Source organism: Perissodus microlepis, chromosome 20, assembly GCF_051167445.1.
Source record: "Perissodus microlepis isolate ML-2025 ecotype Zambia chromosome 20, ASM5116744v1, whole genome shotgun sequence".
NCBI lineage: Eukaryota > Metazoa > Chordata > Actinopteri > Cichliformes > Cichlidae > Perissodus > Perissodus microlepis.
The window spans coordinates 12,128,699-12,190,162 of record NC_140480.1 but is presented as its reverse complement, the minus strand read 5'-3'; the positions used below and the strand labels follow the sequence as shown (position 1 = coordinate 12,190,162).

The following is a 61,464-nucleotide window of genomic DNA, read 5'->3' as shown; positions in this document are numbered from 1 at the left end:
TTCTTCCAAACTGACCAGAAACATGCTTGTCAGACTCTCACAGCAAAGGATCAGACTCACTGTGCATGACAGCTCAGGCCAATGATGTCTGTTAGATTGTCAGTTGTTTAGTGTGCTTCTGTACGGTTAGGGTCACCATCTCTATTTCAGAATAATTAATATGCGGAAAACACTAAAAGTTGATTGTCTTCCAGTATTCTAGCATAATTAAAAAACTTTGACTTTGTAAGTACATATTATTAGTCCTAATGCCAGTATGATTCTTCATAACTCCTGCTTTGAAATACTGAACTTTATTTGACTTTATTTGAAAATTTACCTGATGAAAGATAATTTACAGTGGCAGTCTGTCAGGATAATTCTGACTATAAGATCACTGTATTAATCTGAATCCTTCTGAAATGTGCTGTGGATGAATGCTGATGCAACTGTGTGAAAACTGTTAATAAAATGAATCTGTGACACATGCAACACATTCACAGAGGAAGAGGACACAAAGGGAGGACACGCAGAGGCTGTGTTGAAGTCAGAAATCCAAATCTTTAGTCAAAAACAGGCGGCGGTAACAAACAGGAAGACAAGCAGTCCATCAAACAGTCTACAGGGTCAAACATACAGAGAATTCAAACAGCCGTAAAAAATAACTGGACACTGAAAAACTTAAAGCAATGTGTGACGCAATAAAAGGAAGCAGCGCAGTATATTCACTGAATTATCATCAATTACGAAAGAGAAAAACGACGATTTCTAAGGATTATTTTCTTAAATGCAGTTAGAGTGTGGCTGGTAAAGATGGAAACATACAGAATGTAAACTGTGTGAGTTTGGTGAACTTTGTTAGTAACAAATGAGGTAAAAAACAACAACCCCAAAACAGACAAAACACAGAAAGAGGCTCTCAGTATTCATTAATAATTAGAAAGAAAAATTGTGGTCGTGGATTTTTAATTTTTAATCCACTGTGGATTGGCTGGCAATGGGACAAATTAGCTGATAGTGATCACATGTTGAGGCATGGGTGTGTCCAGAGGTGTCCTTTCAGCTGTTTAAAGGTCGTATTAAAAGGAAGCAAGCTGAGCACTGGGAGGAGAGAGGCCCTAGATTGGAAGAGGAACGCATGAAGGCCAGGTGGAAAAGAGGGAGCCGCTGCGTGATCGTGGGGGGTGCGACGCCTCGTCTGGAGACCGGTCAGCGTGATGTGGTGACCCAGTCCCGACAGCAGGAACGGCGACAGTAGGAGACAACGTGTGTGATTGACATCAGGGCAGATGTATACTGCCTGCATTTGTGAGTAGTGTCTCACTGTTGTTCACTGGGTGCAGCCGTGTTGGGAGAGGGTCGCCATGGCTATAAGCCAGGGCAGCTTCCGGGATGATGGTTCTGGCTCCTATTTGTTTTTACTTATAGGTGATGACGTGAAGGGAGCCGCGGTGGTATCGAGCGACGGACTCCAATGCAGAATGCGAACTGGGTTGGGATGTGATGGACCCAGTTGACGGACGAGACTGGGACAGGAGGCTCCTCGTCTGCCTGACACGAGGCTGGCGTGGACCCCGCTCAGCAAGAGGAATTTCTGTCCAGCTCAAGAACACACCAGGAATATTTGTCCTGGGTTGTGGGACTGGGTGGGATTTCTGTGCATGAAGAGAATTGTATTTTGACCAGTTTTAGAATAATCTTATCCAGTCTCAATGGGAATTTTAGCATATCGAGAATATTTCATTGTATACTTTATTTCTTAGTATCTGGTTTGTTCTATTCCTGCTGTCCACCTCGTGGAATAAACATGAATGAAACAATACTTTCCTGTCAAAAACAATATTTTAGTCAGGGCTAGCGGAAAGTTTCATATATATCATGAACATCTTTCCTCTTTGTCTTCCTATAGTTTAGTTTCATTTTCTTACCCCAACCGGTGGAGGCAGATGGCCGCCCCTCCCTGATTCTGGTTCTGCCGAAAATGGAGTTTTCTTGCTCATAGGGGGTCATTTGATCGTTTGGGCTTCCTCTGTATTATTGCACAACCTTTATCTTACCATATATTTCAAGTTTATATGTTGTGAATTGGCTTGATTTAAATCAAATTTAAAACCAAATATAACTTGTAATCGAATCTATTCAAATGTAAAGTCATCTCACTCAATTTGTACAACTAGCACTGAAACATACACTGACATCCTCTGTTTCCCAATTAGCAGATCAGAGGTTGCTGTTTTATTCATGACTCAATACTTGAATGGTTTTAATAAACATTTAAAAAGTACATTGCTTCATTGTATGATTAATTCTTTGTCTGTGTCAGTCCTTAATACACACACGTATACAATAATTCTAGTTGCCACAGTCTCCGGAGATCCTATGCTCCCTTTTCTCATACTTTTCTTCACTGTTTACCTCATTTTGCGGAATAAAATGTATATTTTTGTAAACAATGACTTGTTTTGGGCCATTAAAAAAAACTGTCTCCATATGAGGACGTACTTGAAGAGAAAAAGTCACCACTTTGCATTTTACAAATCAAGTAAACAAACACGGGGCTGTTTATCATATAACTAACTTTTAGGTCTGTGGGATGGAAGGACAGGAGCTTTAAATGTTGTGCCTCCATAATTATTCTAGAGTCTTTACAGTGTTCAGCGCCTGCTGTGATTTAGTGCTACATACATAAACTTGAAATGAATGAATCCACCTGTTCACAGGAGATCACAGGAAGATGACACCAAACATCAGAAGATCTTATTGTGCGCCACAGGGTGGTTTCTTGGGGCTAAAAGCACATAATAAACTACAGCAGAAGCTCACATAAAGCAGGAAATAAGCAGGCAGCACTTGATCTGCTAATGCACGTTTCCCACTTTTATTGTTGCCTCATTCACTAACAGTTCAATGGCGCAAGATTACCATACACAGAATTAGGATATCTGCATGACACATCTATGCTGTACAGCTAATGGATTATAATTATTACAAATACAGTAAACATATTTACATTTTAGTTCAAGCTCCATACAACATAGATATTTACAAAGCATGAAAATGAAACCGGTCTGACAAATAATAAACAGCGTTAATGACGTTTTATTTTTATTTTCTTTTGGTGAACAAATCTGAAAGGGGGCGGGGTTAACTGATATTAATTGTCAGAGGGGGAAGGTGGAAAATATCATGGCTAGTTTTGTTTGAAAGGCATCAACAGAAAAATAAACACACAGAAAAAAGTGATGAGGTGAAGAAAGACACAATAAGTCTGCTGTCGTTTTAGATGTCACCAGCTACTTTGTATAGTCCTATATCTCTGATATTAGAAAAAATTAAAATGAGTTAAAATACACCTTTATTTTGATAGAGCTCAGATGGATGCCTCGCATGACTAATGAGTAGATCTCCTCCAAAAAAATAACAGACTTCTAATTCACTCAAACCGCTTTCTAATAAAGAGGAAGCACTAATGTAACTCACCTCCTCAGTCGAGCTGCAGGGGTTACATGTTAGGTCTGCTTTTCCTTTCCCCCCTCTCTTACATTCAAAGCCTCTCTTAGTTCACACTAGAACAGGCCGCCACACCATCATTTGGTTTAATATGAGTGGAACAACTAAACCGCACAGACTTTATTTGATCAGTTAGTTGAACCTTTTATTAATATGTGCAAAGAGCTGCAAACTAATATTTAAAGATTGCAAACAATAAATACACAATCCAAAATAAAAACACCTCTGCAAATGCAGTGGAAACGTTTGCTCTGGCAGCGCTTCGCATCAACATGTATATGAGGTACATTGCACTTTTCAGACTTGATCTGTGCATAGGTGCATCTTTGATGTGCAGCTCAGAGATCCACAATCCAGCACGTTTCTGTTTCTCTGACCGTCAGGCTGGCTGACCCGAGGTCACGTCAGAGCTTTATTTTTTATCTATATGTAACAGACAGTTGGTACCTCTCCTTCCATCCATTTCATACGACACAGCAGGCAGACTGCTGGTTGGTTGACCAGAGTTTTTCAATACCTTTCTGCATTAACACATCTCGAGAGGCGTAGGTGCCAAAAAGTGAATCCGAAGCCGAATGTAGCAGCTGCAGCACGGCACACAGAGCAAATATTTTCATGGGGTAGTATCAGAAATAAGACCTTTGAATATGTAGTCCCTTTAACTTCTTTCCTTCTATTAAACCATTCATTCATTCTTTTTCCTTAAGTCCTTCTAACCTTTTCACTGTGTTTTCTTTGCGTCTTTACAAGAAGAGTGTAAAGTTAATAGCAGTAAATGTCAAGGCTTTCTGATTCTCAGTGAGATAGAGCGAGCTAGAGGAGCAGAGAGGAATGTGTTAAATGAGGGTTAACTACCACACTGATCCCAGAACAGACTGCATGTACAAATCAAGTTCTCTCCTTAGTTTGTTTTCATCCTCCTAGTCCTCGTCCTCATCTCCTTGTAACCCTGTTTTTTTTCCTTGGGATGAAAAAGCAAAAAGGGGCCCAAATCTACTCCTGCAGGAACAATCGGTCATTGTTTGTTTTTTAAACTGCTGAGATATGAAGCGATCCGCGCTTGTTTGTCTCTAGTTAGTCTGCAGTTTTTATGTTAACACAAATGCATGAGTATTTTACTGACTCACTAACTGACACTGGCACTTTCGGGGGTTTAGAGGCGGCGTATGTACACAGATTGAGGAGGATCTAAGTATGACGTGGATGACAGTGGAAATCGGGCGTGGCCCTCCTGTCAAAGTTCATTCCCACTTTGAGTTTTTGTTTCAGAGACGGTTCAGCCTGATGCAAATTCACTGCGAGAAGAAAAATACCCTATAAATCTATTAGCAGCTATAGTTTAGGTAGCAGAGCGTAAACTAACACGTCACTTGGAGATGTAAGCTGTCTGATTTGGTTCATTTTTGTTTTTTGTTTGAAACTGAGCAAACCTGGTCTTCTCCTGAGGACTGCTGCAGGTATCATGCGAGCATGTTAATTTAATAAAAAACCAACAACAAAAAAACCCAAAATAGAATGAAACTCATTTCAGGAGACAAATAAAACTGATAGAGGCAGGGGCAGACCCAAGACAGGCTGAGAGATTATATCTCCCGGCTGGCCTGGGAACGCTTTGGTGTTCATATTCATATTAATATTCTTATTCTTCTATGACAAAAAGTACAAGTGTTCATTTAAGGAAATAAACAGAGCAGTAAGAGATATTTTTCAATTTTTTATTTTTTTATTTTTGATTTGCCGCCAATTACATGTTTTTATTTGTAATTTTTGTAGTGCTCCCTACTATGTGAACCCCTCACCTGATGTTTTATGTTTATTAGTTTAGTTTAGATTCTAAACTATCAACCCCAACAATCGAATGATCTCCTTTAATAGCAAGCGCTTGGCAACGGTGGAAAGGAAAAACTCCCTTATAAAAAGGGAGAAACCTTTGACAGAACCAGGCTAAGAAAGGGGCAGCCATCTGTCATGACTGGTTGGGGGGTGAGAGGCAGAGGAAAAGAAAAAAGAGAGCACATGTTAGCTATATGTTGCTCACATTGCCTAAAATGAACAACGTATGGTTTTCTGGACTGTTCATTTCCTTTCTTGGAGAAATGAACTCCGTTGCGCAAAAAAATGGAGTTGTCGAAAAACCTGATATGCGGATGCTCAATAATCACTCCATCGAAGCGGTCGACAGCCTTTCTAATGCTGGCATTCACAGTCTTCCTGTCCTTATTGATTTTGCCTGGATTTCCATATATCCACACTTGACGCTCGTTGATGGATGAATATGCAATTGTCATTGAGGGGAACTCTGTGTGCAATTGCATTAATTCCTTCTCAATGACAGAAGAAAGTTTATAAGCAGAAAAGAGTCCCAAATCATTGCCCCCAGCATAGATTACCAGTATGTCAGGTGGGCTCTGTGTGGATAGCTCCTTATAAAAACGAGGAAGGACTCCCCACCAGCGCATTCCTCCTTTGCCAAACCACTGGACTTTGGTATTAAGTCCGAAATTTTCTCCGAAAATCTCTTTTGCTTCACCCTCGGCTCGTCTGATGTAACTGGACCCAATGATCCACACATTTGTTTCTCTCTGGTCTTCTGGGCTCTCTTTCTATTTCGGTGTGTTTTCACAGGTGTTGGTATCACTCAAGGCCGTATCGTTTGTTTTCTGACGTGGGAGTCGGATAGTCCTGGACCAGGGACTTTTTTGGATGCTCTGTGTCACTACTGCTTGTTCTGGCCTCTTGTTGTCTTTCAGTGTGTTTTCAGAGGTTTTGGTATCACTCAAGGCCGTATCGTTTGTTTTCTGACCTGGGAGTCGGATAGTCCTGGACCAGGGACTTTTTTGGCTGCTCTGTGTCACTGCTGCTTGTTCTGGCCTCTTGTTGTATTTTGGAGTGTTTTCAGAGGTTTTGGTATCACTCGAGGTCGTAACGTCCATTTTCTCAACTACGTGTTGGATAGTCCTTGACGAAGAACTTTTCTGGATGCTCTGTCTAACTGCTGCTTGTTCTGGCCTCTTGTTGTATTTTGGAGTGTTTTCAGAGGTTTTGGTATCACTCGAGGTCGTAACGTCCATTTTCTCAACTACGTGTTGGATAGTCCTTGACGAAGAACTTTTCTGGATGCTCTGTGTCACTGCTGCTTGTTCTGGCCTCTTGTTGTCTTTTGGTGTGTTTTCAAAGGTTTTGGTATCACTCAAGGTCATATTGTTCATTTTCTCAACTAGGAGTCGGATAGTCCTTGGCGAACAACTTTTTTGGCTGCTCTTTGTCACTGCAGCTTGTTCTGGCCTCTTGTTGTCTTTTGGTGTGTTTTGAGAGTTTTTGGTATCACTCAAGTTCATATCGTTCTTTTTCTGAACTTGGAGTTGGATAGTCCTTGAAGAAGAACTTTTTTGGATGCTCCGAGTCACTGCTGTTTCTTTTTTCTCAGTGTCTATTCTCATCCTCTTTCTCTCTGGAGAGTAGCTCTCAGAGTTGTTTTTGCTGCCTTTGGAAATCTGACTGTATTTTCTTTTCAACACAGGTTTTTCTTCACAGATTCGTCTTTTTTTCCTTGGTGGAGAGCAGCTGTCGTCACTTCTGCAATTCTGTGCAACATAATTCGGGCCTCGCTTCCTCTTGAGTGGAAGCTGGAAATGTGTTTCATCAGAATTTGGCTCTGGATTTTGGTGGTCCATTGTAGTAAAGCCTTTGCCGTGTTTACTCTGAGACATGTCAGAGTGTTGATGAAGTGACTGTCTTAAAGATTCAACTGTTTTAAAATTTTTCTCAGGCGTACCTTTGAATGCTGCAATCTCGAGTGTTACAAGTAAACTGCATGAAAGTTTGGGCTTCTTACCCGGATTTAAGGATTCACAGATCAAAGGCATGTTATGACATCATGATGATGTCATAACATAATGTAACAACAACATTCTTTTTTTCCTTCTTTTTTTAAAAATTTGGTTCTATTGTCTATGGGGCTTTGGAGCGTGATGTCACGGCAGGGGGCGTGGCCGCCGGGGCGCCAATTTAGCAGGCCAAACAAAGCTGCAGTCATGGAGAAACTTGCTTATCTCTGTTCGGGAATGGCAGATAGAGCAGGACGCTGAGAGGAGGTCCGCTGCTTGTTTTTTCTGGTAAGTTAAATGTGTTTGTCAGTAACTACCGTCCTTGCTAGGTCCTGAAATCTAGGCAGGTAAGATGAGAAGTGGGCTCTTCGGGGAAACTTGTTATGTAAAGTTGGTTTAGCTAATCCATAGAAGGGAGTCATTGATGCTAGCTAAGAGGATGTAATAAAGGCACGGTAGCAGAGATGAAAAAGGAGTGGTTGTTGAGAAATAAGTGTAGAAAGAGGTGTGCAGGGAAAAAAGCAGGTGTGGGCGTGTGAAATTTGTTGAGTATTTGAGTGCAAAAATGTGTGGTCTCCAGCTAATTTGGAAAGGCTGGTTGCGCGATGTGCACGTTGTGCTCTTTAAAAGTGTTTCCCTGAGCTTTTACTTGCAGCTTGAAATCTAAATAAATGGTAATGGAAAAAAAAGCTGGAAAAAGGAGGAGCCCGGAGCTTCGTCTTTCGCTCGGCCTACCCCGCTGTAGCAGACAGACCGTCAGAGACTCGAACTTGGCCGTTAAACTCTGGGGTCTGAATGCTGGCCTGTTAACGCTGTGCACCACACAGCAGGCCAGTTAACGATATAAAAAAAGGACATTTATCTTCTGTTCTTCAACAATTTTTTTTTTCGTTTTTCTAAATCTATTTAGCTTCTTGTGCAGTATTGTTCCACACAAATTACACATGGAAACCTAGTTATTTTTTTAATTGGCTTTCACAAAATGGGACTGCCAATGTTGGAGGTGGTACCCAGAGCCTTCCTGCTAGCCGGAAACCTGCTGGCAGCGCCACTATGTTCTCAACACACTCTTCAGCTTTGTTGCCTCTTTTCGGCACACCTACCTAGTCCCACTCATCCACTTTATCTGCTCATGGCTTTACCCACACTGACCACTCCTTCGATTAAGGTAAATTCAAGCAGGTCATTATAAAAAAGACACACAGCTTATCATCTTATCCTTGGGCAACACCTAAAACCACTCTGTTCATTTGTTTGCTAGATTAGCCGCTAGCATACACACACTGTGTTAGAGGCTTGTTGCTACCTAGTTAGCGATGCTACACACCTGTTACTGTGTATTTTTCAATGATTCAGCACTCCTTGGATTTTTAGACAGTAATGAGATCATCTGCACACTCCACAGAGGTCCAGAGTTACTGTTAATAGCAAAAATGTAATGCTGTCCTTAGGAGATTTTCACATAAGACTGTGAGTGTGTAATGGATTTAAAAGTATAAAAATGTTCAGAGCACTCTACAGCCCGGTAACATGGAAAGTTTGAAAAGAGCAGCAGAAGGTATCAGTACTGTAGTGTAACTTGTTCTTTTCATTTCATAATAGTGAAGAGAGTGCAGATTATTATGAACAGCTACATCCACCCGGGGTGAAAGTAGTGTGGGAGACCATCAGGACCCAGCTGGGTTTCGTTAGCCCAGAGGTTTGGAGAAACTTCTTCCTTTTCTTTCATCACAGCTGTCCTGTGCCAGATGTTCTGTTGACCCACTGAAAGAGGCATCTTTGAGAAACATCAGAAAGACTGAAGCTCATGGCAGGAATCAAGGAGGACATTGTGATCTTCACCAGCAGCTCCCTCACAAGGAACTCTTCAGAACTCCACTGCAGGCACGCCCCAGAAGATGGATAAAGCCAGCGTTTCATGAAGACACTGGAACCAATCTATCTTCATAACAGTGAGTTTTGTCAACAGATCATATGCTCTTGAGACATAGTCTGGTGATAACGATTATACACAAATCGTTGGTGCGTTTAAATTATAGCAGCTATGTGGTGTAGCTTATAGCAACATGTACTGTGTGCTCTGGATGTTGTAGGTGAAAGCAGCATAGTTCACTACAAAAAGCTTTCATGATCAACATTTCTGCCACTATAAAGCAAAAATGTATGAGGAATTCATAGATCAAACTTAATGAGTCCCTCAGGTGGGTTCAAACTATCATGCATTTTAATCTCCTTTACAATAAACACACAGTGACATGATTTGAAACTTGAAATTGTTACCAATTAACCAACTTGTTTCATTTGAGTTTATCTGATTAAAAAAATGCTGCTAAGTAAGCTTGTTGCAGTATTGGATGTAAATTGTGTATGCTGTTGAAATATCTAACAGACCAAAATATTTTTCAGTGGTGAATGATATTAGGAAAACCCGTAGATCTTATTTTATAACTGCATTATAAGTAGCAGATAATAAGGGATGGCGTTCAGCTGCAGTTAAAGAGGTTAATGTTTAGAGCTGTACCCAAGCTGGCCCCCTGCCTTTGGCCACACAGCTGTGTAAATAAATTTGGCAAGGTGGCTTGGTCTGACTGTAGACTGAGTTTAAATGACAGTTGCACTTTCACTGGGTGAGTGATCTCCATTTCCTGTGCAAATGCAAATTCCTCGCTGACAGTTTGACCAAAAGGCATTTCCAGTGGAAATTGGCCGACATATCCTCAGCATAACCATGTATAATATCCACAAAACTTAAAAAGAGGTTATACACACACAATACGGTAATATTATGTTGAAGCACAGTACGTATCACTCCGCAAGGCGCCTGCCTACGATAGCCGTAATGCTCCGACAATCCATCAAGCGGTGCGGGTTCGTAGCTTAGCAAAGTCGTACTAAAACATTTGACAGATTTTCGAGCGCCATGTACATACAATCGTTTCGAGGTCAGTAAACACAACCAGAATTTATACATAAGGCCCATTGGATTATAAGGGGCACTGTCGATTTTCAGAAAATTCTAAGGATTGATTTTAAGTGTGCCGTATTTTCCAAAAAACACAGTAATAACTAGGGATGGGTACCGGTATCCGGTGCCATGATGGCACCGGTTCTGACATAAACCGTAGTAACCAGACCGAAAAGCAGCGCACATTTCGGTGCTTTTTTTTCCTGAGCTGTGATACACTTTAGATTCTAGCCAATCATCTTACGTTTCCGAGGATAGTAGGCGGGCCCAGGTACGTACGTTCTTTTAGAGCAGAGCTACAGATTAAAAATGCCCAAGGCGAAGCGGTCAAAAGTCTGGCTGTACTTCACAGCAAAAGATGGAAACTCAGCAGCCTGCAACAAGTGCTTTAAGGTGATACTGTGATACTGTCAAAGGAGGTAACACCTCAAATCCGATGAAACACCTGGCGACGCATAGCGTTTTTTTTAAAAAGCCGAAAAATGCGCCGTATTTGATAGCTTGCTGCGAGACCTCACACCGTGCACATCTACTGCGGGTGTGGTGCCTGTTATCGGTCCTGGAGTTAGCAACATCCCCCAAAATCCCGAAGAGGAGAGTCCTGGCCCCTAGCCCTGCCAGTGTAGCAGAAATGATGACGGATGATGATGGCAGCAGCAGCCGTTCTTCTCTGCGTGAGTAGCTTAATGTTGTTCGTGTATAATTTACGTTGAGTAGGCTAACCACGTTATTACATTAATGCATGTAAGGTGAACTAGCAAACATCATCATAGCTACATGCGGCTGTCTTCTTGTTTGATGGCAGATACTCCCTTCACCCTGGCCAAAAAGGCTAAAATGACCAAAGAAAAAGTGGAAAACAGTTAAACATGAGAGGTTTTTGGACAAAGTTTTTTCCATTGTTTAAGCACTGCTTCCAGCCAAGAGTGATACCATGTATGCCCCATAGCTGCAGAAAAGGCTAACATTGTTATCTTTTTACAAAAAAACAGCTGAACATGAGAGGTTTTTGGACCAAGTTTGTGTTCTCCATTCTTTAAGCATCGGTTTAAGCACCGGCACCGTTTCAAAAGTACCGGTTTGGCACCGGTATCGGATAAAACCTAAACGATACCCATCCCTAGTAATAACGACGGCCCGCTAGCATGCGCTACCAAAAATAGTGCTTTGTTGTGTGTCTGACGGACGAAAGCCAAACCAGTTCCACACCACTGAAGTTGCAGCATTTTTACAAACCAATTCTGGTTCATCCGTTTCATTCAACGATTTGCTTTCGCCGCCATGCTTTTTCCGACGTGTGCATATGAAAACAAAGGCACTGCGCGTGCGCGTTTTACCCAGATTCTATCGCGATATTTCATTTTTCTATCGTTGCCCAAAATTATACCGGTATTACCGTTAACAGTATGATATGGCCCAGCCCTACTGACAACTACACTTCTGAACAGGTCCAACTTTTGATTTGCACTCAGAATGATTACATCAAAGAGTTTAGTTAAAAACACTAAAATGAAACCTGCAGACTTGCGATTCATGATTCGTATTCATGAGCAACTGGAACGACATTATCATTGAGTTTATTTTTTTCACGTCTAAGCAACACCAAGTCTAGCCCTGATTGGATGATATAAGTGACAACAGACCTGTCGCTGTGTCAGTCTGTGTACATAATCCTCACCTGGGTGTTGCTGTTCAGTGTAAGCAATATCATTTGCATTTTATTCCTCTGATTTATTTCTCTGTGGTTGCGCTCGTCTACAGGGTCCAGAGAGGGACAAAACAGTATCAATGGCCTTGTCAGCAGCAGAACGGTTTGTCTTGAAGTCTCAGCGAGAAGGAGGAGGTACAGCGGGGGGATAGAAGCATCTTTAAAAATGTTGAAAACTTCTGTTTATTGCTCACCCTTTGTTAAACTAGGGAAGTTTAAGCAGTGCATGTGTGGATCTGCACACACATGCAGCATTTTTCTTGCATTCCATGTATGAGCTAGCCTCAGTCAAAACAGTGACGACACATACATGACTGCCTGCTGTTTTGCATTACTGTGTATCTACTGTGATTCATGCATGCTGTACTGTGACTGAGATAATAGTGTATGTGAGACACACTTGACAACAACATTGATCAGGATGTGAAAAAGCTACCAGATACAAGTTGTCAGCAGGTTATGGCTGACTAACCACCCTACCTTACATCACTCTGGGCTAATACTGTAAAAAGCAATCATTAGTTTGTAATATCAGATCATTTGTTTTGATAAATACATAGTCCAGTATCAGGGTTCATATGAGCTATTTTAGCAGTAATTTTACACCTCCACTATGATAGTATTTAGCTGTTAATCATGTTAGCAAGGAAGCTCGGGTTTGCAATTCATTCTTAATTTAGCCACGCTGCATGAATTTGGATGATACGATTTTTGAAAATGACAGTTTCATTTATCGGGCGTTTATAAAATCGTATTTCTTAGGCTGGCTTTTAAGGAAGGAGAAAAGGTATGTATCAGTTGGCTGGGAAGAAAGATGGAGGTGGAAAGGATGTGCGAGCTATGGGACAAAGTTGCTGAGACTAGGTTAAAAAGAGGTGAGGATCAGTGAGCAGGAGTGTGGCTTTGTGCTGAAAAGAGCACAACAGATTGTCTGGAGAGAAGGTGAAGGAAAGTCAGCTGAAGCAAGACAGTTTGTGGAGTTTGTGTTGGACTGTATGTTATGCTGGGAGCCTGGGGATTAGTGGACTTTGATTCCAAGTTAATACTAGCTAGTGTTTCTCACTGGTTTTTGGGTGGTGGAGTAAAAGGGATTGGTTGGTGGCTGTTTCTAATGTTAGCCTTTTCTTGCTTTTCTTACAGGCAGGGTAAAGACATGGTGATGAATGAGTGTGTGGGCCGTCTGCTGAGGACCAAGAGCTCAGGACAGTCAGACGGGGGCGTCGCAGCAGGAGTCACCGTGCTCGACAATCCTCTGCTGTTCTGAGATGTCACACTCCTGCCTGCACATACAAACCACAGTGAAGTCAAAGTTCCACCTGCACCTCCACCTGTTCTTGCAAAAGCATGAAAACTGACAGAGGTGAGACAGCAGAAAAGTTCTTGTTTATTTCTTTTTTTACTAAGTTAAGGAATTAAGTTAAGAAGAGTGATTAAATAAATTGTTTCTTGCATTTTTGGTTTAATGATTGTGTTTAGGATTATTTCAGAAACATGTTAAGAGGATCTTTGTAAGCCTGTATTTACTTTAAAAGAAGGGAAGCACTTCTTCATTCTACAGAAAAGGTGACACATTACAGATGAGTTCATAAAAAGTGTCACTGTCACTCTTTCAGGGCTCTGTCACTTTTTCTTTTTTACTGGAACAGCATGGTAAAGTAGGCCTAGGCTGCCATCTTGTGGCAGTGTGTTGTTACTACAACATATGAAATTGTGTTTCTATTGGAAATATAATTCAGCACCACCGAGCCGCTCTCTCAGTTACAAACTGAACCTGTTTTTTAGACATATAAATCACTAAGTACAGTGAAGCTTTTGGTTTTGTAAAAGTGTTTCTTATTCTAAATGCATGTTGATTTTTATAAGGGTGAAGAGCAGTTAGCAGTGCATTCATGGACATCTTTAAACTATTAACTGAAGAATCTTTGGTCATGATGGCATGAACTAGAAACGTGAGCTCCAGGTGAGACTGCACAGAAGAACAAGTGTCCTTAAACTGCATCAACTGATGACGTCTTACAATTTTATTCTACTGTGTGTTTTTATCATTGAACGTTTCTGTCTTCAGGTTTCTCTCAGATCAAGATTGAATGTGATGACAAGGGTGATGGATGGTGTGACATGTGCTGCTGGCCCACAGAACCAGGTGAGTATGCTGTCCATGTGCTCTGCAACAATGAGGACATCCAACACTCTCAGTTAAGATTAGTTTTCATGATTGTTGCTTCAAGGCCTGAGATCATGGTGGTGGGCTTGTGATGGACACACTTTTCATGGCTGAAACCTCTCCTGTAGAGGCTAAGCCTAGGCTTGAAGCCACTGGGGTGTTCGTTGGCGACGGTGACGCGATGTCACTGGTATGCATGAAGTTATTAAACTTGATAGAGTCCAATAACTCCAGCCTTACTCATCTTGTCCTTCAGATTCTTTATTTCCAGGATTTAACAGCAGCTCAGTGGTCACAAACTGTTTGCTTCCCCCCGATCAACAACACAGCTGCCGCTAATTACGTGTGTCTACCTTAAATATCTTCACAAACTCAAAATGTGACCTCTAGCACCAAACGCTTGCTGCAGTTCTTGGTGTCAGAGGTGACACACAAGGTATCGGGTTTTCACTGCAATTACTTTTTCATATAGGACCAAGTATGTTTGGATAGCTTTTTGCCCTTGAAAACTGCCGTTTCATATTAGACATTCTTGTCTAATGTTATAAATGTATTGATCTGAAAGGTGTAAGTGTGACAAATATGCAATAAGATACAAAATCAGAAAGGAGGCAAATACTTTTTCACAGCGCTATAGTCTGTAAATGGTCTTCTTTTGGCTATAGTAGATCTTTTACTTGTTCCTTTCTTAATTGTTTGTTTGAAATTGTTTTTTCGATCATATTGAGTATAGACGAATGCAACTGTGAGCTTTAGCGATTAGCCCGTTTCAACAGGACCGTGATCCTGATGTGTGAGACAGCAGGGTGCTGCCACTGGTGTTGTAATGTGTGATTTAGTTCCTCCTAACATTTCAGTTTGCTTCCAGTATCTATCCTCTGTGATTACTGGCTCTTTAGACAGATTTAATAGAAGTGTGTGAGCTATTGGCTCAGTATAAAGGGTCAGTAGTGTTTTCATGTCACCTATCCATCCTCCATTTAGTCACCCAAAGCATGTAGTAAATACTCCTCACTTTTATTCACCTTCTCTTAAATTCAGACAAATTCCCACTTGTTAACATTGAGCTTGTGTGTGTGTGTGTGTGTGTGTGTGTGTGTGTGTGTGTGTGTGTGTGCGCGCACGCAAGTTCCAGCCACCAAGTTGAATGAACACCATCACCAAATCCAACCTGGGTCAGTGTGTCAGCAAGATTTAAAGAAAACATAAAAATTATATTGTCTCCTCGAACGGATGTTGTGTCACCTCCTCCCTCCATGCACAGGTACATCCCAGCCATCGTGGATCACAGTGGAGGCCTGCCCTGCCATGGTACCTACCTGCTGCACCAGGTACAGGATTGGTGCACATGTTGTTTTCTTATTACTCACACAGTGGTAACTGCTTCCTTTGTATACAGTTGAATCTCTTCTTTTAAAGCGTAATGTTGCTCTAGCTGTGCCCACTGTGATCCTGAGCTCCTGTTATGTTTGCTGCAGGGGATCCAGCGGAGGATCACAGTGACCCTCATCCACGAGAAGGGCAGCGAGCTCCATTGGAAAGATGTTCGTGAGCTGCTTGTAGGTGAGCAGCCTACCTTTAGGGTCTAGTCGTACTATACCTCTCTGTAGTAAACAAAAACCCCAAAGCTCAGAAACAATGTTTTATAGTGTTTGTGTGCTTTTGATAGAAGAAGACAGGACAGAACATCATTAAAGGGATTTGACTTTGTGAGATCACACTGAAAACGCACCACTCGGTTCACTCTGAGATATTTTCAGTCTGGAAAGATGAATCTGTCGGGCTTTAGGCTGCTTCTCACTTTAAGCAGTTCATGCTGTAGCTGATGGACCAAAAAAATTACATTTCATATTTTAGACATTCAGCTGCTGACTCTGAAGCCAACAGGGCTCTTGAGTGTGGATGATTGTGTTGGTACTGGATGCTGTGATCAAACAGCTGTTCTGATCTGTCTTCATTCATGCCTGTCGATATTAAGCCTCCTAAGCTCCAAACCAGTAAAAGCGATCTTTGGAGGCAACACCCTTTGTAGTACTTTTCTGTATTTGTTTGTGATTGTGTGACACTGAACCACAGTGCTATGTATATCCTCTGTAACACTCAGACGTTTCCAGATCAATGTTTTCCCCCTCAGCTGTTTCTCACTATAGAGCAGGGGTAGGCAACTCCAGGCCTCGAGTGCCGGTGTCCTGCAGGTTTTAGATGTGTCCTTGATCCAACACAGCTGATTCAAATGGCTAAATTACCTCCTCAACATGTCTTGAAGTTCTCCAGGGGGCTGGTAATGAACTAATCATTTGATTTAGGTGTGTTGACCCAAGGTGAGATCTAAAACCTGCAGGACACCGGCACTCGAGGCCTGGCGTTGCCTACCCCTGCTATAGAGTCTTACCTCAGTAACAATGAGGCACCAGCAGAGCATATCTGGCTCTCAGTCTGTGGCTGATAGTGCCCCCTGCTGTTAATAACAGGAACAGTGTAACCTTGTATAGAGCTCATAGTGATGGTCTTAAGATTGCTGCTGCAAGGCACTAATTTGTATCCATGTGTGCTGTATATTCTGAGCATATGCAGTTATGTGAGCTCTCAGGTTTTATGTATCAGGACATAATTAAAAAAAATCAGGTCCTTAGTAGGTCTTAATATGAGGTAAATGCAACCTCAGATGAACAACACATAACACATTATACCAGGTCATTATTTATTTAACAAACACTGAGCCGAAATTCAGATGTTTAAAAAACTAAGTACATCCAAGACTATTTCCATAATTAGTTAAGAGGGTCAGTATCAGCCAGGTGCTAATCAAATGCAATAGATCATCAGTAAGTGTAACCACTACTGTCAGTTTGCTGGTGTGGCGTATTCAGGTAAGTGGTAACATACTGAGGAGGAGAGAAGCAGTTGTTGATACCCATGAATGTGGGAAGGCTTTGAAGTCCATCATTTTACAGCAAGAAAGATTATTTGCAAGTTCAAAAAATCAAAGACTGTTTCCAATCTTACCAGGAGTGGACGTCCCAGAAAATTCACCCCACACATCTGAGGCTCTACAGGCCACAGTTAGCATGCTAAATGTTGGAGTTCATGGCAGTGCAATTAGAAAAAGACTCAACATATATGGCCTGTTTGGAAAGGCTTCCAGGAGAAACCATTTTCCCTCTAAATACAACATGGCAGCATGGGTTAGGTTTGCAAAGTTGAAAACCTAAGCCCTAATGCACAGCTTCAACATTGGTAAAAACCAAACACGGCATATCAGCACAAACACCTCATACCAACGGTTTTGCTCGGGTGATGATTATTTGGGCTTTTTTTTGCTGGCAAAGAACCTGCAAAGTGTCCAGGTCACTGAGTGAGCCATGAAGTACTCTAGAGTCAAAGAGATCATCGTTGGGTCTGACTCCAGAGCGCAGCAGCAAAGCAACAACAGAGTGGTGCCGCAGTGGCTCAAAGTTGAGACTTTAACATGATTGAATGTTAAGAACGCTGTGAATGAATAAATATCTGCAAACTTCAATGAACCGAAGAACCATTGTAAAGACAAATGGGCCAGAAATCCATCCACACTGCTGTGAAACACTAATAAAAAATGATTACCTCAAGTTTGTGCTGCTAAAGTTGGTTCCATCAGCTGCTGCATCACAGGTATAATGATGATGTGGTGTAATAATCTAGATCCAGATCCTTAAACTGCTTTTTCACGTGTCTGTAAATGAATTTCTTATCATTGTCCTGATTGGTGTCGGCTGACACTTGACACTCTGTGGCTCCTGATTTATCTGTTGTCAAGGTCTCACCTCAGTGCGATTCCTCACGTTTTGTCATGATTCAAGGATGAATGTGAACACCGCTTCAGTCACTGTGTTCACTTCCTGATATGTCAGAACTGTGCTCACGTCACTCACTTTTTTTTAACAGCATGACACACTGCTGTAAACAGAGACCCTGTAATGTTAGCACCAAGTAGGACTTCATAAAAAATAATGCTGTCAAGCTAACTTTTCCTCTTTCTGTCTTTTTCAGCACTTTCTATCGCTTTGAGGCAGTGTGGGACAGATCCCTGCACAACTCCCTCCTGCTCAACCGCGTCACTCCCTATGGAGAGAAGATCTACATGACCTTATCTGCGTATCTGGAGGTCAGCCGCTGCTCCGCCGTGTTGTACCTGTTTGTACGTGTTTTTAAGTGTCTTGATGTCATCGTGTCTAACACACACCCTTTATCTCCTCTCTGCAGCTGGACCATTGCATCCAGCCTGCCATTATCACCAAAGACATCTGCATGGTCTTTTACTCCCGAGACGCCAAGTTGTCCCCACCTGTTCTCTCAAGAACCTCTTTGGGACTGGATACTCCAAAACTCCTGACTGGTAAATCTGGGCTGCTGCACTGTGGCCATCTCTGTTTCACAATCAAAGATATCTGCCCTGTTACAAAGTTTCCTTGTTCATAACTTCTGCTTCATTATGGCAACCGAGTGACTGGGATCTACGAGCTGAGCTTGTGTAAGATGTCTGACACTGAAAGCCCAGGTGGGCGGCCATGAAACATGTTTAAAGAACAGCAGCTGTTTTATCATAATTCTGTGGAGAGCTTCATCCTAATGAGGGCTCATGTCCGGAGCAGGGATGCAGAGGAGGAGGAGGAAGGTCTTGGACACATCAGTGGCTTACGTGCGAGGAGAGCCTCGCTGGCTGGAGGCCCAGAGGAGATAGCCTCATCCTAGAGCAGCGGTCCCCAACCCCCGGGCCTCGGACCGGTACCGGTCCGTGAGTCGTTTGGTACCGGGCCGCGAGAGTTGAGGCTCGGGTGAAAAATGTATGGTTTTCAGGGTTTTTATCGGTTTTCAGCGTTATTTTGTTATCGTTTTTATCGTTAACTCGGTTTTCCTGGGTCTTTTCACGTGTGTTCTGAATAAATCTTCTTTTTTTCGGTACCGGTACTGGTTTTATTTTGTTGTATTTATCCGTGACACCTTAAAGGCCGGTCCGTGAAAATATTGTCGGGCATAAACCGGTCCGTGGCGCAAAAAAGGTTGGCGACCGCTGTCCTAGAGCACCAGTGGGAGCTAGAGAAGATGGAGCAGCTGCAGGAGGTGGGGCCTTAAAAGATTTATAAAGAAATGAATCTCTGTTTAATATCGTAGAGGGAAAAAGACTTTTCAACTCAAAGACCAAAGTGCTATTCTAAAAAGTTTTTTTTAGAGTACAGACTTTACATGACTAACCCTCCCCTTTTCTCCCCACCTCACATTCGCCCCCATCCTTCGTCCAGGTGGATGAAAAGACCCGTCACCTTCTGGCGCTGAGAGAGAAGCTGGGAGAGGCGGCTCCCGTGGGAACAGCTCCCACCTCCAAGTCCCTGAGCGAGTCTCTGTCCCCCAGTGTGAGCTCGGGTACTCTGTCCACGTCCACCTCCATCTCCTTGCAGATCTCAAGCACCACCTTTGAAAGCGCCATCACGCCGAGCGAGAGCAGCGGCTACGATTCCGCTGACATGGAGAGCTGGTGGATCGTGAGAAGGAGCTGGCCACCAAGGTGAGAAAAACGTCGGAGGCAGGATAGACGTAAAACTCTCCCAGCAGATCTAAGCTGGCGAGGCGGCGTGGCAGCCTGACGAAGAACTGATCGGGCGGAGCGGTACGCGGGAAAACCACCGCTTCCATCCTTTCTGAAAAGCCTTTGAAAATACAGAAAATACCAAGTGTTAAAACTTATTAATCATTGTGATTCTTGACGGTTTTCTCTTGTAAGTAGACTTGTGGCTTAAGTCTCTTTTCATGCAACTCAAACGTTTAAGTTCCACAGAACTTTTGCCTCCCCGCTTCCCTCCAGCAACCCCGCTGCCAGCTTAGCTTTCCTCCTCTCTATTCCCTCCCCTCAGCTTTTTGTGTTTTTGTTTCGATGACAATGTTTGGGTCTAATTTTGTTCCGCTTGGTTGTCATTCCCAAACTCCCCTAACTAAGTAGCATGTTGTAGTAGTCTACTTGTGTGTGCACGACTCTTTAGAAACTTTCCGTTTGCCAATCATCTGTACAAAAAAAATGTCTCTATCAGTTTTATTTGTCTCCTGAAATGAGTTTCATTCTATTTTGGGTTTTTTTGTTGTTGGTTTTTTATTAAATTAACATGCTCGCATGATACCTGCAGCAGTCCTCAGGAGAAGACCAGGTTTGCTCAGTTTCAAACAAAAAACAAAAATGAACCAAATGAGACAGCTTACATCTCCAAGTGACGTGTTAGTTTACGCTCTGCTACCTAAACTATAGCTGCTAATAGATTTATAGGGTATTTTTCTTCTCGCAGTGAATTTGCATCAGGCTGAACCGTCTCTGAAACAAAAACTCAAAGTGGGAATGAACTTTGACAGGAGGGCCACGCCCGATTTCCACTGTCATCCACGTCATACTTAGATCCTCCTCAATCTGTGTACATACGCCGCCTCTAAACCCCCGAAAGTGCCAGTGTCAGTTAGTGAGTCAGTAAAATACTCATGCATTTGTGTTAACATAAAAACTGCAGACTAACTAGAGACAAACAAGCGCGGATCGCTTCATATCTCAGCAGTTTAAAAAACAAACAATGACCGATTGTTCCTGCAGGAGTAGATTTGGGCCCCTTTTTGCTTTTTCATCCCAAGGAAAAAAAACAGGGTTACAAGGAGATGAGGACGAGGACTAGGAGGATGAAAACAAACTAAGGAGAGAACTTGATTTGTACATGCAGTCTGTTCTGGGATCAGTGTGGTAGTTAACCCTCATTTAACACATTCCTCTCTGCTCCTCTAGCTCGCTCTATCTCACTGAGAATCAGAAAGCCTTGACATTTACTGCTATTAACTTTACACTCTTCTTGTAAAGACGCAAAGAAAACACAGTGAAAAGGTTAGAAGGACTTAAGGAAAAAGAATGAATGAATGGTTTAATAGAAGGAAAGAAGTTAAAGGGACTACATATTCAAAGGTCTTATTTCTGATACTACCCCATGAAAATATTTGCTCTGTGTGCCGTGCTGCAGCTGCTACATTCGGCTTCGGATTCACTTTTTGGCACCTACGCCTCTCGAGATGTGTTAATGCAGAAAGGTATTGAAAAACTCTGGTCAACCAACCAGCAGTCTGCCTGCTGTGTCGTATGAAATGGATGGAAGGAGAGGTACCAACTGTCTGTTACATATAGATAAAAAATAAAGCTCTGACGTGACCTCGGGTCAGCCAGCCTGACGGTCAGAGAAACAGAAACGTGCTGGATTGTGGATCTCTGAGCTGCACATCAAAGATGCACCTATGCACAGATCAAGTCTGAAAAGTGCAATGTACCTCATATACATGTTGATGCGAAGCGCTGCCAGAGCAAACGTTTCCACTGCATTTGCAGAGGTGTTTTTATTTTGGATTGTGTATTTATTGTTTGCAATCTTTAAATATTAGTTTGCAGCTCTTTGCACATATTAATAAAAGGTTCAACTAACTGATCAAATAAAGTCTGTGCGGTTTAGTTGTTCCACTCATATTAAACCAAATGATGGTGTGGCGGCCTGTTCTAGTGTGAACTAAGAGAGGCTTTGAATGTAAGAGAGGGGGGAAAGGAAAAGCAGACCTAACATGTAACCCCTGCAGCTCGACTGAGGAGGTGAGTTACATTAGTGCTTCCTCTTTATTAGAAAGCGGTTTGAGTGAATTAGAAGTCTGTTATTTTTTTGGAGGAGATCTACTCATTAGTCATGCGAGGCATCCATCTGAGCTCTATCAAAATAAAGGTGTATTTTAACTCATTTTAATTTTTTCTAATATCAGAGATATAGGACTATACAAAGTAGCTGGTGACATCTAAAACGACAGCAGACTTATTGTGTCTTTCTTCACCTCATCACTTTTTTCTGTGTGTTTATTTTTCTGTTGATGCCTGTGATGGACCGAGTTGAAAAACAGGAGGAGTCCCAGGAATTATTAGAAAAATATAGTTTCCATTTATTTAACCCCCAAAATTATATTTACAAGAGTAATGAATGTTGAGCTCATAAAAGAGGTCAAAGAAACAAAACTGAACTCAGGCAAAGACTGCAAACTTAACAAACCAAATGACTGCTACAAACAAACATAACTGACCTAAAACATGAAATGACATACAAAGGTATATATAATGGCTGATCAGACCATTGTGACACATGAGGGGTAACAAACAAAACACAATCATAAATCACAAACAATGCAGTACAATCTAGTTTGTTAATAAACTAAACACCAAAGAAGAAAATCAAAAACCCCATTAAACCCTAAACTCAAATATTTAATTAAATACAAATACTTTGTTTTTAAAGTAAAGAAAACACACATTCCCGCTTCAGCAGGAAGTGGTGGTGTGGTCCAATTATCTTCCTTTGCATTTAATGGTTTCAAACCCTGGCTACCATCTTTTGTCCAGCAACGACTTTAGAGTGTGGCCACGGGTTTGGCCATCACACACCCCCCCACTTCTGGATCTTCCATCAGGCAGCGAGAGAGGTAATCAGCAGTGGTGTTGTCTTTACCAGGGATATAGTGAACCTTAAACCGGTATGGCTGCATAGCCAGATACCACCTGGTGATTCTCCCATTAGTGTCTTTCATTCTTTCCAGCCACTGCAGGGCTTTGTGGTCAGTTTGAAGGATGAATTCTCTTCCCAGCAAATAATATTTGAAAGAGTCAAGTGCCCATTTAATGGCCAAGGCTTCCTTCTCAACCGTTGCGTAGCGGCTCTCCCTTGGTAGCAGCTTACGGCTGATGTAAGCGACAGGATGTCGATCCTCTGGTGGTCCCTGCAGAAGCACTGCTCCCAAACCCCTTTCAGAAGCATCAGTCTGCAATGTAAAGTCTTTTGTGAAATCTGGTGAGTGCAGAACAGGGTTCTTACTCAGGGACTGGCGAAGGTCTTTGAAAGCTGCAACGGCTTCAGCTGTCCACCGAATCTTATTGGGACATCTTGAGCCAATCCTGTCCGTCAGTGGGGCTGCTCTAGCTGAGAAGTTGGGAATGAATCTGTTGTAGAACGCAGCCATGCCGAGGAAGGATCGCAGCTGTTTCCTGGTTTGTGGAAGAGGACATGATGCAATTGCATTAATTTTGTCAACCTGTGGTTTAATTGTCCCACCTCCAACAGTAAACCCGAGGTACTGGACTTCAGTCCTAGCAAGAGCACACTTTGCTGGATTGATGGTAAGGCCTGCGGAACACAGCCGATCCAGCACGATCCTTAGGTGATCCACATGCTCTTCCCAAGTTCCACTGAAAACAACAACATCATCAAGGTACGCACAGGTGAATGCTGAGAGCCCACAGAGTATCTTATCCATTAGTCTTTGAAATGTTGCTGGGGCCCCATGCAGACCAAATGGCAAGACTGTGAACTCGAACAATCCCCACAGAGTACAGAATGCTGTCAACTCTTGAGACTGTTTAGTGAGAGGTACTTGCCAGTATCCCTTGGAGAGATCAATGGTCGTTAGATATTTTGCCTTCCCCAAACGCTCAATGAGATCGTCAATGCGTGGCATCGGGTAAGAGTCAAATTTTGATATGGAATTGAGGTACCTGAAGTCGATGCAGAAACGTATCGTGCTATCCTTTTTCGGAGCCAACACAACAGGGTTGCACCACTCACTTGTTGAAGGTTGGATGATTCCAAGAGACAGCATGAGGTCCACCTCCTCCTTTAACTCCACCAGGAAGCGTTCCGGTATCCTGTAACTCATACGCTTCACAGCTGCATCAGGTTTTAAAACAATGTCATGCTCCACCAGACTCGTGCGACCTGGGTACTTTTGAAATATGTCTGAATTAATCAGAGGTGTTACCTGAGACTGTTGCTCACTGGTGAGATGGCTCAGGTCCAGGACAGAGACTGTTACTGAAGGCAAGTAGTCATTAACTTCTTCCTCCTCATCCACGCTGTGAATAAGCAAACCCTCCGTTTTATTCTCAGTGCGTGGAATCCATTCCTTAAGAAGGTTAACATGGAGCACTCTACTCCCTCGCTGGAGACCTGGTGTGGAAACTTTGTAGGTAGTAGGTCCAAGTTTCTTCTGTACTTCAAAGGGTCCCTGCCACTTTGCCAGCAACTTGCTGTCAGAAGTTGGCAACATTACCAAAACCTTCTGGCCAGGGACAAAACTCCTGTGGCGAGCTTTTTTATCAAACAAAGTCTTTTGTTGCCTCTGAGCAGCTGCCATATGGCTCTGAGCCAGTTCACTCATCTGCTGAAGCTTTTCTCTCATATGAATGACATATGAAATAACATTGACCGATTCCTCTTTAACTTGCTCTCCCTCCCATGAGTCCTTTAGCAGGGTCAATGGGCCTCTCACCTCATTGCCATAAAGAAGCTCAAACGGGGAGAAGCAAGTGGAGGCTTGAGGAACTTCCCTGTAGGCAAAAAGGAGGTATGGCAGCCACTGGTCCCAATCAGACCCTGTATCATTGACAAACTTTCGGAGCATTTGTTTGAGAGTTTGGTTGAAGCGCTCCGTCAGTCCATCTGTCTGTGGGTGATAAGGGGTTGTCCGCACACTCCTGATGCCTAACAGCTTATAGACCTCTTTCAACAGTGTGGACATAAAATTAGTGCCCTGGTCAGTTAAAATCTCCTGTGGGAATCCAACCCTTGAGAACAGTTGAATCAATGAGGAAGCTACAGTTTTTGCTTTAACAGTTTTTAGTGGAAAGACTTCAGGATACCTCGTAGCATAGTCTGTAATGACTAGCATAAAGCGATTTCCAGATTTACTTGTTTCTACAGGACCAACTACGTCCATGCCAAGACGCTGAAATGGTATACCAATGATTGGGAGAGGTTGGAGTGGTGCTTTGGTGGGGACCCTAATTGAAGTCTTCTGACATTGAGGACAACTCCTGCAAAACATAGCAACATCTGAGCGCAAAAACCAGGCCAGAAAAAATATCGCTTGATGCGAGCGGTGGTCTTATGCTTCCCCAGGTGGCCAGCCCAGGGAATAGAGTGCCCCAAAGTAAGCACTGTTTCACGGGCTACTTTAGGGACCACTAACTGTTTAACCTGGCCGTGCTGGTGGTATAAAATGCCATCTTGCAGAATGTACAGCTCTTTATTTGTGTCAGATTCAACAGAGTCCTTTTCCTTAGCCCTCAGCAACATGGCAGACAAAGTTGGATCAGCCTGCTGCATTTGTCTAATGTTTGTAGGTACTGAAAAACCTAAAGGCATATCTGGAGCAGCCTGAACTGATGTATTTCCAACAGTGTGTTGAAATTTTTCACTTCTTCTTTGACTGCGTGGCTTCCGAGACTTCCCGGGTTCTGTCTCTAGTTCAGCCTCAAAGAAGGGTAAAGCACTGAGGGTTGCATAATGCTCATCCTGATTTTTAGTTTGAGCCCTTGTTATAGCAACATTACACTCATGTACTTCCCTCAACAGATCATAGATGACTGGCAGATCCTCCCCAAGAACTACAGGATAGGGCAGATTATCAGCTACACCAACCTTTAACAGATAGGGTGTCCCCTGCACTTCAATAAACAGATCAGCAGTAGGGTATGGTCTTTCATCACCATGTATACAGCAAACTGATATGGTTTCAGAGGAGCATGTGTAATCGTTTGACACATATTTCCTGTGTACCAGAGTCTGTGTGCTGCCAGTATCTATTAAAGCATTAATTTCTTGTCCATTAATCTTAACTGTGGTGATTTTATTTGACTGCTTTCTCTCAGATGTAATATCCACATTCTGGTGAGGCACAAAACACATCTGAGATAATTTGCTTTGATTATTAGGACACATGGGCTTAGTGTGACCTTCCTGTCCACAAAGGTAGCACACTGGTGGCCTTTTACCTGGCTTCAAGGTATTCAGAGGCTGCTTTTCCCTTGTAAAGGGCTTACCCACACCCGTCGCTGACCTCTGAGGATGCTGAGGGGGTTGCGACCGACGTGAATCTCTGGCAGCCTTCCATGCACTGTTGCTCCATGGCTGACTCTTACTTCGGGCAGCTACAAACACATCAGCCAGGGTGGCAGCCTCTGCAGCAGACTTTGGATTATGCTCCTTAATCCAGACCTGAAGCTCAGGACACAGCATTCTTAAAAACTGCTCCAAGATAATAATTTCACCAACTTCTTTTACAGTTCTGTTTTTTGGCTGAATCCATTTTTCATAAAGTTCTTTCAGTCTTGCATACAGTTCCTTGGGACTCTCATCAAAAACTTCAAGACAGCGAAATCTTTGCCTGTATGTTTCTGGGTTTATATCATATTTTTGCAAAATGGCAGCTTTTACCTTATCATATTGCAGTGAATCGTCCACATCCATATTAACATAGGCACTTCGAGCCTTACCAGTAAGAAGAGGAATGAGGTGAAAAATCCAGTCTGACTCTGGCCAGCGACAAGCAGCTGCAATTCTCTCAAAAGTGGTCAGAAAATGTTCAACATCATCTTCAACAGCTAGTTTCTCTAGTTTAGGATGATGAATATGCACAGACTGACCTGTTAATATGGAGGCTGAGCCAGAACCCTCATGCTGAGATGTTGCTTGTGTCTGATAATCAGCTGGAGTTTCAACAGGCTCTGGATCAGTTGATGTGGGCTCTGGAAGTGGGGTGGTTCTGGCCTGCACTTCCATTTGCAAAAGCCGAAACTGGTGTTGCAAACTCTTAAAACGCTGTTCTTGCAGTATAGCATCCTCTCTCTGCTTTTTATCTCGAACTTCCTGCTGTCCCATGAAAGCCTGAAGAATCCCAGCAATATCAAGCAGAGTTGGCTCCCTGGTATCCTCTCCTTCAGTGTCTCCAGCCACAACTGAAATTCCTTCTTCCATCTCCCTCTCTGGCTGCTGCAAGGCCTCTTTGGCCTCCATTTTATTTCCTCTCTTTGGGCGCACAGCATTCTGCATGGCTCAAAAAGTTTGTCAGGGGACAAAAAAGGGCAGAAAAATGCAAAAAAAAAATCCTGTCTCCTCAACTGAAGGATCCCACTTCTGACACCACATGTGATGGACCGAGTTGAAAAACAGGAGGAGTCCCAGGAATTATTAGAAAAATATAGTTTCCATTTATTTAACCCCCAAAATTATATTTACAAGAGTAATGAATGTTGAGCTCATAAAAGAGGTCAAAGAAACAAAACTGAACTCAGGCAAAGACTGCAAACTTAACAAACCAAATGACTGCTACAAACAAACATAACTGACCTAAAACATGAAATGACATACAAAGGTATATATAATGGCTGATCAGACCATTGTGACACATGAGGGGTAACAAACAAAACACAATCATAAATCACAAACAATGCAGTACAATCTAGTTTGTTAATAAACTAAACACCAAAGAAGAAAATCAAAAACCCCATTAAACCCTAAACTCAAATATTTAATTAAATACAAATACTTTGTTTTTAAAGTAAAGAAAACACACATTCCCCCTTCAGCAGGAAGTGGTGGTGTGGTCCAATTATCTTCCTTTGCATTTAATGGTTTCAAACCCTGGCTACCATCTTTTGTCCAGCAACGACTTTAGAGTGTGGCCACGGGTTTGGCCATCACAATGCCTTTCAAACAAAACTAGCCATGATATTTTCCACCTTCCCCCTCTGACAATTAATATCAGTTAACCCCGCCCCCTTTCAGATTTGTTCACCAAAAGAAAATAAAAATAAAACGTCATTAACGCTGTTTATTATTTGTCAGACCGGTTTCATTTTCATGCTTTGTAAATATCTATGTTGTATGGAGCTTGAACTAAAATGTAAATATGTTTACTGTATTTGTAATAATTATAATCCATTAGCTGTACAGCATAGATGTGTCATGCAGATATCCTAATTCTGTGTATGGTAATCTTGCACCATTGAACTGTTAGTGAATGAGGCAACAATAAAAGTGGGAAACGTGCATTAGCAGATCAAGTGCTGCCTGCTTATTTCCTGCTTTATGTGAGCTTCTGCTGTAGTTTATTATGTGCTTTTAGCCCCAAGAAACCACCCTGTGGCGCACAATAAGATCTTCTGATGTTTGGTGTCATCTTCCTGTGATCTCCTGTGAACAGGTGGATTCATTCATTTCAAGTTTATGTATGTAGCACTAAATCACAGCAGGCGCTGAACACTGTAAAGACTCTAGAATAATTATGGAGGCACAACATTTAAAGCTCCTGTCCTTCCATCCCACAGACCTAAAAGTTAGTTATATGATAAACAGCCCCGTGTTTGTTTACTTGATTTGTAAAATGCAAAGTGGTGACTTTTTCTCTTCAAGTACGTCCTCATATGGAGACAGTTTTTTTTAATGGCCCAAAACAAGTCATTGTTTACAAAAATATACATTTTATTCCGCAAAATGAGGTAAACAGTGAAGAAAAGTATGAGAAAAGGGAGCATAGGATCTCCGGAGACTGTGGCAACTAGAATTATTGTATACGTGTGTGTATTAAGGACTGACACAGACAAAGAATTAATCATACAATGAAGCAATGTACTTTTTAAATGTTTATTAAAACCATTCAAGTATTGAGTCATGAATAAAACAGCAACCTCTGATCTGCTAATTGGGAAACAGAGGATGTCAGTGTATGTTTCAGTGCTAGTTGTACAAATTGAGTGAGATGACTTTACATTTGAATAGATTCGATTACAAGTTATATTTGGTTCTAATTGAATGAGTTCAATTTGATTTAAATCAAGCCAATTCACAACATATAAACTTGAAATATATGGTAAGATAAAGGTTGTGCAATAATACAGAGGAAGCCCAAACGATCAAATGACCCCCTATGAGCAAGAAAACTCCATTTTCGGCAGAACCAGAATCAGGGAGGGGCGGCCATCTGCCTCCACCGGTTGGGGTAAGAAAATGAAACGAAACTATAGGAAGACAAAGAGGAAAGATGTTCATGATATATATGAAACTTTCCGCTAGCCCTGACTAAAATATTGTTTTTGACAGGAAAGTATTGTTTCATTCATGTTTATTCCACGAGGTGGACAGCAGGAATAGAACAAACCAGATACTAAGAAATAAAGTATACAATGAAATATTCTCGATATGCTAAAATTCCCACTGAGACTGGATAAGATTATTCTAAAACTGGTCAAAATACAATTCTCTTCATGCACAGAAATCCCACCCAGTCCCACAACCCAGGACAAATATTCCTTGTGTGTTCTTGAGCTGGACAGAAATTCCTCTTGCTGAGCGGGGTCCACGCCAGCCTCGTGTCAGGCAGACGAGGAGCCTCCTGTCCCAGTCTCGTCCGTCAACTGGGTCCATCACATCCCAACCCAGTTCGCATTCTGCATTGGAGTCCGTCGCTCGATACCACCGCGGCTCCCCTCACGTCATCACCTGTAAGTAAAAACAAATAGGAGCCAGAACCATCATCCCGGAAGCTGCCCTGGCTTATAGCCATGGCGACCCTCTCCCAACACGGCTGCACCCAGTGAACAACAGTGAGACACTACTCACAAATGCAGGCAGTATACATCTGCCCTGATGTCAATCACACACGTTGTCTCCTACTGTCGCCGTTCCTGCTGTCGGGACTGGGTCACCACATCACGCTGACCGGTCTCCAGACGAGGCGTCGCACCCCCCACGATCACGCAGCGGCTCCCTCTTTTCCACCTGGCCTTCATGCGTTCCTCTTCCAATCTAGGGCCTCTCTCCTCCCAGTGCTCAGCTTGCTTCCTTTTAATACGACCTTTAAACAGCTGAAAGGACACCTCTGGACACACCCATGCCTCAACATGTGATCACTATCAGCTAATTTCTCCCATTGCCAGCCAATCCACAGTGGATTAAAACAATGTAAAGCCAAACTTATCACTCAAAACAGCTTTTTAAGAGATTTTAGCACAAACTGAAACTATTGTGGTGATTAAAGAAACAATAAATGTGTCTGGATCATCCCAGTGTTTGTTTTTAACCTCATGAAACCAAGTTTCCATTTTCCTCTAAAGGGGCTGCAACACCCAGCTGCACAAAACCTTCACTTTTTTTTAACAGTTTCACTGTTTTAATATTTTTCATTTCTTACAATCAGAATTCTCCAATAGATTTTTAGAAGAAATTCTTTTTTTTCATGCATCACCAACTGACCCTTTTATGTTAACGTCTCAATCTCCAGCCTAACCTCATTGAATTTTGCTTAGCAAAGTACTTTTCAACTCTAATAATTAGTAAGATTATATTTCTTATCATCTGTTGGTCGTCTGACCTGATAAACTTCAATGAGCATTATAACACAGGAATGATTGTCTCTAAAAATGGGCTCCTGCACGCTTGCAGACATTTTTCCATCACAACTTATGGATGATGAAGGATTTGATTAAAGCTGTGAAACATTACTGATAAACTTCATGTGATGTTGCATTAAAGCCAATTTTCTATTAAAATCAGGGTCTTTTCTAACTGACCTCTGACCTTTGAGCAGTAGTGTGTACTGTATGCTTGTATGTAACTGTATCTGACCTGGATTTTATCACCAGTTTCAAATAAGAATCTTCTTTAAAGTCTGTCTTTCAATACAAATGAAGTTAAACTTTATCAAGGCTGATGGTAAACTGTCCCTAACAAGTCCACTTTATTGCGTGCTCATTGACTTTCTCCTATCAGAGCTGTTTAACAAGTCCACTTTATACATGCTTATTAATCTATCACGCTTATCAGTGGCTCATGGTTGCTTAAAGCCTATGTCTGAACTTGACCACAGAGCCAGAGCATCGTTCAATCTTGGCAACAGCTCCAGGATGACAAACTCCACTTTCTCTGCATCAAGACAGCTCATAACTTTTTAACAGTCTCTCCTGATAGCCTCATATCATCTGCTCTAATCAATAACCATACACTATCATTACAATGTAGACTACAGCTCAAAAGTCTGAGGTGAATTAGAAATGTCTTGTTTTCAGAATAGACTCAAATTTGGTTTCAGATTGAATCACAGCAATTTATCAAAAATAATCATATAAATGCTTAATATTAACACTGATCACAAATCATGAATGATTTTTAATAGAATATCTACAGAGGTGTTCAGAGACCCATTTTCAGCAATAATCCCTCCTGTGTTCAGTGGTACATTGTCTTATCTAATGCAAGCTTAACACATTAAAGCCAAACTTATCACTCAAAACAGCTTTTTAAGAGATTTTAGCACAAACTGAAACTATTGTGGTGATTAAAGAAACAATAAATGTGTCTGGATCATCCCAGTGTTTGTTTTTAACCTCATGAAACCAAGTTTCCATTTTCCTCTAAAGGGGCTGCAACACCCAGCTGCACAAAACCTTCACTTTTTTTTAACAGTTTCACTCTTTGAATATTTTTCATTTCTTACAATCAGAATTCTCCAATAGATTTTTAGAAGAAATTTATTTTCTTTCATGCATCACCAACTGACCCTTTTATCTTAACGTCTCAATCTCCAGCCTAACCTCATTGAATTTTGCTTAGCAAAGTACTTTTCAACTCTAATAATTAGTAAGATTATATTTCTTATCATCTGTTGGTCGTCTGACCTGATAAACTTCAATGAGCATTATAACACAGGAATGATTGTCTCTAAAAATGGGCTCCTGCACGCTTGCAGACATTTTTCCATCACAACTTATGGATGATGAAGGATTTGATTAAAGCTGTGAAACATTACTGATAAACTTCATGTGATGTTGCATTAAAGCCAATTTTCTATTAAAATCAGGGTCTTTTCTAACTGACCTCTGACCTTTGAGCAGTAGTGTGTACTGTATGCTTGTATGTAACTGTATCTGACCTGGATTTTATCACCAGTTTCAAATAAGAATCTTCTTTAAAGTCTGTCTTTCAATACAAATGAAGTTAAACTTTATCAAGGCTGATGGTAAACTGTCCCTAACAAGTCCACTTTATTGCGTGCTCATTGACTTTCTTCTATCAGAGCTGTTTAACAAGTCCACTTTATACATGCTTATTAATCTATCACGCTTATCAGTGGCTCATGGTTGCTTAAAGCCTATGTCTGAACTTGACCACAGAGCCAGAGCATCGTTCAATCTTGGCAACAGCTCCAGGATGACAAACTCCACTTTCTCTGCATCAAGACAGCTCATAACTTTTTAACAGTCTCTCCTGATAGCCTCATATCATCTGCTCTAATCAATAACCATACACTATCATTACAATGTAGACTACAGCTCAAAAGTCTGAGGTGAATTAGAAATGTCTTGTTTTCAGAATAGACTCAAATTTGGTTTCAGATTGAATCACAGCAATTTATCAAAATAATCATATAAATGCTTAATATTAACACTGATCACAAATCATGAATGATTTTTAATAGAATATCTACAGAGGTGTTCAGAGATCCATTTTCAGCATTAATCCCTCCTGTGTTCAGTGGTACATTGTCTTATCTAATGCAAGCTTAACACATTAAAGCCAAACTTATCACTCAAACAGCTTTTTAAGAGATTTTAGCACAAACTGAAACTATTGTGGTGATTAAAGAAACAATAAATGTGTCTGGATCATCCCAGTGTTTGTTTTTAACCTCATGAAACCAAGTTTCCATTTTCCTCTAAAGGGGCTGCAACACCCAGCTGCACAAAACCTTCACTTTTTTTTAACAGTTTCACTGTTTTAATATTTTTCATTTCTTACAATCAGAATTCTCCAATAGATTTTTAGAAGAAATTCTTTTTTTTCATGCATCACCAACTGACCCTTTTATGTTAACGTCTCAATCTCCAGCCTAACCTCATTGAATTTTGCTTAGCAAAGTACTTTTCAACTCTAATAATTAGTAAGATTATATTTCTTATCATCTGTTGGTCGTCTGACCTGATAAACTTCAATGAGCATTATAACACAGGAATGATTGTCTCTAAAAATGGGCTCCTGCACGCTTGCAGACATTTTTCCATCACAACTTATGGATGATGAAGGATTTGATTAAAGCTGTGAAACATTACTGATAAACTTCATGTGATGTTGCATTAAAGCCAATTTTCTATTAAAATCAGGGTCTTTTCTAACTGACCTCTGACCTTTGAGCAGTAGTGTGTACTGTATGCTTGTATGTAACTGTATCTGACCTGGATTTTATCACCAGTTTCAAATAAGAATCTTCTTTAAAGTCTGTCTTTCAATACAAATGAAGTTAAACTTTATCAAGGCTGATGGTAAACTGTCCCTAACAAGTCCACTTTATTGCGTGCTCATTGACTTTCTCCTATCAGAGCTGTTTAACAAGTCCACTTTATACATGCTTATTAATCTATCACGCTTATCAGTGGCTCATGGTTGCTTAAAGCCTATGTCTGAACTTGACCACAGAGCCAGAGCATCGTTCAATCTTGGCAACAGCTCCAGGATGACAAACTCCACTTTCTCTGCATCAAGACAGCTCATAACTTTTTAACAGTCTCTCCTGATAGCCTCATATCATCTGCTCTAATCAATAACCATACACTATCATTACAATGTAGACTACAGCTCAAAAGTCTGAGGTGAATTAGAAATGTCTTGTTTTCAGAATAGACTCAAATTTGGTTTCAGATTGAATCACAGCAATTTATCAAAAATAATCATATAAATGCTTAATATTAACACTGATCACAAATCATGAATGATTTTTAATAGAATATCTACAGAGGTGTTCAGAGACCCATTTTCAGCAATAATCCCTCCTGTGTTCAGTGGTACATTGTCTTATCTAATGCAAGCTTAACACATTAAAGCCAAACTTATCACTCAAAACAGCTTTTTAAGAGATTTTAGCACAAACTGAAACTATTGTGGTGATTAAAGAAACAATAAATGTGTCTGGATCATCCCAGTGTTTGTTTTTAACCTCATGAAACCAAGTTTCCATTTTCCTCTAAAGGGGCTGCAACACCCAGCTGCACAAAACCTTCACTTTTTTTTAACAGTTTCACTCTTTGAATATTTTTCATTTCTTACAATCAGAATTCTCCAATAGATTTTTAGAAGAAATTTATTTTCTTTCATGCATCACCAACTGACCCTTTTATGTTAACGTCTCAATCTCCAGCCTAACCTCATTGAATTTTGCTTAGCAAAGTACTTTTCAACTCTAATAATTAGTAAGATTATATTTCTTATCATCTGTTGGTCGTCTGACCTGATAAACTTCAATGAGCATTATAACACAGGAATGATTGTCTCTAAAAATGGGCTCCTGCACGCTTGCAGACATTTTTCCATCACAACTTATGGATGATGAAGGATTTGATTAAAGCTGTGAAACATTACTGATAAACTTCATGTGATGTTGCATTAAAGCCAATTTTCTATTAAAATCAGGGTCTTTTCTAACTGACCTCTGACCTTTGAGCAGTAGTGTGTACTGTATGCTTGTATGTAACTGTATCTGACCTGGATTTTATCACCAGTTTCAAATAAGAATCTTCTTTAAAGTCTGTCTTTCAATACAAATGAAGTTAAACTTTATCAAGGCTGATGGTAAACTGTCCCTAACAAGTCCACTTTATTGCGTGCTCATTGACTTTCTCCTATCAGAGCTGTTTAACAAGTCCACTTTATACATGCTTATTAATCTATCACGCTTATCAGTGGCTCATGGTTGCTTAAAGCCTATGTCTGAACTTGACCACAGAGCCAGAGCATCGTTCAATCTTGGCAACAGCTCCAGGATGACAAACTCCACTTTCTCTGCATCAAGACAGCTCATAACTTTTTAACAGTCTCTCCTGATAGCCTCATATCATCTGCTCTAATCAATAACCATACACTATCATTACAATGTAGACTACAGCTCAAAAGTCTGAGGTGAATTAGAAATGTCTTGTTTTCAGAATAGACTCAAATTTGGTTTCAGATTGAATCACAGCAATTTATCAAAAATAATCATATAAATGCTTAATATTAACACTGATCACAAATCATGAATGATTTTTAATAGAATATCTACAGAGGTGTTCAGAGATCCATTTTCAGCATTAATCCCTCCTGTGTTCAGTGGTACATTGTCTTATCTAATGCAAGCTTAACACATTAAAGCCAAACTTATCACTCAAACAGCTTTTTAAGAGATTTTAGCACAAACTGAAACTATTGTGGTGATTAAAGAAACAATAAATGTGTCTGGATCATCCCAGTGTTTGTTTTTAACCTCATGAAACCAAGTTTCCATTTTCCTCTAAAGGGGCTGCAACACCCAGCTGCACAAAACCTTCACTTTTTTTTAACAGTTTCACTGTTTTAATATTTTTCATTTCTTACAATCAGAATTCTCCAATAGATTTTTAGAAGAAATTCTTTTTTTTCATGCATCACCAACTGACCCTTTTATGTTAACGTCTCAATCTCCAGCCTAACCTCATTGAATTTTGCTTAGCAAAGTACTTTTCAACTCTAATAATTAGTAAGATTATATTTCTTATCATCTGTTGGTGGTCTGACCTGATAAACTTCAATGAGCATTATAACACAGGAATGATTGTCTCTAAAAATGGGCTCCTGCACGCTTGCAGACATTTTTCCATCACAACTTATGGATGATGAAGGATTTGATTAAAGCTGTGAAACATTACTGATAAACTTCATGTGATGTTACATTAAAGCCAATTTTCTATTAAAATCAGGGTCTTTTCTAACTGACCTCTGACCTTTGAGCAGTAGTGTGTACTGTATGCTTGTATGTAACTGTATCTGACCTGGATTTTATCACCAGTTTCAAATAAGAATCTTCTTTAAAGTCTGTCTTTCAATACAAATGAAGTTAAACTTTATCAAGGCTGATGGTAAACTGTCCCTAACAAGTCCACTTTATTGCGTGCTCATTGACTTTCTCCTATCAGAGCTGTTTAACAAGTCCACTTTATACATGCTTATTAATCTATCACGCTTATCAGTGGCTCATGGTTGCTTAAAGCCTATGTCTGAACTTGACCACAGAGCCAGAGCATCGTTCAATCTTGGCAACAGCTCCAGGATGACAAACTCCACTTTCTCTGCATCAAGACAGCTCATAACTTTTTAACAGTCTCTCCTGATAGCCTCATATCATCTGCTCTAATCAATAACCATACACTATCATTACAATGTAGACTACAGCTCAAAAGTCTGAGGTGAATTAGAAATGTCTTGTTTTCAGAATAGACTCAAATTTGGTTTCAGATTGAATCACAGCAATTTATCAAAAATAATCATATAAATGCTTAATATTAACACTGATCACAAATCATGAATGATTTTTAATAGAATATCTACAGAGGTGTTCAGAGACCCATTTTCAGCAATAATCCCTCCTGTGTTCAGTGGTACATTGTCTTATCTAATGCAAGCTTAACACATTAAAGCCAAACTTATCACTCAAAACAGCTTTTTAAGAGATTTTAGCACAAACTGAAACTATTGTGGTGATTAAAGAAACAATAAATGTGTCTGGATCATCCCAGTGTTTGTTTTTAACCTCATGAAACCAAGTTTCCATTTTCCTCTAAAGGGGCTGCAACACCCAGCTGCACAAAACCTTCACTTTTTTTTAACAGTTTAACTATTTGAATATTTTTCATTTCTTACAATCAGAATTCTCCAATAGATTTTTAGAAGAAATTCTTTTTTTTCATGCATCACCAACTGACCCTTTTATGTTAACGTCTCAATCTCCAGCCTAACCTCATTGAATTTTGCTTAGCAAAGTACTTTTCAACTCTAATAATTAGTAAGATTATATTTCTTATCATCTGTTGGTCGTCTGACCTGATAAACTTCAATGAGCATTATAACACAGGAATGATTGTCTCTAAAAATGGGCTCCTGCACGCTTGCAGACATTTTTCCATCACAACTTATGGATGATGAAGGATTTGATTAAAGCTGTGAAACATTACTGATAAACTTCATGTGATGTTGCATTAAAGCCAATTTTCTATTAAAATCAGGGTCTTTTCTAACTGACCTCTGACCTTTGAGCAGTAGTGTGTACTGTATGCTTGTATGTAACTGTATCTGACCTGGATTTTATCACCAGTTTCAAATAAGAATCTTCTTTAAAGTCTGTCTTTCAATACAAATGAAGTTAAACTTTATCAAGGCTGATGGTAAACTGTCCCTAACAAGTCCACTTTATTGCGTGCTCATTGACTTTCTCCTATCAGAGCTGTTTAACAAGTCCACTTTATACATGCTTATTAATCTATCACGCTTATCAGTGGCTCATGGTTGCTTAAAGCCTATGTCTGAACTTGACCACAGAGCCAGAGCATCGTTCAATCTTGGCAACAGCTCCAGGATGACAAACTCCACTTTCTCTGCATCAAGACAGCTCATAACTTTTTAACAGTCTCTCCTGATAGCCTCATATCATCTGCTCTAATCAATAACCATACACTATCATTACAATGTAGACTACAGCTCAAAAGTCTGAGGTGAATTAGAAATGTCTTGTTTTCAGAATAGACTCAAATTTGGTTTCAGATTGAATCACAGCAATTTATCAAAATAATCATATAAATGCTTAATATTAACACTGATCACAAATCATGAATGATTTTTAATAGAATATCTACAGAGGTGTTCAGAGACCCATTTTCAGCAATAATCCCTCCTGTGTTCAGTGGTACATTGTCTTATCTAATGCAAGCTTAACACATTAAAGCCAAACTTATCACTCAAAACAGCTTTTTAAGAGATTTTAGCACAAACTGAAACTATTGTGGTGATTAAAGAAACAATAAATGTGTCTGGATCATCCCAGTGTTTGTTTTTAACCTCATGAAACCAAGTTTCCATTTTCCTCTAAAGGGGCTGCAACACCCAGCTGCACAAAACCTTCACTTTTTTTTAACAGTTTCACTGTTTTAATATTTTTCATTTCTTACAATCAGAATTCTCCAATAGATTTTTAGAAGAAATTCTTTTTTTTCATGCATCACCAACTGACCCTTTTATGTTAACGTCTCAATCTCCAGCCTAACCTCATTGAATTTTGCTTAGCAAAGTACTTTTCAACTCTAATAATTAGTAAGATTATATTTCTTATCATCTGTTGGTCGTCTGACCTGATAAACTTCAATGAGCATTATAACACAGGAATGATTGTCTCTAAAAATGGGCTCCTGCACGCTTGCAGACATTTTTCCATCACAACTTATGGATGATGAAGGATTTGATTAAAGCTGTGAAACATTACTGATAAACTTCATGTGATGTTGCATTAAAGCCAATTTTCTATTAAAATCAGGGTCTTTTCTAACTGACCTCTGACCTTTGAGCAGTAGTGTGTACTGTATGCTTGTATGTAACTGTATCTGACCTGGATTTTATCACCAGTTTCACATAAGAATCTTCTTTAAAGTCTGTCTTTCAATACAAATGAAGTTAAACTTTATCAAGGCTGATGGTAAACTGTCCCTAACAAGTCCACTTTATTGCGTGCTCATTGACTTTCTCCTATCAGAGCTGTTTAACAAGTCCACTTTATACATGCTTATTAATCTATCACGCTTATCAGTGGCTCATGGTTGCTTAAAGCCTATGTCTGAACTTGACCACAGAGCCAGAGCATCGTTCAATCTTGGCAACAGCTCCAGGATGACAAACTCCACTTTCTCTGCATCAAGACAGCTCATAACTTTTTAACAGTCTCTCCTGATAGCCTCATATCATCTGCTCTAATCAATAACCATACGCTATCATTACAATGTAGACTACAGCTCAAAAGTCTGAGGTGAATTAGAAATGTCTTGTTTTCAGAATAGACTCAAATTTGGTTTCAGATTGAATCACAGCAATTTATCAAAAATGATCATATAAATGCTTAATATTAACACTGATCACAAATCATGAATGATTTTTAATAGAATATCTACAGAGGTGTTCAGAGACCCATTTTCAGCAATAATCCCTCCTGTGTTCAGTGGTACATTGTCTTATCTAATGCAAGCTTAACACATTAAAGCCAAACTTATCACTCAAAACAGCTTTTTAAGAGATTTTAGCACAAACTGAAACTATTGTGGTGATTAAAGAAACAATAAATGTGTCTGGATCATCCCAGTGTTTGTTTTTAACCTCATGAAACCAAGTTTCCATTTTCCTCTAAAGGGGCTGCAACACCCAGCTGCACAAAACCTTCACTTTTTTTTAACAGTTTCACTGTTTTAATATTTTTCATTTCTTACAATCAGAATTCTCCAATAGATTTTTAGAAGAAATTCTTTTTTTTCATGCATCACCAACTGACCCTTTTATGTTAACGTCTCAATCTCCAGCCTAACCTCATTGAATTTTGCTTAGCAAAGTACTTTTCAACTCTAATAATTAGTAAGATTATATTTCTTATCATCTGTTGGTCGTCTGACCTGATAAACTTCAATGAGCATTATAACACAGGAATGATTGTCTCTAAAAATGGGCTCCTGCACGCTTGCAGACATTTTTCCATCACAACTTATGGATGATGAAGGATTTGATTAAAGCTGTGAAACATTACTGATAAACTTCATGTGATGTTGCATTAAAGCCAATTTTCTATTAAAATCAGGGTCTTTTCTAACTGACCTCTGACCTTTGAGCAGTAGTGTGTACTGTATGCTTGTATGTAACTGTATCTGACCTGGATTTTATCACCAGTTTCAAATAAGAATCTTCTTTAAAGTCTGTCTTTCAATACAAATGAAGTTAAACTTTATCAAGGCTGATGGTAAACTGTCCCTAACAAGTCCACTTTATTGCGTGCTCATTGACTTTCTCCTATCAGAGCTGTTTAACAAGTCCACTTTATACATGCTTATTAATCTATCACGCTTATCAGTGGCTCATGGTTGCTTAAAGCCTATGTCTGAACTTGACCACAGAGCCAGAGCATCGTTCAATCTTGGCAACAGCTCCAGGATGACAAACTCCACTTTCTCTGCATCAAGACAGCTCATAACTTTTTAACAGTCTCTCCTGATAGCCTCATATCATCTGCTCTAATCAATAACCATACGCTATCATTACAATGTAGACTACAGCTCAAAAGTCTGAGGTGAATTAGAAATGTCTTGTTTTCAGAATAGACTCAAATTTGGTTTCAGATTGAATCACAGCAATTTATCAAAAATGATCATATAAATGCTTAATATTAACACTGATCACAAATCATGAATGATTTTTAATAGAATATCTACAGAGGTGTTCAGAGACCCATTTTCAGCAATAATCCCTCCTGTGTTCAGTGGTACATTGTCTTATCTAATGCAAGCTTAACACATTAAAGCCAAACTTATCACTCAAAACAGCTTTTTAAGAGATTTTAGCACAAACTGAAACTATTGTGGTGATTAAAGAAACAATAAATGTGTCTGGATCATCCCAGTGTTTGTTTTTAACCTCATGAAACCAAGTTTCCATTTTCCTCTAAAGGGGCTGCAACACCCAGCTGCACAAAACCTTCACTTTTTTTTAACAGTTTCACTGTTTTAATATTTTTCATTTCTTACAATCAGAATTCTCCAATAGATTTTTAGAAGAAATTCTTTTTTTTCATGCATCACCAACTGACCCTTTTATGTTAACGTCTCAATCTCCAGCCTAACCTCATTGAATTTTGCTTAGCAAAGTACTTTTCAACTCTAATAATTAGTAAGATTATATTTCTTATCATCTGTTGGTCGTCTGACCTGATAAACTTCAATGAGCATTATAACACAGGAATGATTGTCTCTAAAAATGGGCTCCTGCACGCTTGCAGACATTTTTCCATCACAACTTATGGATGATGAAGGATTTGATTAAAGCTGTGAAACATTACTGATAAACTTCATGTGATGTTGCATTAAAGCCAATTTTCTATTAAAATCAGGGTCTTTTCTAACTGACCTCTGACCTTTGAGCAGTAGTGTGTACTGTATGCTTGTATGTAACTGTATCTGACCTGGATTTTATCACCAGTTTCAAATAAGAATCTTCTTTAAAGTCTGTCTTTCAATACAAATGAAGTTAAACTTTATCAAGGCTGATGGTAAACTGTCCCTAACAAGTCCACTTTATTGCGTGCTCATTGACTTTCTCCTATCAGAGCTGTTTAACAAGTCCACTTTATACATGCTTATTAATCTATCACGCTTATCAGTGGCTCATGGTTGCTTAAAGCCTATGTCTGAACTTGACCACAGAGCCAGAGCATCGTTCAATCTTGGCAACAGCTCCAGGATGACAAACTCCACTTTCTCTGCATCAAGACAGCTCATAACTTTTTAACAGTCTCTCCTGATAGCCTCATATCATCTGCTCTAATCAATAACCATACACTATCATTACAATGTAGACTACAGCTCAAAAGTCTGAGGTGAATTAGAAATGTCTTGTTTTCAGAATAGACTCAAATTTGGTTTCAGATTGAATCACAGCAATTTATCAAAAATAATCATATAAATGCTTAATATTAACACTGATCACAAATCATGAATGATTTTTAATAGAATATCTACAGAGGTGTTCAGAGACCCATTTTCAGCAATAATCCCTCCTGTGTTCAGTGGTACATTGTCTTATCTAATGCAAGCTTAACACATTAAAGCCAAACTTATCACTCAAAACAGCTTTTTAAGAGATTTTAGCACAAACTGAAACTATTGTGGTGATTAAAGAAACAATAAATGTGTCTGGATCATCCCAGTGTTTGTTTTTAACCTCATGAAACCAAGTTTCCATTTTCCTCTAAAGGGGCTGCAACACCCAGCTGCACAAAACCTTCACTTTTTTTTAACAGTTTCACTGTTTTAATATTTTTCATTTCTTACAATCAGAATTCTCCAATAGATTTTTAGAAGAAATTCTTTTTTTTCATGCATCACCAACTGACCCTTTTATGTTAACGTCTCAATCTCCAGCCTAACCTCATTGAATTTTGCTTAGCAAAGTACTTTTCAACTCTAATAATTAGTAAGATTATATTTCTTATCATCTGTTGGTCGTCTGACCTGATAAACTTCAATGAGCATTATAACACAGGAATGATTGTCTCTAAAAATGGGCTCCTGCACGCTTGCAGACATTTTTCCATCACAACTTATGGATGATGAAGGATTTGATTAAAGCTGTGAAACATTACTGATAAACTTCATGTGATGTTGCATTAAAGCCAATTTTCTATTAAAATCAGGGTCTTTTCTAACTGACCTCTGACCTTTGAGCAGTAGTGTGTACTGTATGCTTGTATGTAACTGTATCTGACCTGGATTTTATCACCAGTTTCACATAAGAATCTTCTTTAAAGTCTGTCTTTCAATACAAATGAAGTTAAACTTTATCAAGGCTGATGGTAAACTGTCCCTAACAAGTCCACTTTATTGCGTGCTCATTGACTTTCTCCTATCAGAGCTGTTTAACAAGTCCACTTTATACATGCTTATTAATCTATCACGCTTATCAGTGGCTCATGGTTGCTTAAAGCCTATGTCTGAACTTGACCACAGAGCCAGAGCATCGTTCAATCTTGGCAACAGCTCCAGGATGACAAACTCCACTTTCTCTGCATCAAGACAGCTCATAACTTTTTAACAGTCTCTCCTGATAGCCTCATATCATCTGCTCTAATCAATAACCATACGCTATCATTACAATGTAGACTACAGCTCAAAAGTCTGAGGTGAATTAGAAATGTCTTGTTTTCAGAATAGACTCAAATTTGGTTTCAGATTGAATCACAGCAATTTATCAAAAATGATCATATAAATGCTTAATATTAACACTGATCACAAATCATGAATGATTTTTAATAGAATATCTACAGAGGTGTTCAGAGACCCATTTTCAGCAATAATCCCTCCTGTGTTCAGTGGTACATTGTCTTATCTAATGCAAGCTTAACACATTAAAGCCAAACTTATCACTCAAAACAGCTTTTTAAGAGATTTTAGCACAAACTGAAACTATTGTGGTGATTAAAGAAACAATAAATGTGTCTGGATCATCCCAGTGTTTGTTTTTAACCTCATGAAACCAAGTTTCCATTTTCCTCTAAAGGGGCTGCAACACCCAGCTGCACAAAACCTTCACTTTTTTTTAACAGTTTCACTGTTTTAATATTTTTCATTTCTTACAATCAGAATTCTCCAATAGATTTTTAGAAGAAATTCTTTTTTTTCATGCATCACCAACTGACCCTTTTATGTTAACGTCTCAATCTCCAGCCTAACCTCATTGAATTTTGCTTAGCAAAGTACTTTTCAACTCTAATAATTAGTAAGATTATATTTCTTATCATCTGTTGGTCGTCTGACCTGATAAACTTCAATGAGCATTATAACACAGGAATGATTGTCTCTAAAAATGGGCTCCTGCACGCTTGCAGACATTTTTCCATCACAACTTATGGATGATGAAGGATTTGATTAAAGCTGTGAAACATTACTGATAAACTTCATGTGATGTTACATTAAAGCCAATTTTTTATTAAAATCAGGGTCTTTTCTAACTGACCTCTGACCTTTGAGCAGTAGTGTGTACTGTATGCTTGTATGTAACTGTATCTGACCTGGATTTTATCACCAGTTTCAAATAAGAATCTTCTTTAAAGTCTGTCTTTCAATACAAATGAAGTTAAACTTTATCAAGGCTGATGGTAAACTGTCCCTAACAAGTCCACTTTATTGCGTGCTCATTGACTTTCTCCTATCAGAGCTGTTTAACAAGTCCACTTTATACATGCTTATTAATCTATCACGCTTATCAGTGGCTCATGGTTGCTTAAAGCCTATGTCTGAACTTGACCACAGAGCCAGAGCATCGTTCAATCTTGGCAACAGCTCCAGGATGACAAACTCCACTTTCTCTGCATCAAGACAGCTCATAACTTTTTAACAGTCTCTCCTGATAGCCTCATATCATCTGCTCTAATCAATAACCATACACTATCATTACAATGTAGACTACAGCTCAAAAGTCTGAGGTGAATTAGAAATGTCTTGTTTTCAGAATAGACTCAAATTTGGTTTCAGATTGAATCACAGCAATTTATCAAAATAATCATATAAATGCTTAATATTAACACTGATCACAAATCATGAATGATTTTTAATAGAATATCTACAGAGGTGTTCAGAGACCCATTTTCAGCAATAATCCCTCCTGTGTTCAGTGGTACATTGTCTTATCTAATGCAAGCTTAACACATTAAAGCCAAACTTATCACTCAAAACAGCTTTTTAAGAGATTTTAGCACAAACTGAAACTATTGTGGTGATTAAAGAAACAATAAATGTGTCTGGATCATCCCAGTGTTTGTTTTTAACCTCATGAAACCAAGTTTCCATTTTCCTCTAAAGGGGCTGCAACACCCAGCTGCACAAAACCTTCACTTTTTTTTAACAGTTTCACTGTTTTAATATTTTTCATTTCTTACAATCAGAATTCTCCAATAGATTTTTAGAAGAAATTCTTTTTTTTCATGCATCACCAACTGACCCTTTTATGTTAACGTCTCAATCTCCAGCCTAACCTCATTGAATTTTGCTTAGCAAAGTACTTTTCAACTCTAATAATTAGTAAGATTATATTTCTTATCATCTGTTGGTCGTCTGACCTGATAAACTTCAATGAGCATTATAACACAGGAATGATTGTCTCTATAAATGGGCTCCTGCACGCTTGCAGACATTTTTCCATCACAACTTATGGATGATGAAGGATTTGATTAAAGCTGTGAAACATTACTGATAAACTTCATGTGATGTTGCATTAAAGCCAATTTTCTATTAAAATCAGGGTCTTTTCTAACTGACCTCTGACCTTTGAGCAGTAGTGTGTACTGTATGCTTGTATGTAACTGTATCTGACCTGGATTTTATCACCAGTTTCAAATAAGAATCTTCTTTAAAGTCTGTCTTTCAATACAAATGAAGTTAAACTTTATCAAGGCTGATGGTAAACTGTCCCTAACAAGTCCACTTTATTGCGTGCTCATTGACTTTCTCCTATCAGAGCTGTTTAACAAGTCCACTTTATACATGCTTATTAATCTATCACGCTTATCAGTGGCTCATGGTTGCTTAAAGCCTATGTCTGAACTTGACCACAGAGCCAGAGCATCGTTCAATCTTGGCAACAGCTCCAGGATGACAAACTCCACTTTCTCTGCATCAAGACAGCTCATAACTTTTTAACAGTCTCTCCTGATAGCCTCATATCATCTGCTCTAATCAATAACCATACACTATCATTACAATGTAGACTACAGCTCAAAAGTCTGAGGTGAATTAGAAATGTCTTGTTTTCAGAATAGACTCAAATTTGGTTTCAGATTGAATCACAGCAATTTATCAAAAATAATCATATAAATGCTTAATATTAACACTGATCACAAATCATGAATGATTTTTAATAGAATATCTACAGAGGTGTTCAGAGACCCATTTTCAGCAATAATCCCTCCTGTGTTCAGTGGTACATTGTCTTATCTAATGCAAGCTTAACACATTAAAGCCAAACTTATCACTCAAAACAGCTTTTTAAGAGATTTTAGCACAAACTGAAACTATTGTGGTGATTAAAGAAACAATAAATGTGTCTGGATCATCCCAGTGTTTGTTTTTAACCTCATGAAACCAAGTTTCCATTTTCCTCTAAAGGGGCTGCAACACCCAGCTGCACAAAACCTTCACTTTTTTTTAACAGTTTAACTATTTGAATATTTTTCATTTCTTACAATCAGAATTCTCCAATAGATTTTCAGAAGAAATTTTTTTTTTTCATGCATCACCAACTGACCCTTTTATGTTAACGTCTCAATCTCCAGCCTAACCTCATTGAATTTTGCTTAGCAAAGTACTTTTCAACTAATAATTAGTAAGATTATATTTCTTATCATCTGTTGGTCGTCTGACCTGATAAACTTCAATGAGCATTATAACACAGGAATGATTGTCTCTAAAAATGGGCTCCTGCACGCTTGCAGACATTTTTCCATCACAACTTATGGATGATGAAGGATTTGATTAAAGCTGTGAAACATTACTGATAAACTTCATGTGATGTTACATTAAAGCCAATTTTCTATTAAAATCAGGGTCTTTTCTAACTGACCTCTGACCTTTGAGCAGTAGTGTGTACTGTATGCTTGTATGTAACTGTATCTGACCTGGATTTTATCACCAGTTTCAAATAAGAATCTTCTTTAAAGTCTGTCTTTCAATACAAATGAAGTTAAACTTTATCAAGGCTGATGGTAAACTGTCCCTAACAAGTCCACTTTATTGCGTGCTCATTGACTTTCTCCTATCAGAGCTGTTTAACAAGTCCACTTTATACATGCTTATTAATCTATCACGCTTATCAGTGGCTCATGGTTGCTTAAAGCCTATGTCTGAACTTGACCACAGAGCCAGAGCATCGTTCAATCTTGGCAACAGCTCCAGGATGACAAACTCCACTTTCTCTGCATCAAGACAGCTCATAACCTTTTAACAGTGTCTCTCTGTCCTCATACTTCTATATATTCTTCTGTAATAGATAACTATACGCTATCATTGTAATCAATCTACACCACAGCTCAAAAGTTTGAAGTCAATTTTCACCTGGTTTATAACCATGTGATCGGTCCACACATCAGTGTCTAAAAAAACGCTCATTTTTATCTGTGTCTATCATCAAAATTTGAGTTGATTGCAAACTCTCCCTAACAAGTTCACTTTATTGCGTGCTCATCAATCTCCTCTACAGCTCAGCTAACTGAAGTCAGTTAGAAACGTCTTTTTATCTTAAAAAAAACAAGATTCTTTTTTATATTTTGTAAATTGGTTTTGAATCCAAATAAATATAATTGCTTAAAACTTGCATTGATCACCAATTATGATTAATGTTTGATAAAACATTAGCTGGTGTATGGATGCAACAATAATGGTGGTGTGTGGATTACAACAATAATAGCGAGTGTGCAGATTATATTACCTATCCTCAGTTTATCACATTAAATCTCATCTTACTAGTGACCCAGTAGCTTTTCCAAATACAGCTGCACTAACCAACATCATTTTTTCAAGTAATATAAAAATCGTTTTTATTTATTACCTTTTTAAACATCCCATTTTTTCTTTCTAATGTCATTAAATCAAGTTTGCCCATTTTTATAAAACATTTGGACCTCCACATCTTTTTAGCGTTCAGTTATTTCCTCAGTGTCACACATGGATTAGTTTTCGTCTCTTTCAATAAGAAAGTCAAATCTTCAGACCTTAAAGCAATCTTTGTTTCTTTCAATCATCTTAATATTTTTAATCTCCTGTAATATAATTGCAGTTAACCAGAGCTTAGCTACTCTGATCTACAGTGATTTTGGGGGTTTGGATTTGTTTTTCACAGGTGCAGAGCCTTTTTCTACAAAATTATGAATAAACTGCATTTTTTAAAAGTACCATTAATCATGTAGACTGACAAGTAACTAAACATGTAACACAGTGATCAGTAGAGAAGAAAGAAAATAACCCATTTACACATTTCTAGTTCAGATCAAAATTATTGTTCTGATTAAGGAAACAGTAAATTTGGCCACGTTATTGTCCTGATCCTCCAATTTTCCCTTTTCAATGTGAAAAAATTCAACTTTTTTTTTTTTTTTTAAATAAAAGCAGATGCACACCCAGATATTTCTTACAGTAAGAATCCTCCAACAACCTTTCAAAAGAAACATTTTTTGTCTTTCCTCAATTTTGAGAGCAACTGAACCCACAAACCTGAAGCTCGAGACCCCAAACTAACCAAATGTAATGTTTCCTTAATCAGCACAGTCATTTTTAACTTTTTGTGTGTTATGTTTACTCACAGTTTTGATGCTTGCTTCTTCGACTTGATCCATGATTAGCTTTTCACCGTCGCTCTGCTGTTTTCTCTCTCCTCATGCTTCTCCTTCATGCGTCCTGTCCTCAAATATAATCCAACCTGCCTCCTTGTTTCCTCCTTGACTTGTATTAGCAAAATTTCCAGGTAAATTAAGAGAAATCCAAAAAAGTTTTCCTGTTTCAAAAGCTCTTCCAGTTGCCTGTCTTCTTGTCCTCCTTCAAATGTGCATTTTTTGACTTATGTATTTATTTGAATTCATATTGCCATGACAACATAGCACAGAGCATCATGGTAGTTTAAAGCAGGTGGTTCTGTCCTCTGCAGAAATGCTGGTGTTCCATAGTGATGTAGAAGTATGTTAATAGTCTTGAAACAGACACTCACTGATCCGGTAAGAGCAGGAATTTAACTACAAACCCTCATAGTCCCCATCAGTATTCTTCATTTTGCTCTGCAGCAATGGTCACAGTGGCTGCTTTAAGTACGTTTGCCCCATAGAAATCCACTGATGTTCAGTGAGTCCCTTTGATACATATTTAGACCTTCATAATTTTCAGGGTGCATGAGTGTTATATCTCCATCTCATCCTAAACATTTTACCAACCAACACGTTCTCACTCCCAACTCGTCAAACGTGTGACGCATGGTCAGGCTCCCTCTGCTTCACTTATTGACATGCAGGGTCCTCTCATTGAATACTATAGAGCTCCCTTAACGTTGCTTATTGACGACAAGAGATTGCCGCGGAAGAGCCTGTTGTCCGTATATTTATATATTTCCGAAATCACATTGTAGTGACGTATACTGAACACAATAAATTATATAATGTAAACAACTACCTGGAAAAACAGGTAGAACGATACTTTTGTATCGTTTATTGCATTTATGGAGGGAGTGATGTATGCTGGGTAATGGCACAGCTAGCGACTGGGTGACTTTATTCACCCGCTTCGGATGTTATCAGTCCATACAATGGGCGTTATTAGCACAAATCAGTCCCATAGATATGGGCCATCTCCTGCTAGATTGTTCAGAAGGTTGTTCTCATCCATCCAGATGGAGGATCCAGAATCCACTCTGGCTGGAATCCGGTGGATACAGCAGTGTGTACAGGTAAGACCATTTAAACAGACAGCATTTATAGAATGACTATTAAAAGTCAGCCAGTGTCAGTAATGTTAATGTGGTTATGTTAGTAATACACCGAGTGCTAATATAACAGCTTTAAGATGCATTTGTAGATATTATTACGTGTTTTACCGTCTTTATGGTGCTAGCTTAAAGTTACGGTGTAAACGTTAGCTTATATTGTAGTAAAGCTGTTACTGTTTAAACGATGTTAGCACAGAAATATTAGCTTCTGTCATGACTGATGAAGTTACTAGTTAATAAAGTTTTCAGTAAAGTGTTTAATCGCAGCCACAGATTGACAGCAAATATCTCGATTAGCTTCAGTGCATCTATAATAAATATGTGCAAGTTTCAGTGCTTCGTTTAAACTGTATGATACTTATACTGATCCAGGGTCAGTGTAAAATACAATCCTAGCTGTGTGAACAAAGCCTGGCTCCTTTAATCCTGCATGACAAACCTCAGAATGCAGGTTATTATTACTCTTTCCTGCTGGCACACCTGTCACACCTGAGAGTCAGCTAGAAACTTACAGTGACGTGGACATCATGCAAAGACTGCCAGACTCTGTAATACTGCAAATGATCAGTGACTCATGTTAACACTAAACTTTAAACGGTATCTCTGTGTCTCTCTGTGTGTGCTGAACATTTAGGATTGAGTCAGGCTGCATCAGCTGAAGCTGTTATTTGTATATATCAGTATTTTTTTCATTCAGGTGTGGGGAAAATACGTAAGACTGCAGTGAAGCGATGTACCAGATTAATCCCTGGCCAAAGGTATCGTACTTAAATCAGACTACTGATCCAGCCACATCAGCCTTTTGTGAGGTCTGTTTAAAGTAGACTAAAAATGAACTGCAGGTTCCTGAGAGGTGGACTGTGAGCACAGAAACACATGTTCATACATACAGCTGCAGCAAACTTACATTAATTTTAAATAGATTTGTTACTCTGATGTCTGTCTCTGTGTTTGTCCTCTGACAGACTGGTGACCTGTCCAGGTGTGCTCTACCTATGACTACTGGGACAGGCTCTAGCCTCTGTAAAAGAAATTTTCTGTTATTCTCATTTAAAGTATTTAAGTGCTTATGCATATGCTTAGTTGTGACACTGTTATAGACTGTTCAGTGAAAGTTTCTAAAACTAGATGAACTTACTTCAGCGTCAGCAGTTTGAGAAAACAACTCCCTTTACAGGTGCTGATAAGGCCAAGGGCACAAAACAGCATAACCATTGATCCGTTAGGTTTCATAGCGAGACACGTGAAGTGTGGTAGGATCAGTTTGTAACTTCCTCCCTCTTCCTTGGAATGCATAAAGGAGTAGGAGCACAACTTCTGTGGCAGCGCTGACATGACTGAACTGTGATGTTTGATGTGTGTTGGCGCAGTAATAAATAGCTTGATCACAGCTCTTTCTGTGTTGCAGACTTTATTTAAAAAATTCCACGACACCCCCCACCCTCCCACTGTGAACCTGAATTGAATATTCAGAAGACATTTGTTTAAATAGTTCTACAAATCTGAGCTGTTGGTGTGTCCTTGGATTGTGTGGTAATAATATTAGAGCTAGCAATCTTTCTTACTGAATCTCTACTATGAGTCATGTTACCTGAGATTAATTCTATGTTTACCTGTCAGCCTGGACAAATGTGCTGTGTGAAGGAAATTAAATTAAATCAGATCTTAACTGCATACATTTAAGGAATCTGTTCATATTTAATTGAAATATGAACCAGTGATTTTTTGATTGCTGATTCCAAGAGAGTCTTTGTGGAAATCCTGTTTGGCTTTTTGTTATTTTAATTCTCTTCTCTGTTTTCCAGAACAGTTCTCCACAGTCGCTGTCCACATGGGTCAGTGGGACCAAGAAGCACTCTGCTAATGTGTGGACTCTGACCAGCAACATCCAGCAAGACCCAGACAGCGTTTTCTATCTCCCAGCTGGAGTTTTTTGTTTGTCTGTGACTGGAGAGTCAGATTTTTGTTGAGCTTCACACTTGCAGAGGTAAGTCAGTTTGCAGAGATCCCTCCCACCCTGGCTTTTATGTCCTAGATTTCTTATCTGAAACAGTAATATTTCAGTGACTGCTGCTTATACCACAGGTTAATACACGCTACTGATCCCTGATAGGAGAATCATCAATTTTGGCAACAAAGAAGCCTGGTGGATGTTTGTTTGCAGTCTGATGATGGGACATCATGCTCTGCATCTTCAAAGTTTGCCCCCTCATTATTATTCATACCCAGTAATGTGAAGTATGCTTATATCTACTATAACTGAACCAACCTGGTGCTCTTCATTTATGGAGGCTGTTGAGTCTGAATGTTGGATGTTGTGTATCTCGTGTTCTCTGGGCTTCGTTGTCCTCAGTCTTTTTGCAGGATCAGAAAACAAAACCAGGAGGCGTGTAAATGTTTCTTCTCCATGATGTTTCTTCAAATGTTTCTTCTGGATGATGATAAGACTGTGACACGGGATGCCACCTTTGGTCTTGTGATGAAGCAAAGCTCAGGAAGAAGTGGGATTAAATGGTACCCACATGTGTGCTGCTGAGAAGGATGTACAGGGGCACCTGCAGCCAAATCCAAGCTTCAGGTTAGTTGTAGTTGCAGAACGCTATAGGACTGAGACAGCTGAGGCATCAAATGTTTGATTAAACGGATGAAAAAGAGAAGTTTTTTCCCTATAATTATCACTTCTTAAAATCTGTAGCAACTTCAAGTCTGTCAGCGTGCTGAGCATGCTCAGAATGTGACAATATATTTTTGTTCAATATTTAATTTCTTTCAGTTGCAATTGTTAAATGAAAAAAAAATAGATATATATTCTTATAATTTAGCAAACTAATTTATCAAAAAATATATATACATATATCTGTATTAGTTTTAATAAATTAATTTGACACCTGTATTGAAAATACCATATTGTATTCATACAGAATCAGTATGGTATCATTGTTTGTCTGCTCACTGATTGTTGAAACTAAGAGCTACTTTGATCTGTTTAGATCTAAAGTATCCAAAGTTGAGCTCTAATGTTTCTTCACCCCTGTGTGTGTGATATCTGATTTCCTACATGCTGGCAGAGCAGCAGTTTGTGCTCACAGATGGTGACGGTGTGGAGAGACGGTGGTGTTTCCTCAGAAGAACCAGCAGAGTCACAAAGGACACCAGTCCATCTCACCACCTTGACTTGCTGACTGATGTTCGTCTGCACTGCACAGAGGAAATCAACTGACCGAGGTTTGTCCAGTGACGTGTTATGAAATGTATATTTGTTTTATGCTTACAGATATGTTTTTCTTGACAGAGGCTCTGCAGAGGTTAGACAAAGCAGAGAAAATATGTGCTTTACATTTTACTGTGATTTATTGAGATATTTGTTGCCTGATGTTCAGCAGGAATGGAGAAATAGAATCAAAGGGAGATGTTTTTGATGTTTTTGTAATGATGTAAGTAAATCTTCAATATTATTTATTTGCTTGGTTATATTAGGAGTGTTTCTGAGTGAGGGGGAGAGGAGTCATCATCCAGTTTAAGTGACGTAGATCAGTGGATACACTTGTCTCCCCTTTAAAGGAGACAATCCAAGTCATCCTTAAATGTTAGTGCTTTCAAATACACAAACATTTTTAAAGGACAAAAATGAACATCCAACTTTGACTGTAATACAAAATAAATCTTTGCATGTGTGTTTTCAAACTCTCAGATGGGCAGGATATCAGTCTTGGACTGTCTAACCTGCCGGAGCAGCACTGAATGACCACCACACATGAGCATGTTCCTGCAACATTCAGCATCTGATCTGTCATCTGTGTGCTTCTGCTTTTGGTAAGTAGAGTTACCCAACTCCAGTAACTCTAAACACATGCCATCCATTTCTAACGGCCTGGTTACTTCCTGTCAGTTACTTTAGAAACCATGTGGTCACCTGACCTAACACTGTTTCTTCTTCTTCCCCTTAATGTTCAAGTGTCAAATGTCCAACAGCTGGAGAGGAAACTACACCAGTGTACTGGGATGTTTCAGCAACACGTGCCAGATGCTGTTCCTTCATGGTGACATCACCAGAGACAGCCCCACCCACCTAAGGACCTCGCCATTGATCATGATGATTATAATGATGACAGCGAGCGGAACTAAGACTGTAAAAATCCACGACCACAATTTTTCTTTCTAATTATTAATGAATACTGAGAGCCTCTTTCTGTGTTTTGTCTGTTTTGGGGTTGTTGTTTTTTACCTCATTTGTTACTAACAAAGTTCACCAAACTCACACAGTTTACATTCTGTATGTTTCCATCTTTACCAGCCACACTCTAACTGCATTTAAGAAAATAATCCTTAGAAATCGTCGTTTTTCTCTTTCGTAATTGATGATAATTCAGTGAATATACTGCGCTGCTTCCTTTTATTGCGTCACACATTGCTTTAAGTTTTTCAGTGTCCAGTTATTTTTTACGGCTGTTTGAATTCTCTGTATGTTTGACCCTGTAGACTGTTTGATGGACTGCTTGTCTTCCTGTTTGTTACCGCCGCCTGTTTTTGACTAAAGATTTGGATTTCTGACTTCAACACAGCCTCTGCGTGTCCTCCCTTTGTGTCCTCTTCCTCTGTGAATGTGTTGCATGTGTCACAGATTCATTTTATTAACAGTTTTCACACAGTGAGTTGCATCAGCATTCATCCACAGCACATTTCAGAAGGATTCAGATTAATACAGTGATCTTATAGTCAGAATTATCCTGACAGACTGCCACTGTAAATTATCTTTCATCAGGTAAATTTTCAAATAAAGTTCAGTATTTCAAAGCAGGAGTTATGAAGAATCATACTGGCATTAGGACTAATAATATGTACTTACAAAGTCAAAGTTTTTTAATTATGCTAGAATACTGGAAGACAATCAACTTTTAGTGTTTTCCGCATATTAATTATTCTGAAACAGAGATGGTGACCCTAACCGTACAGAAGCACACTAAACAACTGACAATCTAACAGACATCATTGGCCTGAGCTGTCATGCACAGTGAGTCTGATCCTTTGCTGTGAGAGTCTGACAAGCATGTTTCTGGTCAGTTTGGAAGAAATAATATCACAATGTTGATCTTTTTTTCCAATATTCCTTCTCTTTTACAACATAAACTGTGATCAAAGCTACTTGTGTTCACAGCATGTAATAATACTGACAGTCCAGGGCATTGTGGTCTGTTGAGCTAGGGTTAGGGTTAGCAATTCAGACATATGTAATCAATATTAAACGTCTCTGACGTGGGCCACTGTCCGCAGTGTTGGGAAATCCATACCAGGCTGGAACGAGTCAAGGTAGGTGAGCATCCATGAGAAGACACAGCAGATGCATCCTACTAATACTGACAGGACCAGGAGACTCCAGAAACCGAGCATCTTCTCTTCAGTGCCATCCTCTCCTGTCACCCTCTCTGCCCGCAGCTCTTTGAGTATGGGGTAGATAAGGGCGCAGAGAAAGCCTTATTACTAATTTGTATTATAATTCAATTTTCATGAAATATTCATATTCAGTATTGGTCCTTTTATATTATAACCACGTATCCACCCAGGCTCATGGTGGGGCAGGGCTCTGTCCTGGGATGCTTGAGTACAAGGTAATGTACACCCTGACCAGGTATCCAGTCTGTCAGAATTGTTTTCAATATTTGGTTCAAAAACATGAGTGACAACAAAAATCCAACTAGGATTCTTGCATATGATGAATGAAGTCTGTCTTTGACTGTATTGTCCAGCTGATCCATCAAACCCCCAGCAGGTGAACCTTATTCATGACATAACACGGCAACAATGTAAAAAATTAAACAGCAACAGTCTAAATGTAAAGTGCATTCTAAACTCCTCTTCAATAAATTATATGCAAAGAGTCATTCAGGACTGTAAAACGTGAACTACAGAACCCAGAGTATTCATCATTAAATCTCTGGTTGCTTCATTTTTCTATCTATCCTATATCAGATACTTTAAAGGTTAGGTTAGGTAAAGTTGCATTCTCATGGTGAGGCAAAGTGCTTTATGTGTGTGTGTGCGTGTCATGAACGGCTATAAAAGGCCTATTGTGAAGAGAAAATTGTTAGAAGGCAAAGATACTCAAACTCAGATATCTATTTACATGTACATATACATGGGCGATCCCCCATCACGGTCCAATCTGCTCTGCACCAACTGTGTGCAGAACAGATGTGACCCAGAGGAAAACCGCCCAGGGCTCTTAGCACATCCTTTATTTATACTTCAAGCAAGTTTCCAAGGAAGTAGGAGTGGCATGTTCAGAATACAAAAACATTTCCATAAAAGGAGAGACCTTTAGCTTGTCTGTTGAAACAGGAGATAGCTTGGTATGTATAGAAATTTAAACATTCCCATATAAGGAGAGAGAGAGAGAGAGAGAGACCATTAACTCAGGAGGTAGTATCGTATGTCACCGCATTCCTCTACACATCTGGTTCCACTTTCCTTTCCTGTGGTGGTTCCAACTCACAAGCTCTCCTATCTTAAATGAAGCTACAACTAAACAATAATCACAAAATTAAAAATCTTTCATCATTCCCTCCTGTTTGTAGCTGAAATTAAACAGATACATCAATGTGTTTCAGACACAGACCCTACATTGTGAGTGCTTTCGGTCTGGTCGTCATAAAATGTGTATCATTCAAATATAATCATTCATCACATTAGTTTCATACTCATCGTCTTCTCCTTCCTCCTCGTCTGGCACAGTGACATATGCAACAAGAGATTGGGATATCATTCTTGATACCATTCCTCTTACACAGGGGATAATGCATGTAGTAAAGATACAAAACATGATAAGTATTAGGCCAATAAACATCAAAACCTTAAACATCAATGTTCTCCATGAGCCGCTCATAAACCAATCCCACCAATTACTTTGTAAATTTGCCCAATCGGTTACCTGTGCCTGTTGAACGTTTCTAAGTAATTGTAGAGCATTTGTCATATTATCAGAATGCACATTGTCTGGAATATATGTACAACAAGTTATATTAAACAAAACACACAGTCCGCCCTTTTCTGCCAAGATCATGTCCAGGGCAACTCGGTGTTGCATAACAGTTATTCTCATGGCATCAATTTCCTGATTTTGTTCTTTGTTGATGCTGGTCAATGCATTTAAAAACAGCCCAAAACGATAGTCCAATAGTCAGGAAGTCGCTGTGGTTTAGGACAATTCCTAAATATTGATAACCTAGACTGGCAAAGCTTGCTGCGCATGTCACTTGAGTCATGTTCATAAGTCTGCCATATAATGTAGCATGCTGTGTTGTAGCAGGCATGTGTGAGCATATATAACAATCTTTGCCTTCTGTGCGATTATATATTTTCTATACCAGGCGTTGTTCATCCAGGGATGGATGTAGTCCTGTGTCACTTCAGTCAGGTGTGAGTTGTCATATATCCATGCCCTTCTATGCAAGTTGGCTTCTTGATCCTTTAAGTGCATCAGGGTCCATGCTGTAAGCAGCAGGGCCAAGGTGGTAAACAGAATAATCTTCATGATGACCAGACACACCGATTTACTCTGGTGAGTAGACTACAGGCGAGAAGTAGAAGGCGGGATATACCCAATCAGCCCTCCCTTCACCTGTAGATCACCAAAGAGTCGGGGTGGTGGTGTCTTTAGGTTGTGCTATCACTCACTTCCACTTTTTGCAATGGCTCTGGTGGATCCAAGAGGGCCTCTCAGCGTAAAGTTGTCTTTCTAACAGATTTATCTATTAGTTCACTTGCATCAATTCATGCATCTTTTCACTGAGGTCTGATTCAAACTATCTTACTTCTGATTCTTTCCAAAAATAATTTCACATGTAACAATTTATATATGTGTGTTTTCTATTTTTGTTTACCTCTTTGTTGTGATCTGGTGGACATCTCTAAACACCATCATGAGTTCAGGCTTCAATTTCAACCCAATTATACTCCTCTGGGCTTCACCTTCCCACTGGCCCCTGTACCCTTCTCAAAGTGTCCTTTGTTGTCTTAAATCTCCAGCAAACACAATCTGTTTCTTCTCTGTTTCTTCCTTTTAGATTAAGTCCCAGCCAGGCAAAATATCACATTCAGTGCCTTTAAACAGTTATGTCACACTGTTCTTACCAGCCTGCTGTTAATTCTTCAAGTCCACGATGTTCCGTTGGTCTTCATCAGGAGATTGACTGTCCTTTGAGCTTCTTCTCAGGATCGGGACAAGTGGGAGGTCAAGCTGTAAAATTTTAAGCCAAACTTTGGCTTGTTTTCTCCCAATTATGTTGATCTATGGTTTTGCTGCTATGCTCGAAATCCTAGGTTGAGAAAAGTCCACCTTTATTTATTTGTGACCTATATTGACACACTAAACCATACCATTAATATCATTTTCATTTCTTTTCTTAAAGCCTCCATTTGCTTCATCTGGCTAGAGTCTGTCTCTTCTGTTTTTCTCTCTGGGTGCTCACTCCCTCTATGGGCATGCAAAGGTCCTGTCACACACACACTTCCTGTTACTCTCTTTTGTGTTTCTACAGGCTAATCAAACTCATTTTGTATTTACAATCTACAAACCCTCTGTAATTCTACTAACTTTTAATCTAAAATGTAGCATCATTCACACAATAATTTCATAATCCTCTCACACACACTGCCTTTTAAATAAACTAAACTCTTTGCATTTTTATCTATTTCAGGCATTTTCTGAGTCTCTGTTTTATGGTGCCGTTAGTTCTCTCTACTAACCCTGCACTCCATAGATGATAAGCACAGTGATTTCTTATGCTGAATCCTAGTGCTTCAGAGACCTTACTGATCACATCATTGACAAAATGTGTCCCATTGTCTGATCTTATCAGAGAAGGGATACCATATGTTGGAATAAAATGATTACATAAACATTTTGCAATGGAGATTGCCTCTGCTTTTTACTGGATATATCTCTGGTCAGTTTGAAAACACATCTATGATCACTAAGGTATATTTTGATCCTTGACATTCATTCAATTCAATAAAATCCATGTGGATGGTGTGGAGAACTGGCCTCTCTTAGGTCTTAAGTTTCCTTGTGAGTTGTGTTTTTGACAGAATAGGCATGTTCTTACAAATTTTTCGCTGAAGTTTCAAAATTTATAGTGTAAAAGTGTGTATTGTTTATCTATACTATATTTCCCTCCTGTTGACACATGTATTACTTCATGTGTCACTACAGCCGCTGTCCTGTGTAACGACTCTGGTAATATTGGTTTTCCATCACAGACCATTAAGTCATCTTTCAGTTGTGCTCCACATTTCAGCCACTTGTTCTGTTCAGTGGTTGTTGCAGCTTTTTGTTCGGTTTTTAGTACGTCAAGTGGTATTTGTGGGCAGTAGTCGGATACTAGTAGCTCTGCCGATTGTTGTGCAGCCTGTTTTGCTGCTTGATCTGCAAAATTATTTCCTTTTGTGACAATAAAATTGTCTTTTTGATTTGCTGCACATTTGCAAAGTGCCAATTGTTTTGGCAAGCTGATCACTTCCAATAAGATTTTTAATAAGCTGCCGTGTTGCACGGGGTTATCCGTAGAGGTGACCATACCTCTATTATGCCAAATTTTTGCAAAGTGGTGCACTGCTGAAAAAACAAACTGGCTGTCAGTGTATATATTTATATCTTGGCCTGCGTGCAATTCATATGCACATATGACTACATACGTGCAGCTGACTCTTTTACTGCCTCTGCTGCGGCTACACAGGCTTGCACATGCAGGCAGGCCTGACGCTACAGAGTCTAATTTACACGAGTCTAAATTTCACCAGGAATGTTAACAGGTGTTATTTTTCTCCAAATGCCTGTGTTATCACAGCTTTCATATAACCTGCTCCTCTATCTACACGTAAGTAGAAAGGCTTATCATAGTCAGGCAGTGCTAAAACTGTATCTGTCTGTAATGCCTATTTTTAAATAACTGAATGCTTCTTCTTTCTTCTCTATAGATGCAACATTATATTTTCACTTAATGCATTTTTAGATCATTTCTAGTTTTTCAAAGAATTCACCCATCTCACACATCTTACATATTTCAAACTTTGAAGTTAGGGTTTTTTATATATATTTTTTTTTTTTAAACTTTGAATTGCCCACAATTCTAAAACTAGGCATTTATAAATCATATGCCTAATCACTATGTGTCACTGTGATCCACAAGTATGGTCACAAATTCGTTTCCAAATCAACAAAATAAAATAATCAAACAAAACAGAAAACATACATGAGTCAGGACACAAAAAGAAAAATGCTGCTACTGAAACAGAGCAGAAGTGTGAGGGAAAAACTGAGCTCACAGACAGCTGCATGTATTGGCTTTTATGCAGCTTCTGCTCTAAAAACAAACAAATAAAAATAAAAGAAAATGTGTAACATGCTCATCAACTTAGCGGTGTCCACATATTTAATTCAGCTTCTCAATCCTGTAGCTTTAGCTGTTGTCTACAGGGTTTGGCTTATTAGTTGTTATTATAGGTGTGCTCTATATCTCAGTAATGTTTTATCCAGGATAAATGACAGGTTTTCAAGCAGGTCAAGTGCCTCTATGCACTTAATTAGTTTAGATAGTTTCTTTATTTTCTTCATCTCATATGTCATTATACTGAGTTTGAGCAAACCTTAAGCTTGATGCAGATTACTTCATAACAATCATCCACCTCACATCATAACTGACTAGGTTGCTTCTTATTATTAATATTATGTCATTATTAATATTATCATCTTTTTCTTTCTATATAATAACAATAGTATATTACAATATTTTATTAGTGTATACCACTATACTACTACTGAGCCAATTTAATAGTTAGGATCATCTTACTCAGCAAACAGATAATTTAGAATTCATCCAATCTGTACAAATTTGCTTTTTCTCTGAACAGGTTTGTGCCTACTTTTTAGACTGGTCTTCTGTTTGTCTCATCTCCGATCCAACCTTCAGTCACATTCATTCTCTCTTTTGCGTGACGAACCAAGCAATTTATTATTATATATTTTATATTTTATTTTGTATCCATCAAGGGCTTCGGGTGATCTGCAGTTTCACCTTTTCCCAAGCTGGAGACATTTACCTTTTCACACACTTTCCTTGGCTGAACAATGACACAGCCCTAATGTACCTTATGCATCTCTCTATTTTATTTAAAAGGTTTTCGTGTGAATTATTTCCTTTTATTCATTTTATACATTCTGGGCATGGTCGTCATGCCAACTATGTTTCATTGTTAATATCAGTTTACAGGTTGTTATCCTTGCTATTATTAGTTTCAATACGTTAAAAATAAGTTCTAATGTAATTTTGTCTTTGTTTATTTTATTTTTGTACTTCTTATATTTATATCTGTTCGGTGGGGTCTGTTTCCAACCTTTTTAAACTACTTTAAACTATTTTGATCTCTGGTTTTCACTTAATAAGGGTTTTATCAGTCACTGCACTGTAGTGTGACCTGATGCTGATTTTACTATTAAAGTATCTTCTGAGAATTGTACTTCCCGTGGTTTTCTGTTCAAAACGGTTTTACATACTCCTGTATCACATAACATCTGCAGTGGTTTGCCATTAACATATACTGTCAGCGTAAGTTTGCCTTTTACTTCAGACACTAATTGATAGACATTAAATACTTCTGCGTCACTTTTGTCATTTTCATTTGGCTTTTTCTCATTTAGTCATTCTTTTGAATATTGCCGTTTGTCTGTTTTATGTCTGCAATCTCTGGCGAAATGCCCTTCCTTGCCACAATTCCAGCACGTATTATCTCTTTCTTCACTTCTTTCGCGTAAGTCTGTCTGCCCTACGTATCTCTGGCCCTTTCCTCTAAATCCTCCTCTTCCTCTGCCTCTATTTCCTCTCCTCTGTCCCTGTCTGTTACCTCTCGCTTCCACACTTGGAAATATTCTAATTCTTATGTGCGTTTTCCTTCTTTCTTTAAATCTTTTCTTTCTCCTACTTCTTTAAGTTGTAATAGTGCAGATGGATTTCTCCATCCTTGCACACTAATTTGTCCGGCGCCTGGACATTTTTTTTCTAACCACTGTTCGTCAACAGTAAACTTAGTGGGCTGATTACCCATTAAACAGAAACTGCAGAGCCTTCTCTGGTATTAGACGAATAAGAGTGGTTATTAACACGCCCTTCTACTCCAGCTATTCTGGAGCGGTGTCAATTTTATGAGATGAAACTCAACCGTTCTCTTTTGTCACCAGTACTTCAGCTACTGACAGGAAATAAAATAACAATAACAATGAGAGTGATTCAGCAGCGTATTGTGCTGTTTAAATCAATTCACTCTCAACCAGTGTTGGTCAAGTTACTTGAAAAAAGTAATCAGTAACTAATTAC

At 39.3% G+C, this 61,464-nt stretch overlaps 3 protein-coding genes and 1 long non-coding RNA gene across 13 annotated transcripts; 2 read left to right on the top strand and 2 right to left on the bottom strand.

The window, feature by feature from the left end:
• Window positions 1-5,231: 5,231 nt before the first annotated feature.
• Window positions 5,232-9,236, bottom strand: LOC146364198 (uncharacterized). The gene is made up of 2 exons (XM_084916712.1): window positions 9,159-9,236; window positions 5,232-6,092 (listed from the first exon to the last, which is right to left on the bottom strand). Exons 1-2 carry the CDS (start codon window positions 9,234-9,236, stop codon window positions 5,400-5,402), a joined length of 771 nt encoding a protein of 256 aa, XP_084772838.1. The 3' UTR covers window positions 5,232-5,399.
• Window positions 7,490-22,554, top strand: LOC146364197 (kinesin-like protein KIF1B). Of its 6 annotated transcripts, none has more exons than XR_014798904.1 (11): window positions 7,490-7,604; window positions 9,051-9,268; window positions 12,043-12,124; window positions 13,130-13,349; window positions 14,055-14,132; window positions 15,283-15,328; window positions 15,418-15,484; window positions 15,632-15,716; window positions 18,180-18,294; window positions 18,393-18,687; window positions 18,782-22,554. XR_014798904.1 is itself a non-coding variant. In XM_084917229.1 (11 exons), the coding sequence occupies exons 6-10, from the start codon at window positions 14,108-14,110 to the stop codon at window positions 18,272-18,274; spliced, it is 318 nt and encodes a 105-aa protein (XP_084773355.1). In that variant the 5' UTR covers window positions 7,490-7,604; window positions 9,051-9,268; window positions 12,043-12,124; window positions 13,130-13,349; window positions 13,853-13,949; window positions 14,055-14,107; the 3' UTR covers window positions 18,275-18,294; window positions 18,393-22,554. The 6 variants fall into 6 exon arrangements, 4 of the variants coding, with proteins under 4 accessions (XP_084773355.1, XP_084773351.1, XP_084773354.1 ...); XR_014798903.1 differs by having other exon boundaries at window positions 18,393-19,250; window positions 19,430-22,554; XM_084917229.1 differs by adding an exon at window positions 13,853-13,949 and having other exon boundaries at window positions 18,393-22,554.
• Window positions 22,555-24,934: 2,380 nt separating this feature from the next.
• LOC146364196 (uncharacterized) lies at window positions 24,935-29,964 on the bottom strand. Its single transcript, XM_084917224.1, has 2 exons — window positions 29,627-29,964; window positions 24,935-29,506 (listed from the first exon to the last, which is right to left on the bottom strand). Exon 2 carries the CDS (start codon window positions 27,056-27,058, stop codon window positions 24,935-24,937), a length of 2,124 nt encoding a protein of 707 aa, XP_084773350.1. The 5' UTR covers window positions 27,059-29,506; window positions 29,627-29,964.
• An 18,255-nt stretch (window positions 29,965-48,219) lies between these two features.
• On the top strand, window positions 48,220-53,895 carry LOC146364195 (uncharacterized). 5 transcript variants are annotated; one of them, XR_014799024.1, is made up of 5 exons: window positions 48,220-49,060; window positions 50,905-51,677; window positions 52,168-52,324; window positions 52,577-52,912; window positions 53,055-53,862. It is a non-coding gene; the product is annotated as an uncharacterized LOC146364195 (long non-coding RNA). The 5 variants fall into 5 exon arrangements; XR_014799026.1 differs by lacking the exon at window positions 48,220-49,060 and having other exon boundaries at window positions 50,785-51,677; window positions 52,577-52,685; window positions 52,791-52,912; window positions 53,055-53,895; XR_014799027.1 differs by lacking the exon at window positions 48,220-49,060 and having other exon boundaries at window positions 50,785-51,298; window positions 51,453-51,677; window positions 53,055-53,867.
• Window positions 53,896-61,464: the final 7,569 nt, after the last annotated feature.

Bases quoted from the DNA above. Each gene is read 5' to 3' on its own strand.
- LOC146364196 (XM_084917224.1), bottom strand. From the start codon at position 27,058: ATGCAGAATGCTGTGCGCCCAAAGAGAGGAAATAAAATGGAGGCCAAA.
- LOC146364197 (XM_084917225.1), top strand. The intron at 15,485-15,631 runs GTACAGGATTGG...TGTTTGCTGCAG, and splicing joins GTACCTACCTGCTGCACCAG to GGGATCCAGCGGAGGATCAC. The intron at 15,717-18,179 runs GTGAGCAGCCTA...TGTCTTTTTCAG, and splicing joins TGTTCGTGAGCTGCTTGTAG to CACTTTCTATCGCTTTGAGG.
- LOC146364198 (XM_084916712.1), bottom strand. From the start codon at position 9,236: ATGAAACGCTGGCTTTATCCATCTTCTGGGGCGTGCCTGCAGTGGAGT. The intron at 6,093-9,158 runs GTGAAGATCACA...ACACCGAAATAG, and splicing joins TCCTTGTGAGGGAGCTGCTG to AAAGAGAGCCCAGAAGACCA.